Genomic DNA, 72,089 nt, shown 5'->3' on the forward strand with positions numbered 1-72,089 from the left:
AAGTATCTTATTTTTCATGTTAAGCGTTGTCTTGCTTTAAGACAAGTTAAAAGAGGGACACTTTACCACCTTTATAAACCCTGGCCAATGATTTTAACTGTATTAAGCCCCAAAATAGTGGCATACCCCTTTAAAAGATATTTCAAATGTTACCTACTATCAATTAGACACGGATTCTAGTTATCAATACTGATGCTGAATTTTCATTGTGCATATTATGAGTTTCGTTGAGGACTTTTACAGGCTCCTCCCAGATGACGGAAGTGACTGGTAGATTTTAAAATCTACCTGCCGCAGTGACTGGTGGGGAGAAAAAAGTTCCACCCTTGACACATACACACACATACACACACACACACACACACACACACACACACACACACACACACACACACACACACACACACACACACACACACACACACACACACAGCTTTCCTTCTCTGTTCACCTCCACCATCATTCACCCCCTTCCCCTTCCCCATCCCCACCCCCACCACTCTCGTCAGGCCAGGCTAAAAAGAGCTCCTCTGTAAATCCCTCTGTAGAGCTGGTTGTGGAAAGCTTGCCTGCATGCACAAGCACAGCCAGGTCATCTGAGGACCCCTTATCTATTAGACTACTCTACTTTTAGTAGTAGTTCAGGGGCGATTTTAGCTTTTGATCTTTAGGGGGGCCTGGCCCCTGGTGCTGACAGTGGTACCTGACAGAGGTACCTGACAGAGCAAGCGTTCCATTTCTATTTCAGATTTGAGATTTCGTTTTCAAAAGGCTTTCAATTTTAAATAACAGTTCACTCAATGAAGGACTACCCACAAGACATGACATTACATTTCCCCCCACGAAATCTAACTTACATTAGGCTACCTACATAGGTAATCCTTGTGATTGGTAGCCTACTGTGTGTCATATACACACCCTAATGGTTGTCATAGTTCTTATGTGATTGAGAGGAAAGAAAAAGAGAGAGGGAAATATTATAATACAGTAGGCCTATAGGAAGTATTATACAGAGTTAGTGTTGTCACGATACCAATATTTTGGTACTGGTATCGGTATCAATATGTATTTCGGTACTTTTCGGTACTTCGGTAAAAAACCTTTCTATGTCCTGTAATGCAATATCTTTCCAGCTCCTGGTACAAATCACACCAATCTCAATAAGTTATAACACGGTCATAATAGTCTACTCTGCACTGAAACAGTAGCATTTTTTTTAATAATCCCATCCAAATCATTTTGTTAAAATGACACTAAATACAAAAACATGAGTGGATATCTATTTGGATAACACACATCACATCATAGTAAGTTACTTTTAATTCAAATGTGATATGGACTGTTAGTGAATGTGCAGTGAATTATTTCTCACTCATTTTCTTGTTTTCACTGCTGGTACATTTTAACCAAAACCCCAACTCAATATTACAGGAGCCACTACTTGCTGTTCCCCAGCACTTCAGGGGTTAATCTGAAACTCGAGCTGATCCAATCAGAAGCGCCCCTCTCTCTCTCGCTCACCCACCCACTCACTCCCACACACGCAGCAGCAGGATCAAAAGCCCCCTCTTCTCTCTGTCTCACTCCGTATATATTATAAATGAGCTAGTTGTCTCGTACAGGGGCGAGTTTAGGCTATTTTTAGTGGGGCCACGGCCCCACCGTGACTTGGCTCGGCCCCACTAGCTCAGGAGCCTTTTAAAATATTATTTGTGAATTGTATCGGGAATTAATGCAATTGCGCAGTCGCTTTGCCCCTGCGCAATATTCTGCTGCGACTGCCCCGTCTGGCAACCCTGTGTATGAACTTCAAGAAAGGTCTTGTGACGAGTCTGCCACACCTCTTCCGATTGGTTTGCATCTTCATGCAACTGTTTGCCGCCAGAGTTGTGTTCAGTTATGATTTTTGCGAAAGTAGTTTCTGGATTTATCATGCAGCCGAGGCAGAACCCAAATCTGCGCATATTCTTGTGATGAGAAGGTATGATGCACACTACACTACACGCAATAAAGTGGTGTAGGCTGCTGTGTGCAGACTATGATAGCATTGGTGTCATCATAACTGACATAATTTTGTAAGCTGGTATGGTAAAAAAAGTGTTGCGATGAAAGGCCATTAAAATCGTCCATTATTAGGTTGTGGATATCCGTGAAACATGCTTAACATAGGTAGCAGTGGCTAAGATTTTGTCAGGTGGTGCCTTGCGACGCACAGCCTACTTTCACTTTCGCCAGTGTTATGGGGCTCTCTGTTGACCACTTCATGCAAGGTGAGTCAGTCAGAATCACTAAAGCTTGAGGTAGCAAGATAACGGAAAGGGGAGTCAAATACAGATGGAATACAATGCGTAATCAACCTAGGCCTGAGGTAACCATGCCGTTTCTTTGCAAATGTATCAGAAAAAAAAAATCAGAGTACAAATGATGAGGACATAGTGCTAAATAGGGGTTGTTACTACTAATAGCCTACGCCATCATCAGGACAGTCAACATTATATATCTGCCTGGCAGCGTTTAGAAGTTGTGACTGGAGGGAATGAAACATGCTTCAGCCTTGGAATGGCGAACAGCAGGCAAATCTCTGCTGAAATTAGGCCTATATTACGGCGAGTCACCATTACATTGATAGTCGAGGTTCGCCCATATGCAGGGGAGGTTTATGTTTTGGTGATGCTGTAATTGTGATGTGAGAATGCGGGCTATCCAACTTCTCACTTAGCCTACTGATTTTGATGATTGGGAACTGTGTGAAGTTTATTGTTAGACAGCTGCTGCTTATAAACTCCACACTTTTATTTGTAACTTTAACTTACAGTTGGGATAGTATCGTGCTGTACTGTATGCAGAATTTGCATTAGTGACATTATGTTTGATTGCTTTGTGAACACATCCTGTAAAATTGCGTCTTTGGTTGTAGCAAGTTAGCTAAACATGCCAGGTTACGAGACAACTAGCTCATTTATAATATATACGGAGTGAGACAGAGAGAAGAGGGGGCTTTTGATCCTGCTGCTGCGTGTGTGGGAGTGAGTGGGTGGGTGAGCGAGAGAGAGAGGGGCGCTTCTGATTGGATCAGCTCGAGTTTCAGATTAACCCCTGAAGTGCTGGGGAACAGCAAGTAGTGGCTCCTGTAATATTGAGTTGGGGTTTTGGTTAAAATGTACCAGCAGTGAAAACAAGAAAATGAGTGAGAAATAATTCACTGCACATTCACTAACAGTCCATATCACATTTGAATTAAAAGTAACTTACTATGATGTGATGTGTGTTATCCAAATAGATATCCACTCATGTTTTTGTATTTAGTGTCATTTTAACAAAATGATTTGGATGGGATTATTAAAAAAAATGCTACTGTTTCAGTGCAGAGTAGACTATTATGACCGTGTTATAACTTATTGAGATTGGTGTGATTTGTACCAGGAGCTGGAAAGATATTGCATTACAGGACATAGAAAGGTTTTTTTACCGAAGTACCGAAAAGTACCGAAATACATATTGATACCGATACCAGTACCAAAATATTGGTATCGTGACAACACTAACTCTGTATAATACTTCCTATAGGCCTACTGTATTATAATATTTCCCTCTCTCTTTTTCTTTCCTCTCAATCACATAAGAACTATGACAACCATTAGGGTGTGTATATGACACACAGTAGGCTACCAATCACAAGGATTACCTATGTAGGTAGCCTAATGTAAGTTAGATTTCGTGGGGGGAAATGTAATGTCATGTCTTGTGGGTAGTCCTTCATTGAGTGAACTGTTATTTAAAATTGAAAGCCTTTTGAAAACGAAATCTCAAATCTGAAATAGAAATGGAACGCTTGCTCTGTCAGGTACCTCTGTCAGGTACCACTGTCAGCACCAGGGGCCAGGCCCCCCTAAAGATCAAAAGCTAAAATCGCCCCTGGTCTCGTAACCTGGCATGTTTAGCTAACTTGCTACAACCAAAGACGCAATTTTACAGGATGTGTTCACAAAGCAATCAAACATAATGTCACTAATGCAAATTCTGCATACAGTACAGCACGATACTATCCCAACTGTAAGTTAAAGTTACAAATAAAAGTGCTTAGCAATCGCTAACGCTAACCGCTATTCAGTGTGGAGTTTATAAGCAGCAGCTGTCTAACAATAAACTTCACACAGTTCCCAATCATCAAAATCAGTAGGCTAAGTGAGAAGTTGGATAGCCCGCATTCTCACATCACAATTACAGCATCACCAAAACATAAACCTCCCCTGCATATGGGCGAACCTCGACTATCAATGTAATGGTGACTCGCCGTAATATAGGCCTAATTTCAGCAGAGATTTGCCTGCTGTTCGCCATTCCAAGGCTGAAGCATGTTTCATTCCCTCCAGTCACAACTTCTAAACGCTGCCAGGCAGATATATAATGTTGACTGTCCTGATGATGGCGTAGGCTATTAGTAGTAACAACCCCTATTTAGCACTATGTCCTCATCATTTGTACTCTGATTTTTTTTTTTCTGATACATTTGCAAAGAAACGGCATGGTTACCTCAGGCCTAGGTTGATTACGCATTGTATTCCATCTGTATTTGACTCCCCTTTCCGTTATCTTGCTACCTCAAGCTTTAGTGATTCTGACTGACTCACCTTGCATGAAGTGGTCAACAGAGAGCCCCATAACACTGGCGAAAGTGAAAGTAGGCTGTGCGTCGCAAGGCACCACCTGACAAAATCTTAGCCACTGCTACCTATGTTAAGCATGTTTCACGGATATCCACAACCTAATAATGGACGATTTTAATGGCCTTTCATCGCAACACTTTTTTACCATACCAGCTTACAAAATTATGTCAGTTATGATGACACCAATGCTATCATAGTCTGCACACAGTAGCCTACACCACTTTATTGTGTGTAGTGTAGTGTGCATCATACCTTCTCATCACAAGAATATGCGCAGATTTGGGTTCTGCCTCGGCTGCATGATAAATCCAGAAACTACTTTCGCAAAAATCATAACTGAACACAACTCTGGCGGCAAACAGTTGCATGAAGATGCAAACCAATCGGAAGAGGTGTGGCAGACTCGTCACAAGACCTTTCTTGAAGTTCATACACAGGGTTGCCAGACGGGGCAGTCGCAGCAGAATATTGCGCAGGGGCAAAGCGACTGCGCAATTGCATTAATTCCCGATACAATTCACAAATAATATTTTAAAAGGCTCCTGAGCTAGTGGGGCCGAGCCAAGTCACGGTGGGGCCGTGGCCCCACTAAAAATAGCCTAAACTCGCCCCTGGTAGTAGTACAGTGTGACCAAGTGACAAAAGGTGATAGACGGCGTGATAGGCGCACAGATAAAGCAGTACACAGTATTTCTGTTGCTTTCCTGAGTCTTCTTACTACCTGTGGCCATTCACCTGATGGTCAACGGTAAAGCGAGCCTCACCCTTACCCCTAATTCCTGTCTTATCCTGACCTTTTCTCTGTTTAGTAAACGATGGTCATAACTCGCCACGTTGAGTAGCTTGACGCCGTTTAAGTGGTGAGCTAATCGGTTATGAAGCTAAACATACACACAGACCATACAAATCCCCCGGGTGTCAGAAGTGGGATAGCTACCGTGAGGCCATCGGAAGCGTACCCATTGTGTGTGAGCCGTAATTCCATGTGCAGGACACCCAAGATTGGTGACCCCGGTGCGAGGGACCCAAGTGATGGGTGAAGCATTGATGATGGGGCACACTGAATGGGAGAAGCATGATGGGCAGTTGCGTGAGGGACACCATGAGTGTGTGAAGCGCACGGGTGCGCTTCCCGAAGGGGAAGGCAGTGTGATGGAGTGACCATCACTAGGGTTGTGGGTGTGTTCTGACTGTCACGCCAACGAGCCTGGCTCTTTGGTGTAGCAGGCAGAGCCCAAGTTTACAATCCCAGTAGGCCCAGGTTCGAGTCCCGACTGGGCAACTCTACTCCCCTGCGCTACAAAGGGTACAGCTCTGATTGACATGGACTACAATCTGGTGTAAAAGTAATGTTCTAATTCTCAAACAAACCAAATATACATGCAAAAAAATAAACACATGCACTACAGTTCTACGTATATTGTTGCTTTGCAATTCCGGGTGTCTCTTAGACACTTGTCTCAAATGGAATAGTGAGGTTGTAGGCTATGTGTTTTCTACTTAAAGGGACACTGTGTGAGATTTTTAGTTGTTAATTTCCAGAATTCATTCATGCCCATTCAAAAATGTTACTTTTTTCATGAATACTTACCACCACCATCAAATTCTAAGTATTCATTATGACTGGAAAAATTGCATGAAAAGGGGGATCTTCTCCATGGTCCGCCATTTTGAATTTCCAAAAATAGCCATTTTTAGCTGCAAAAATGACTGTATTTGGACCATACTAGAAAATATTTGTTTATTACTTAGTAAACTTTCATGTAAAGATCAAATTTGGCAATAGGCAGCCCAGTTTCAATGAGCAGCATAGTTGCAGTACCTTTTTTGACCATTTCCTGCACAGTGTCCCTTTAAATAAAAGACCTAACTTTTTTCAAATGTGGGTTTTTGGCCAGCAATATTCTCTTACCAGTACTGTGCATCGGCTGTAAATTTCATACCGGTACTAGATACTTTCTCCCCTGACTACAATACACAACATGAAGTCTTGGGGCCACCTGAGATGTTCTCTTCATTACGGTAAAGTGCAGTACATGTCATTTAGGTAACAGTATTATCCAGGGTGATTTACAGTGAATTACGTACCCGGGTATGTATAGTACGTACGCTACAGTAATCAAAATTACAATCCTCTGACTCCAACAGAGGGGGTCAACAGAGGTAACAGAGCCTGTCAACTTTAAACCTTCTCTCTATGAGCATTGGCAAGAGTTGCTGTAGCAAACATAAACCATTTTCATGGGTATTTACAACACATTTCCGTTTTGGTGATGTTTTTATGCTAACTTTAGAGGCCATTTCAGTAGTCATTGGCTGGCTTTGCCGCTGCTTCGTCCAGGACCATGGTTGGCGTTGGTATGGGGTCTGCTGTGGCCCTGGAAGATTCTATGGCTTCCTGGTTAGGTACAGTAGAATGGAATGCTAATAGACTAAAATGCTGAAAGAAAATAATTTTGGGACTCCATCCAAACCAACCATAGCATAGCCATCTATGGGCCCTTATGAAGTGCTGGGTTCCTTGAGATAACATGTTGGTGCACACACAATAAAGAAATGCCCACAGATTACAATATTATAATTCCGTCTACATAACTACAACTTTTAGCTCTTGCATGACCTACTATATAACACCTACTTCGGATACAAGGGCACAGAATTCAGAAAATGCTAATTTCCCCTTTCCTGGTGAACCAGAAGCTATGTGTTGACGCCCAGGGCGGGGGCTGGGCTACACAAACCAGGCTACTGGTTCACCAGGAAAAATTTCCCCTTTCCCAAAGCCATCAAAAGCCTTAAGAAGTGTCAACACAAAAAGAAGTGTGACAAATAAAAATCTTGTATCTTGAATGTTACTTGCATCATTTCCTGACCCTGCACCATCTCTCTCTCCCAACCACTTCCTGTTGCATCTTCGCTATAACTATCAAAGTCATAAAAAGCCCAAAAAATGAAATGAATGTATAGACAAATTACAAATTATCCCAAATCTTTGTTACACAGCAGAGAGAATCTTGAATTTTACCCAAAAATGTTTTTAAATCTCTACATCCTTACTTGCTCCCGAGGCGCCGGCTGACTTTCTTCTTGAGCAGCTGCTCGATGATGCTGCGGGTGGGCGCGTCGAAGTTGCGGTGGGTGAACTTGACGTCGTCCTCGAAGGTGCGGCGCGTCACCTCGTCCTTCTGCACCTTCTCCTTGAAGTCCTTGAAGGGCAGGCGGCCCGCCACCATCTCGTAGATACTGCAGCCCAGCGCCCACCAGTCCACAGACATGCTGTACGGGTCCTGACGCAGGAGCTCGGGCGCCATGTAGCCACTGGTGCCAGCCTAGAGAGAGGAGAGAGAGAGAGAGAGGGAGAGAGGAGAGAGAGAGAGAGAGAGAGAGAGAGAAAGGATTTAGAGTTCAGAGTTTACTTCTTAAAAAAAACAAAAAACAGAAAGGACCGAAATTGCAGCAATAACTTGGTGTTATTGCTCGGGGCTCATGACTCTGGGGCTAGTGTTATGTCTCGGGCACCCATGTAGCTACAGGCGCCAGTCTTCAGAGAGAGAGACAGGGGGGTAGACAGATACAGCGGCAGAAGTCATCATCCACCACAGATGAAGAAAGAGAGAGATGGAGATAGAGACAGAGTGTGTGTGTGTGTGTGTGTGAGAGAGAGAGAGAGAGAGAGAGAGAGAGAGAGAGAGAGAGAGAGAGAGAGTACTGTAGATGCTGCAGCAGCCCAGTACCCACCAGTCCACCGATAAGCGGTATAGAGAGTGAGAGATGGGAGCAGAGAGCGAGAATGAGTGACAGACAGACAGACAGACTGGCAGACAGACAGAGCTGGGGACAGACAGACAGACAGACAGACAGACAGACATAGAATCATTGAAAGGGGTAGTAGTAAGAAAGGAAAGAGAGAAATAGTCGCAGACAATTCAGCCTCGGAGAAATATATATGTAGATCGAGGCAAGGGGTCTTTTCAGCACCAAAAGAGGGGGCATGGTGGCTGTTTGGGTACTTGATCTGCCTCTACCCCTCGCTGACAGTGCATATCCCCCAACTGAAGGGCGAGTCTAAACCAGCCTCAAGTCACATACACACACACACACACACACACGCATGCACGCACGCACGCAGGCACGCACACACACACACACACACACACACACACACACACACACACACACACACACACACACACACACACACACACACACACACACACACACACACACAGAGTAGCCTATAACTGTGCACTCACTGTAGACAAACTCACACCGAGAGGTGAGCTGACCTGACCTCTGGGATAAGGTGAATCTCAGGGTAGATCTTAAGACTGTACACATGCATGTTTGTTTACTGATAAGCGCGAGGTGAGGCCAGCCCACCCGGGGTGCTCTCCTCTCAGCAGATTGGGGTCCTGCTGAGGCTGATGCAGTGGCAGGCAGGCGGAGAGTAGAGTAGAGTAGCCTACGGATGAGGGCCCTGATTTGGGTAATGCCCAGATTAGCATTAGTGCACGCTATGCTAGCTGAGCGGAGCGTCATGCCCCGACAACCACAGCACACTCACAAATGGTACGTACATACAAGGGCAGAAGGGCACACAGGTACATGACACAGACACACACGCATGGACGCATACACACACTGTACACAATGTACTGTACTGTGTAGGGCTGTAACATCGAATACGATACGCATTCACGATACTTTATTGTGAAGCAAGAAGGCAGTAGGCCCTATTGTGATATGCCCTTTCAAAGTTCTGTTACCATTCAGTCCAGAAAACAGATCAGTATCATTTTTCTTTTCTACCTTTTTTTAAATGATCAGTAGCCTCTTGTAACCTATTTAACCTATACACGATCATCAAAAAGAATTTAAAAATCGTAGGATGTATCGAACCATAGGTCAAAAATCGTAATATGAACCGAATCGTGAGTTGACTCCAATGCATTTTACCATACTAGCATTCCAAACTAGTGAATGCTAAACTGTGCCCTGACCAAAACAATTCCTTACTCTAACCTGTCAGTAAACAAAAATGGTTTTTGCACTTTTAGTTTTTTCATCAACAACAAAACATATTAAATGGCTGTGAGGACCGACCAAAATGTCCTCAAAACCACAAATGTCCTCACAGCAAACGTGAAATGTCAGGTTTTGGTCCTCACAAGAGTGGTATAAGTACACACACCCGCACACACACACACACACACACACACACACACACACACACACTTGTGCATCACCCACACACACACACACACACACACACTGCCTCAGCAGATGTACAGTCACCCGACCCCCATATGACCCTAGCAGCATATTAATGGGATTAAGCGATGGGAATGACACCAATGACAAACACAGCCTGACCTCATGTCACCCCTGCTAACCTCTTGGCCTGACTCTGTCATGCAGCCAGAGAAGCCGACAGGTGGAGGACAAAGAGATCAGTTGTACCGAGCACAGATAGAGAGGGGGGGTCTAGAATTGGCTCCTCATTACACCGTATGCATTGGGTGAGGGGGCCCTTTCAGGTGACCTTGTCCCGGGTCTAGCCAAAGCTGTCAGCGGCCCTGCATACGGCAACTGTATCTTCTTTTATCCTTTCATGGCACAACATTTGTCACCTCAGTGTTTCTCATTGCCGTCATATTGCATTTTGGGCACTTAGGGCACTTTACCATGTGAGTATGATGGAGTGATCACTAGGGTTGTGGATGTGTTCTGACTGTCACACCAACGAGCCTTGCTCTTTGGTGTAGCGGTCAGATTCCCGGTTGACTACCCCAGAAGGTCTGGGTTCGAGTCCCAACTGGGCAACTCTACTCCCCTTCGCTACAGTGAGAGTTTTGCAGTTAAACTTATTCACACCCCAAGCCTCACACCCCCTTCAATTCTTCTCATCAGTGTTTCACCTGCTGTTCCTCATCAGTGCTTCAGTTTACAAAGCTTGGCTTGTACTCTTTCCACTGGCATGACTATGAGCCTGTCGTGGCCTCTTCGTGCAAATGGGCCCACTGGCCAGAGGCGTATCTTGTAACCAGGCTAGGCAGGCAACCGCTTGGGGCCCCAAAGCCCTTATGCTAAATAACATTCTCACACTTTACTACAACAGTGGCAATTTTGTTTCAAATGATCATTCCTTTGAATTTTTCGCTTGGGGCCCCACCTGACCCTAGAATCGCCTCTGCCGCTGGCCCATCATCGACTTTCAAATCTCTGTTCGAGACTTGGTCTGACCAAGTGCATAACAGTTAACATTTCCAAAATGGCATGGTTGACCTGCCTCCCTCGGTGTGCTACTGGTCGAGGCCAGAAAAGGCTGTGTCTAAGTTTGAAATCAAATATATTCTTAGTCCCAGAACGTCTATGCTTAAATCACATCACTGCCTTGAACACGCCTCTACCCAGGGCCGTTGGAGCTGCTAAAAGTTGATTGGTTCCGGACAAAGAAGGTAGAGTTTCCCATTTTTAAAAAGTTCAGAAACTATATTTGCATTGCTCCTGGCCTAACTAGAAGCAACTGCGAAGATGTTGTGTCAATAGCAGGTCGTAGCCTGGCTATGGTGTCTGGCCTATTCACTCACTGCTGAAAAGACTCAACTACATCAAAGCAACACTGCTTTGCCATTACCAAGAGCCATAAGTAACAGATAAAGACTTAGTCACTACACAGGGCTTTTTCTGAACAGGGAAATAGGGGCGCTCCACCCTCATACCTCCACGGGTGCTCCCTCATACTTTTTAAAATATATATATATTTGAGCGCCCCTAGTAAATTTCTCAACCACGGGGGGGACACCCCCCTTCACCACCCCGCAACCTGCCATGATGCTCCCTCATGCCAAAAAATCCTAGAAAAAGCCCTGCATGTTATTACATTATTACATTATTTTGGTGACAGTAAGGTTATTTCATAGGCTCTGCACAAAGGGGTTAGCGCACGGTTAAACACAAAAGTGGATCTGTGACTTTGGACGCACACAACTTAGCACTGCCCAACAGATCCAATTGAGTTACTGGGTCTGTGCAATAGTTTAGCGAATAGCTTAGCTGCCATTGGCCCAATGACATTGGGGGGTGCATTGGCAGGCTTAAAGGGGTATGCCACTATTTTGGGGCTTAATACAGTTAAAATCATTGGGATCTGTGTAGCATGCTACAATGCTACACGGATCCATTGACTTTCACTAGCTTAGCGACATATTCCCTCGTCTCAAAGCAAGACAATGCTTAACATGAAAAATAAGACACTTCACCACCTTTATAAACCCCAGCCAACGATTTTAACTGTATTAAGCCCCAAAATAGTGGCATACCCCTTTAAGCTGAAGTCAAGGGGGCATTTGCTCAAAAAAGGTTGAGAACCACGGGCTCAACCAAACAGGTTTGGGGGTGTAGGTAACTGCCCAATCAATCACAGTATATGTGCCAAGGCTGCAAATGCGCGCACAATTTCGCTGGCAGTTTAGAGGACAGTGAGGGAGGAACAGGAAGTTGAAAACGTTATAGATAGACAAAAGTATGGCAATTACGTGCATTTAGCCACTGCAAATTTAGCCGTTTACAACTTTGGGTGCTCAGATAATTAATGTACAACATCCAAAATCCCGAAATCTGGGTTTTACATACAGAACGTATATCAAGGGGCGCTTTAGTGTTCGATCCATTACTACTTGCTGCTAGCCAGGCTACACCCTCTTAGTGACGCAACACCTTCGGCGTTGCTACTAGTCAGGTCAAGAGCAATGCAAGTACTTTCTGAGCTCCGGAGAACTTGGGAACTCCACCCAGTTTGTCAGGAAGCAATCAACCTTGAGCAGCTCCAACGGTCCTGGGTAGAGGTGTGTCAAAGCGGAGACTTGGTGGTTTAAGCAGAGACGTTGTATTGGGACTACGAACATTTTTGTTTTAAACTTCGGCCTTTTCTGGCCTCGAACAGCAGCAACCAAGGGAGGTGGGCCAACCATGTCGTTTGAGAAAAGTTAATTGTTATGGTCTAGGTCAGAACAAGTCTCAAAGAGATTTGAAAGTCGATGATAATTAGACTAACTTGCTTCTGTCCTGTGTCCATTTAATCTCTGCTGACTACACAAGCAGATTACCAGACCCAGTTACACACCTTTGTTTTACACTCCTGAAACAGCACAGTACAATTAGAGTGTGTTGCTGGCCAAGTCTATTTGTGTCTGACACACTGTAGACGGCACACACACACACACCACAGGAATAGCAACAGCATTTAAAAAGCTATTTTCCAAACGCAATAAAATGTATTTAAATACAATTCATATTAATCTTTTTTTAAATTCAGATTTTAAAAAAAAAATCTATGTCTTTTACACGAGGATGATAGCGAGATGATAACGACAAAATATTTTAGCGAAAGTGTCTTTCGTTTGCACGGCAACCACACAGTCGGGGTGTAGTGTGATGTAAAGATGTACGTGAACACGTTTTGCTTTTTTTCCGAAGCAACCCGAGTCATCTTCAAAACCCTATACTTTGAAAGAAGTCCTCAGATTTTTTGGTGTGTTTTTTTGTGTGCCATGTAAACCAAAGGCACTTCTGATAAAATATTTTGTAATTTTCCCTCGCAATTGTCCTTGTGTAAATGGCACCTTGAATGTGATTAGACCCAGATGGTCAGCTGCATGGCCAGCCACAGGTCCAAGAGCCCCCCCACACACACACACACACACCACATGCCTCTCTCTCTCTCTCTCTCTCTCTCTCTCTTTCACACACACACACACACACACACACACACACACAGACACACACACACACACACACACAATCACACACACACACACCACATGCCTCTCTATCTCTCTATCTCTCTCTCTCTCTCTCTCTTTCACACACACACACACACACACACACACACACACACACACACACACACACACACACACACACACACACACACACACACACACATCCACCCACCTTCTGGTTGATCGCCACCTCCTGCCGCAGCTGCACGGCCAGCCCCAGGTCGGAGAGGCGACACTGGCCGCGGCTGTCCAGCAGCACGTTCTCCGGCTTCATGTCGCGGTACACGATGTCCATGGAGTGCAGGTGCAGCAGGCCGCAGGTGATCTGCGCCGTGTAGTAGACGATGCGCTCGGGGTCGATGCCGCGCTCGCCCATGTCGTAGATGTGATACTTGAGGTCGCCGCCCGTCATCAGGGTCATGACGAGGCACAGGTGCACCGGCGTGTCGTAGGCGTAGGCCAGGTTGACCAGGAACGGGCTGTTGACCTTTAAGGTGACATGAGATCAGGTAATAAACATGTTACTCAGCAATAGTTTAAAAAAACTCCCGCACACTGACCATTTCTTTAATAAACGACGTTTCGGTACTAGACCTTCATCAGGCAATCACTGTCAGTTGCAGTACACCCGCCCGCACTTCCTGTGTTACAGGAAGTTATCTTTTGACATGGCTCCAGTCATGAATTCAGGTGTAGCAGAGGGCGCGCTCAACTTCTAGAGTAAAATAAATAACTTGTGGTGGGCGAAAAACTACAAACTTAAAAAGAGGAGAAAATCCGCACTCACAGGCTGAGTCTCATTATTTATTTATTACTCTAAATACCACTATGTCCATAAGCAGATGCGTTTCGGCCCTTAAGCACGCACTGATGATGGCTTAGCGGACGAAACGCGCCTGCTTATGGGCATGGTGGTATTTGACTCAGCCGGTGAGTGCAGATTTTTCTCCTCTTCCAGTCATGAATAACCATTAACACAGACATTAAACAGGGCAAGACAAGACATAACAAGATATAACACAACAATACAAGACATGACCAAATCTCACATCACAAGACACAAGACAAGAGAAGATGAGACGCATGACTCAAGACAAAACAAGACATGAAAAGACACAAGACAAGACAAGACGACATGACGAGATGTAAGATGGCAAGATTTAAAGAAACAAGGCACCTTATAAAAAGTGAATCACAAAAAAGAAACAAGGCAAGACATGATAGGACAAGATGTAACAAGACAAACAAAAATAGATAACAAGATACAAGACATGACAAGATATGAGATGACAAGATAAAACGACACAAGACAAGACATGACGGGACAAGACATAAGACAAACTACAAGACATAACAAGACACAAGACAAGACAAGATGTAAGATGAAAAGATGTAACGACACAAGACATGACGAGATGAGACAAGACAAGACGTAACACGACAAACTACAAGACATAACAAGACACAAGACAAGACAAGACGAAACAAGACAAGATATAACAAAACATGACAAGCTGTTACAAGAACAGGCAAGACCATGTATGTTGGGCATGCTGCTGACCTTCTCCAGGATCTGCTTCTCCAGCAGGGCCAGCCGCTCGCCTCCCTTGCTCTTCAGCCGCCGCTTGTCCAGCTTCTTGCAGGCGTACATCTGGCCCGTGCACTTCACCTGCACTGCACACACCTGAGGGGGGGGATGGGAGAGGAGGAGAGGACAGGACAGGACAGGGGAGGAAAGGAGAGATGGAGGAGAGAAGAGATGAGAGATGGAGAGGTTGAAGACATGAGAGGAGGAGGAGGAGGGGTGATGGGGAGGAGAGGACAGGGCAAGACAGAAGAGCAGAGGAGGACAGGAACACACAGGACAGTAGAGGACAGGGGGGAGAGATGGGGAGAAGAGGAGTGGAAAAGAATCAGTGATGGTTAACTGATGGTTGATGGTTAAATATGTTTGTATAATTTCATAGTATTGCATCAGTTCTCTGCTCTGTAGGTCATCTTACTATACTTTGTCGCAACAATAAAGACTTATACTTCCCTCAAACGATTCTACGTATCATGTGTTTTTCCCAACGGATGTGAATATGTTCAAATTGCTTTTTACTTGCATTCTAAACCAACTGCTGTACTACTAAGTACTACCTGTGTAAATAGCCTACCTCTCCAAAGCCTCCTTTGCCCAGAGTCCTGAACTCGTAGAAGTACCTCTCGCTGATGGGCTGCTTCTCAAACTGCTTCCACTGCAGGAACTTGTCGAAGTACGGGCTGTTCTGGTACTCGGTGAAGGGCTTGCCCCTCAGGAACTCCTTGGTGGCGTCCCTCACCTGGCACTTCATGATCTCCTGGAAGTTCCTGGCAGTGACGGCCTGGCACCTCTCCGCCAGCTCGCCTGTCAGGAAGGACAGGAAGCTGTCCGAGTCCGGCTTGCAGAACCGGTTGATGATGTTCTGCTGGGCTTCGTCCTTGGTTCCGTCCTCCTCCGCCAGGTCCCAGTAGGCCAGCTCTTCCAGGAACTCCGCGGCGGCCGCGTACTCCGGAGCAGCGGACTGCTCGAGGAACCTCCGGAAGAACGTCCTGCCGATGGGCTGCCGTACGCACAGGAAATCAAAGTCGGCGCCCACGCAGAACCGGGCGGCAGTGCACTGCTCGGGCTTGGGGAGGGCCTGGCTGCGCCGTCTCCGCCGCATGTCCTTGTCCAGGCCGGCCTGCGCTTTCAGGTAGGCCGTGTTGGCCACCAGGTTCTCCAGACCCCCCATGTCACACATGGCTGCGACCGGGAGAGGGGAGGTTTTAAGTGGCAACTGCGCACAGAAGGCAGAGGAGTGAAGATGAAGAGAGGCCTCTCCACTGGCCTCTCTTCAGTGCTTCAGTGCTGACTCCAGCCTTAAGTGGTGGACGTACCTATACGGTTGTCGTTGGGATGGCTTGTACATCCATCCTGTTTGGCATCTCTTCTGAGTCCTGGATGCATCTGGGAGCAACTGGGAGTGGACACCTAGTGTAGGAGACAAACTCTCTCTCCTTCTCACTCTCTCTCTCTCTTGCCCTCTGCTACTCATGTAATCAGTCAACTGGAATTACCAGCAGCGTGAGGCGGGATTTACTTAAGTAAGTGTCCTGGGTACTTATTTGTGGACACAGAGCATAGAAAGGAACTTGCACACGTTCTAGTGTAAGGAGCTTTGCACAGGTGGTTAATTTTAGACAAGAGAGCAAGTGGCTGTTGGCTAGCAGCAGCCAATGGCAACTTTCTCCTGCCACATCATTGTGGAGTGTGGAAATGTGAACAAGGAAGCAAGCAGAGCTTACTTTTTTTTTTTTTTTTAATTAACAACAACAAAAATCCTAGATATCTGCTATTATTATCATGGATGAAAATGCAGTTAAGAGTATCCGTGAAAATGTTTGCTTTGATTAAAAGGTATGGACATCAATTTCCAATGCAATATACTATATTTTCAAGCAGAATTTAAGGAAAATAAATAGCATTCATTGAAGCAAAAAAATCCTCCGAGGCCCTTACTATGAACACAAACCAGGTTTATATTGAAGGCAGCCACCTTTAAAACAGACCCCACCTTTTCTAGGTCCCCTGAATATAACTTAATTGTATTGCAAATGTTATTTCTAAGATTCTGTTACAAAATCATCATAATCATCAAGAATCATCAAAATCATATTTCATGTGATGCTGCATAACATTCAAATTGTCTCAGGGGCCGGGCCACATAAAATGGCCTCAATGACCCTCCAGACATAGGTTCCCCACCCCTGCTGTATACAGTAATCAGTACAGTAAGCAATCCACAATTGGAGCAAGTGGTGTCACAAGGCGTGTCACATGAGTGGGCAGCAGCAGTCAATGGCCTTGTTTACATGAGACATTTAATTCAGAATCAACTCAATTTAATTCAGAATAAAAACATCATGTAAATGAGGACATGGAAGGCCTCCTCTTCTAGGTTCCTAAACTCGAATCTCTCACTCACAGGCTGCCTCTGGTTGAGCTACCATAAAAGCCTCTTTTTGTGCCATGTGCTAACGACCACTGAGAAGGGGGAGAACAGCATCATGAACACCAGACTAAACAGTAGAAATGAATAATAATTGTTGTATTTAATAAATAAACATGTACTGGGTTGCGTTTCCCAAAAACATTTAACTAGTACTTGAGTATAAGGTGCCCCGCAAGTTAGCCTGGCCCTGACCATTCCATAATACTACCATTTCATGGTCTGGAGGTTGTGTGATCTAACGTGATTGCAGGAAGCGGGAAGTTTGCACTCAGTTATGGTTTGAAATGATTGGACAGCTCTCACCCAATCGCCGACAGTTACTCAACAACAACATAGCACAGACGTTTACGTTATCTTCATGAGCACTGACGAGCGTCCCACCCCTTTCGCCCCCACGTGGGGCGTTTATTTGCTTATTGGCTGTTTTCTGGGAAGGGTTGGCCGGCAAGATCCTGCACTAACTTTATTGGCCTATAGGCCACAATATTTCTTATTGCACATGCAAATAAAATGCTTGCGCAAAGTGCATGTCGAGGTAAATTAGTGTATGTATAAACGTTTAGTGACGATGTGAGACATATTTCTGATATATTGCCGACTTAGGCTTTAGCTCTTTTGGGAAACGCAGCCTCCAGATCAGTAGTCAATGCTCATTGGGTCTAGTAATTTGAATAAAAGAAATACCTTGCCATAATACATTGTGATAGGTGTTCTTATTTTGTTTGTTTGTTTGGTTTTTTGCAGAATGTGCAAGTTGAGGTCTTTTCTATGGGCAAGAGAAACATTCAGAGCTGATTTCTCTCTTTTCTACTTTAAGAAGTCAACACTTTTAAAAGGCCATTCATTCATCAGATACCAATATGTAAGGTGTCGTTGTAAAGCTTTACTGGTAACACTTAACTTTACGGATCGCTAATAAGGTGGTAATTTCGTGTTAATTTCATAGTTATTTCATAGTTATTTCAGGGTAATAACTGTTTGTTTTTAGTAACAACAGCAAAATAACCATACAGTTTCCAGTGCATTGTGGTGACACCCTGATGACTCGCAGCACGGTGACACTTTGTTGACACACACACACACACACACACACACACACACACACACACACACACACACACACACACACACACACGCACACACACGCACACACACACACACACACACACACACACACACACACACACACACACACACACACACACACACACTGCACTGGAAACTGTATGGTTATTTTGCTGTTGTTACTAAAAACAAACAGTTATTATCCTGAAATAACTATGAAATAACTATGAAATTAACACGAAATTACCACCTTATTAGCGATCCGTAAAGTAAAGTGTTACCGCTTTTCTTTCTCATGAGGAACCATAGCATGTCTCTATCTTCACATGTAGCCATATAAGGGCGTCATTGTTTTCTAGCCGTGGTTCTCAAACTGTTTTGAACAAACACCCCCTGGACCTCATTATAAGCCTCCCAATGCCCCCTTGACCACATCATTTGCCTGCCAACGCTCCCCTTACAGTTAAAAAAAAAAAAAAACTAAGCAACACCCCCTCTCAACTGTATCCTTCTCAATGCCCCCATAGTACTGCCCAACACGCTTTGGGGGGCTGTACCGCCCCCATTGAGAAACACTAATCTAACAAATGTAAACCAGTATGGTTACATGCATGCGTAGGCCCATGAAAAACTGAAATGAAAGAGTCAAATATGCTGACTTGAACAGGTTGTGGCAAGTTTGTACTGCGTTGTGTTTAGACTAAATGTCAGTTGTGTCAATCTACTCATTTCCCCTTTCTTTTGTGCATTCACAAACACTAACACAAAAAGCCTCTCTATTAACAACGCAGGGTAGGGAATAGGTCTATCTGAATACAGTACTTGGCCTTGAGGTGTGCTCGCCCTCTGTGCAGTGTCAAGGAGGCAAAGGAGAAGTCCAAGTGTGCTAACCCAATTCTGCCTGCGTCACCCTTGGTATGACTACAAAGAGACTGGCACTTTCATTTCCTGTTTTTCTTCCTGTGTCTAGTTATTGATCACGACATCTGCTGGCACAGCCTATACGGTAAGTCATTTTCTCTCCTGCCATACTGTATTTTAAGGCCTATTCCTAACCTGTAGACACGTTTTTACAATGACAGCTTCTCATCATTTGTGTTATATTCTGTAGTGGTGGTAAAACAACATATTTGCTGATAGTGTGAAAATCATAAGTAGGAACCCAAGTCTAAACAGAACATCTAGTGTTCCATTTCTGTAGGCCTACAGTACAGTACAGTGATGTGTCGACAGTAAATTTGTCATCACTTGAGAGCAGTCATGCCAAACTCACTTTTAAAATCTACAGCGCGCCGCCAGTTAGTATTGGCACCCCTCTATTTTATTTACAAAATGTGCAATATATCCAGAAAGAAATGGAAATATACACAACTTTTACCACTAGGATCTTTAAATTTGAGGTCCGAAGATATTTAAAAGAGAAAAATGTATTTTTTTCCAAACTGATTTTGTAGTTGAGGTGCCCCAAGGCAAATACCAAATCCCTAAAAATGTATGTACAGACAGCAATTTTATTGGCCTCTACAGACAATATTTTTTTATCGCACATGCAAACAAAATGCTTGCGAGTGCATGTGCGAGGTTAACTAATGAAGGCCTATGAATAAACATTTAGTGACGATGTGAGACTTTTTTCTGATATATTGCTTAAGGTGCACATCATACATAAATACTACTTAGGCTTAAGTTTTTGGGAAACAGAGCCCCCAGGCCAGTAGTCAATGTGCATGCTAAATTAAATTGGGCCTAGTTATCTGAAGATCTGATTCCTTGAATAAAATTAACACCTTGCCATAATATTTTGTACATAGTGATGTGTTCTTATTTTTGTTTATTTTTTGCAAAATGTGCAAGTTGAGGTCTTTTCTATGGGCAAGAGAAACATTCAGAGCTGATTTCTCTCTTTTCTACTTTAAGAAGTCAACACATTTAAAAGGTCATTCATTTAACAGATATTACCAGATTCCAATAAGATGTCATTGTAAAGCTTCTCTTTCTCATGAGGAACCATAGCCTATCTCTATCTTCACACGTAGCCATAAAAGGGTGTCATTTTTTTTTCTATCTAACACAGTGGTTCTCAACCTTTTTAGAACAAACGCCCCCTTGTCCTCATTCTAAACCTCCCAACGCCCCCTTGACCTCCTCATAAGCCTGGCAACGCCCCCTTAGTATTAAAAAACCCCCAAAAAACTAAGCAACACCCCCTCTCAACTGTATCCTTCTCAATGCCCCCATAGTACTGCCCAACGCCCTTTGGGGGGCTGTACCGCCCCCATTGAGATCTAACACTAATCTGACAAATGTAAACCAGTATGGTTACATGCATGTGTAGGCCCAATAAAAACTGAAATGAAAGAGTCAAATATGCAGACTTGAACAAGTTATGGCAAGTTTGTACTGCATTGAATTTAGACATGTCAGTTGTGTCAATCTAATAATTTCCCCTTTCTTTTGTGCATTCACAAACACTAACACAAAAAGCCTCTCTATTAACAACGCAGGGTAGGGAATAGGTCTATCTGAATACAGTACTTGGCCTTGAGGTGTGCTCGCCCTCTGTGCAGTGTCAAGGAGACAAAGGAGTGTGCTAAACCAATTCTGCATGCGTCACCCTTGGTGTGACTACAAAGAGACTGGCACTTTCATTTCCTAGTTTTCCTCTCGTGTCTCGACAAGATCACAATTTCAGCTGGCACAGCCTCTACGGTAAGTAATTTTCTGTCCTGCCATACTGTATTTTAAGGCCTATTCCTAACCTGTAGACACATTTTTACAATGAATGAAATCTGTACTTCTCATCATTTGTGTTATATTCTGTAGTGGTGGTAAAACAACATATTTGCTGATAGTGTGATAATCATAAGTAGGAACCCAGTGCCAAGATGGCTGTGCCGAAAGTCTAAACAGATCTTCTAGTGTTCCATTTCTGTACAGTACAGTACAGTGATGTGTCGACAGTAAATTTGTCATCACTTGAGAGCAATGATGCCGAACTCACTTTTAAAATCTACAGCGCGCCACCAGTTAGTATTGGCACCCCTCTATTTTATTTCCAAAATGTGTAATATCTCCAGAAATAAATGGAAATATACACAACTTATACCACTAGGATCTTTTAATTGGAGGTCTGAAAATATTTAAAAGAGAAAAATGTATTTTTTTCCAAACTGATTTTGTAGTTTCAAAGAAAACGGGCATGTGTAGAAATATTGGCACCCTCTTAATTTTTTGATTGTACATGCTTAGACAGCAATGACCTGCAAACTGTTGATGAAAACAGTTTGTATTCATCAACAAGCTTCTTGCACTTCTCTGGTGGAATTCCCCTCACCCTTCCTTTTCAATAATGTTCATCATCTTGAAAAGGTACAGGATTTTTTCTCCTATGAAAGATTTGACATGTCCCCCAAGATTTTCAACTGGATTTACATTCGGAATCAGTTTGCCATTTTAGAACAGCGTTTTTTAACAACCATTCCACTGCTTTTTTGGATGCATGCTTTGGGTTTTTGTATTGCTGAAATGCACACGATCTTACAGTAGTTAAGTTACTACACAGAGCAGCATCAAGGCGCAAGGTTGTATTTCCCAACTGGAAATACCAGAATCATTTCACTAGTTGAAGTCGAAGTCTATGTAAGCTGTGCTCTGGAAGCAAAGTTCTTTCGACATCTGTGACGAGCAATTCCATCTTCATGAAGCACCTTGCAGTATCGCATGGTGGCACACCTCTACAGTAGGTAGGGCCTATCGCTAGTGCTAACTCACTCCCTAGCCCTGATGTAGCAAGTTTGAGATCTAGAGAAGAGGGAGACAGAGGCACTGCTCAAGACGAACTTGATTTTGCAGGACAGAACTAGTGTCTAATGCCCCGTGTACACCAGGCGCTATAAACACGACCCAGGTAGCTGGGGTGGTTGAAGAAGTTTTGCCATGAATTTGTTTTATTCACTCTGGACGCGGCATTGACATGTTAGATTCAGCCAGGGGGTGTTCATTTCCGGAACTAGCTACTAGCCACAACTGGCTAACCCTAATCCAAAACCTAAGTGCAAAATTAATGGGTGTCAATGGAGTTTTCTACTATTATAATTTTTGTGATTTTTAATATTTTTTTTGCTATGAAATGTTAATATTCAGTTCGACGCTAGAAATAATAAGACCTCATTTGAGTATCGTTTCGATTATTTTGCGCCACTAGATTATTATATACTGGGTCACAAAGCTCAATTTATGAGGCCAAACCCATACACATTAGCAGGATGCTAGCGAGCACAGGTCGAAATCTTCTTCCCTGCTGAAAAACTAAACACCTGAAAGATTTGACAATACAACCTAACACTTACACAGAGGGCATATCTCTGCATCTATTTCCTCAAGTTAAAAATACTGGAACTGAGGCTGACAAGGAGAAGGCGAGAACAAGAGCGCTGTGGGTAAAGTTTGTTAGGCGGCACCGGCACGACTTTGAAGTGACAGCGACATCCGTGTTGTGCTCGGTACATTTTGATCAGTCATGTTACAACAAAAATGTGGAGATCGCCGACATGGTTGGATTTAAAAAACGATTGAAACCCCAAGCAATTCCGACTATAGACGTCGCTGGTGTACAGAAGGAGATCCCTGCTAGTACGGCTCGGGCGCGAAGACAGGTGAGTCTGACTGTCACTTTACCAGATAGCGGATGACTACGGTATTCTCTCTTGTGCTGACAGTGACATTTAGTTACATTGTACATTGTTTGACATTATTGGAGCACCCTAGTGGTAAGCCTGTGCCTGAATGTGTAGCCAGATGGAAAATCAAAACAAACGTAGTCTACCAAAGCCTCAAAATGAACAAGCCAGCACGAAACATTCCCAAACACAAAATTTGAGTTTCGTCTGGCTTAGTATAAGGTTCTACTCGCATCCCACATCGTGTCGATAAAGACCCTGAAACGGATTCGGTTTAGAGTTGCTGTAGGCCTACAGCGGTGAGACAGATATTGTATTTGAGTGTTGGTATTTACCAATTGTCAATCTATTTAGTTAGCCGATTGGTATGTAGCAGGGAGGATGCGGGTGTAAACACAATTTTAGTTATGCTACTGAAATATAAAGGGTAAGAGAGACACACACGTCTGATCCAACCAGTGCAGTTAGCTGATCATAAGACAAGTACACAGGTACTCAGATAAGTTACTTGTGTTGGAAGGAAACACAAGTATTTGTAGGGCCTACTTTTGACACACTGTTTCCTAACAGCCAAACTGCATATTTCCACCAGCATCTGGCCCATTGGTCCCACATCACTATTTTGTAGGCCTATTGGTCACGCAGGCAATGGTCCCACAGCATATACCGGCTGCTCCATGTTCCCATGCACATTTCTAAGAATGTATTGAAATAAATGCCTGTTACATGACAGGGAGAAAGGCATGTTACTCTGAAATGTGGGAACATGGAGTTGTGGAACATATAGCCTATATTTGAGTAATTAATGTGGGAACATGGAGTAGCAGGAATAAGTTGGGGGACTACTACATGTAGGATAACTCAAATCTGTGTCTACACAGGCTGTCCGCGAGAGCTTAATGTCTAGGAACCCACCAAGTCCTGAGGACAACATAAGCCTACTCGCGTCGGATCAACATCAAGACAGTAGCAAAGTGGATGACATCGAGTCCCTGAAGAGGAAAGTTCGCGGCCTACAGAAAATCATCAGTCGACTGAGGAAGAGAACCGGAGGGAAAGCTGTGAGTTGTAGCGCTGTCGCTACCTCATATTCTTTTGTCTTATGATGCCAGATAAAGTGCATGTGTATTAACTTCAATTTAATTTCTCCCAGGTTGAGGATGAGCTTGTGGAGGCTGACTTTTGTGAGGACGGTGATGAGGAAGAGGAGCTTGTGGAATTTGAGGATGAAGAGGAGGACGGTGATGAGGAAGAGGAGCTTTCAGATGGGGAGGATGAAGAGGATGAAGAGGAGTCAAATTATTCACTGGAGGAGTCATCAGCAGCAGAGTCTCAGTGGTCAGATGAGGATGGCGTAGATGACGGATGCTCACATACCAACAGAGTGAAGTAAGTTACAGTTTAATGTTTTTATTCTAGATATTTATCCAGCAGTAGTATTTTAGGACCCAAATAGGGGAGGTGTAAGTATTACAGGTGAAAGTGAAAAAAAAAGTTTAAAAAAAGTTGATTAATTTCCACAATTTCATCAAAAATGTTAAACTTTCAAGCATTACTTATTCATACGCTATGTTTTTTTGTATCGTCATATTTTTCAGTGTTGAGCCTGGAACACACTGCTTCGAGGAGCCCAAGTTCATAGTGTTCTTCAGCATGCTGATGACCCTATTCTCCATGTTCTGCTTCCAATGCAAGATGGAGAAACCAACTGTGACTGTTAAAAAAAATGGAACAATGGCAATTGTGACCCAGAGTTGTAGAGTTTGCGGCAAGGACAGCTTCACCTGGAGATCACAACCATTCATCTTTGGGAAGTACCCTGCAGGAAACCTCCTTCTCAGCCTTGGAATTCTTATGTCTGGTGTCAGCATTTCGAAGGCAATGCTTCTCTTCAAGCATGTAGGGCTGTGCATGTTTGCTGCCAGAACTTTTTTTTACCATCAGACAACATTCCTCATTCCAGCAATTCTACATCACTGGGAGGCGTACAGGCAAGCATTGATGAGCACACTCAGAGGAAAGGAGGGCTTGGTCTGGAGTGGTGACGGTCGATACGACTCCATGGGTCATAGTGCAAAATATGGAGCGTACACCATGTTCTGCAACACAACTACCAAGCTAGTCCACTTTGAATTACTGCAATCAAGCCAGTCCGGAAGCAGTAATGCCATGGAACTTCATGGGGCTAAACGCAGCTTTGCTTTTCTCTCTGCAGAAGGGTTAAACATCTCCACGTTCATTACAGACAGACACAAAGGGATTGGCAAGTGGATGAAAGAAGAACAAAAAAACACTTCCCACTTCTATGATCTGTGGCACGTGTGTAAGAGCCTGGTCAAGGACCTGCGGAAAGCCAGTAAGGAGAGAGGTTGTGAAGTCATCAAGGACTGGTCGAAAAGCATTAAAAAGCACCTCTATTGGTGTGCCCTGTCTACCTCACAAGGGTTTGGACAATTAATATTGGCAAAATGGAAATCCATTGTCAGGCACATTGCCGGAAAACACGATGACCACCCTGATGAGGCATTTCCCACCTGTGCACATGGACCATTGAAACAGGAGAGGAAGTGGATTTACAGTGGTAAGATCATGTTCACATTACTGTTAGACAGCTAAGTCTTGTAATATGTTTGTGCAAAATGTCTGTATCAGGCTTCTAAATGTGCTCAAACAACTTTCTTATTTGCACCTTTAATCTCTGAGTGGCCCTTTGCAGTAGGACAGGGTTGATTTCAAATGTAATTGCAAAGAGTATCAGAAAATTGACTTCGTGTTGTTTTGTGTCACACAATGGAGCTTCTACACAATCTTATCACCATGAAATCTGTTACACAGGAAGCCTGGCCCATGACAAGTTGTCTGCTGTCCTGCTGAGGAAAGATAGACTTGAAGACATCAGAAGGCTATCTTCAGAGGGTCAGACCAGCTGCCTTGAGGGCTTCCACTCTACCCTTAACCACTGGCACCCAAAAATGACACACTTTTCATGGCTGGGGAGCTATTGCAGGTGACTTTTCTTTCCCTTGATTTGTCAGAAAGAAAATGTGTAGTTTTCATGGTGAGCTCTTGTAAAGCTGTGTACGTGTGTTCATATTTTGAAAAGGCATTCTGTGTCTTTAACCTTAGGCACATCTTAGCAGTCCTGCACTTTAATGAAAACTTGAGGCGACAACCCCAACGCACCAAAGATGGCAGGACGTACTACAAGGTCACCTACCCAAAGTACAAGCTTGGAGAAGAAGTGGTAAAACATATACCATCACCACCAACATACCGTAAGTATAGCTAACATTGTATACACTACTCTCCAGTAGTTGTCGCCTATCCATCTGTTTGGAATAACAGCTAATAACCTGACTTTCAATTAATCACTTGGCTTCAGAAGTCACTCATATGAAAGCTACAACCCTCCCGAATGAAAATGTATGTACAAAAATAAATTTCATGCACCAAAGAAAGATTGACCCTTTATTGAACACACACAGGGCAGATTTTCACACTTGAAAACACTTTAAATACGCAGATCGGGTGTCATACTTAATTACTGAATCACTCTCACCTCTCAGGACAGTGGGAGAGACGTTTTTGGTGTTAAAGGTGAAGAATTTGGAAAAAATAAATTTTTAGTGTTTTCGTCTAAGTCAAAAGTTTAGCAACCCATCATCTGTTTTTACTGCCATGCTGATAATGATGGAAATGCACAATACAGTATGTGACACCATAGGATGCTCATGGAAACAAGTCAACATCCCCACACCACCACCATCTAGTGGCTGCATGCAGACACAACAGTTCAGTAGCTCAGAAAGCTGGTTCAGGGGGGGGAAATCAATCTGTTTTCTTTTCTGATCGGGCCAGCAGTCATTATCGATGAATGTTTAAAAATAATTGTATTTATTCAGGATGTGTTTTTATCTTTTTTATAACTATATTTATGGTCCTTTTAACCTTTTATTGACCACTGCACTTTATGTCTGTCCTTTGGTATCTGTTGTTGCTGTCTATATGTGCTGCACACCTAATCGCCCCTTCTGGGGACAATAAAGTTGAAAAGTTGAAGTTGAAAGTTGAAGTTGATTTAAATATTACATGGTAATTCTGTACTTTCTTCAGACTATGTCAGTGACATCAAGCATGTGATGCTAGAAACGGCAAAAGAACAGCTAAAAGAGACCCATGACAAGTACACAGCCCTGGTCCCGGCACCTCTCTGCAGCCAGTTCACAGGGAAGAGGTGTAAAGAATCATCCATCCATCACTATGAAGCAAGGAAGCAAGCACGTACAGCGCTTTACCCACCAGGTACATTACTAACCTACATATCACATTTTGTAAAGCAAATTCGTTTAGCTAACAATGTCAGGCCAGCACTGCCCTTTTCCCAGGTACATTTCTGGTAGCCACTGATAACTTTCCTGTATTTTTATTCAGAGCAAGAGCAGGACAACATCAGGTCACAGCTTGAATCTGTGGCAGAAGCAAGTCGCACCTCAGCAGCAAGCCGCACTAAGAAAGCACGAGCCTGCAAGAAGTGCAAGAAACCAATGAAAGGCCATCGCAGAGGGGCTTGCCCCAAATAGTTAGATCCAGCTTTGCTGCTATTGTGCTATTCCTTGTCTTTCTGTGTTAAATTTGAGTGTTTTGTCTTCATTTCAGAAGCCTGTACATGTGTTCATACCCTGCCTCAAAGTGGCCTACTTTTCTGTATTTCTAAGCGTGTTCTCAATTTTAACTTTTAACTTAATCAGTCATTTGTAATATTTTGTTGTCTGCATTTGTCAGCCATTTGTAATGTTAGCTATAATAACTTGTATTCAGATGTAATTACAACAAGACTTAGTATAAGTCTACTATGTCTAGTCTGAGTATACTTTCTTAGTCGGTTAAATCCATTATTGGTCATGTTCCCAAAAATGACACTAAAAACATATGAAGTTATAGTATTTTATTAGAATTAGCTTTCCATAGAGGATTTGTAGCCCCTGGTTTGACCATCACTGTAATCAGTTCTCAGCCTGTGGTAGACGCATGCTGACAGAGGTCGTGTATGTTCCCAGCCGAGGTAGCCACACATCCATCGAACAACCCACCTGTAGGCCACTGCTCTAAGATACCTGTAACGGTTGAAACATTTTGTGAATACATAATAAATACAATTTGAAATGTTTTGTAAATAAATGTTCAATTTTTTCAAGGTTAAGTGCAGGCCTAAGGTAAAGTATAACGGGTCGAGTTCAGCCTAGAGACCTAGAGATGTATTGTAAGAATTCTTCTGGCTGAATAAAGAATGAAAGTGTAATTAATTACAAAGATAATCTTACATCTTGATATGCTGTCCAGCTCGTCGACGGTAAGGGCGACCCTGCTTGTCCCGTAGCACCGGACCAACTTGCTCCAGCACCACCCTCTTGGTCAGGTCTTTATAGTCCTGATGTTGTGTAACACAGGATGGCTCAGTGCTGCCATCCAATGTAAGTTTGGCCATGGCTGGCCCAACTTCCCAGCAACACCTGTACTCCCTTGCATTTTCCAGCAAGTCAGTTCTACACTTGCACCTAGTAACACAACAAAACTGAATGAATAAAATAAGTCTTTGATATACTACAAGATCACTCTCCATCTTACAGCTAAAATAGATGCCAAAATGAAATGGAAAAAAACAATAGAATTTCTCACCATTCATTGAGGGGGATTTTCCCTTCCAGCCGTGCATCCAAGGTCACGGCTGAAATGCCATCCTCGTCAACCTCTTGTTGGTGAAGCTCGTTTTCCCCTGGTAGGGCTAACGGCTCATCTTGATAGGCATCTAGGCCTGCATTGTCGTCAGAACTTGTGTCTGAGTAACTGCCAGTCTGGCTTCTCTCAGAAATCTGGCTTTCCAGATCGGACATTTAAATAATAATAATAATAATAAATAATAATAATAATAATAGGCCTAATAATAATGCAATATAGGCCTAGCTTACTGAAGTGTCGACCTGTCCTCCGCGATTGGCTTCCTGTGACGTAACATTTCATTCATATTACTTACTTACTTAGGCCCATCGCTCCCAATGGAGCATAGGCCATCAATGACTCCTCTCCATGCAGCACGGTTTTGGGCTGTCCTTTCCGCCTCTCCCCAGCTGGTTCCCAACCTCTTCAGCTCCGCCTCAGAGTCCCGCCTCCAGGTGTTTTTAGGCCGTCCCCTCTTCCTCTTTCCCTGTGGGTTCCACGTCAAGGCTTGCCGTGTGATGGTAGTTGCTGGTTTCCTAAGGGTGTGCCCAACCCAACCCCACTTTCTCCTTAGTATTTGTTTCTCCACTGGCTCCTGATTCCCTTTCCTCCAGAGTTCCTCGTTGCTGATTTTGTTTGGCCACCAAATCCTGAAAATCCTCTGCAGACAACTGTTAATAAACGTTTGTAACCTTTGTACAGTCTTCTTTGTCATCTTCCACGTTTCAGAGCCGTAGAGAAGGACGGATGTTATGTTTGAATTGAAGATCCGGACTTTGGTTGTCATAGATATCTCCTTGGAGGACCAGATGCTCTTCAGGATGATGAAGGCTGCTCTTGCTTTTCCAATTCTTGCTGTTACATCTTTGTCGGTGCCACCCTGTTTATCCACGATGCTGCCCAAGTAGGTGAAGGAGTTTACTTCCTGGATAATTTCCTCTTCTATTACTATTGGATTGTTGGTCAAGTTATTAAACTTCATTATGTTGGTCTTCTTCCTGTTTATCCTTAGCCCTACGCCTAGAGATGTCTTGACCAATTCGTTGGTCTTTTCCTGCATCTGCCTGTGGTTGTGCGAGAGGAGCGCCAGGTCGTCTGCGAAGTCTAAGTCATCCAGTTGCGTCCACAGGGTCCACTGAATACCGTTTTTCTTTCCTGATGTTGTGTTCTTCATGATCCAGTCAATAACTAATAGGAACATGAAGGGTGATAGGAGGCATCCTTGCCGCACTCTGGTCCTGACCTCAAAACTGTCCGACACTTGGCCTGCATGTAGCACCTTGCATGTCATTCCTTGGTAGGTTTTCTGAATCAGGCTGATGATTTTCTCTGGAATCCCGTAGTGCCGCAGTAGTTTCCACAGTGTCTCCCTGTCCACACTGTCGAAGGCTTTTTCATAGTCTACGAAATTTACATATAGGGAAGAGTTCCATTCAATAGATTGTTCCACAATGATGCGGAGAGTGCAGATCTGGTCTGTGCAGGATCTGTTGCTTCGGAATCCGGCTTGCTGGTCTCTCAGGAAAGGGTCCACAGCTTTGCTCATCCTGTCCAGTAGTATGCGGTTGAGAATTTTTCCTGGGACTGAAAGCAGGGTTATTCCTCTGTAGTTGTTGCAGCTGGTGAGATCACCCTTTTTTGGGATCTTGATGAGGGTTCCCTCTCTCCAGTCTTCTGGGATTGTCTCTTCCTCCCAGATCTTTGAAAAAAGGCTGTGCAGCATATCGACAGCAGTCTTTAGGTCAGCTTTGATAGCTTCTGCTGGTATTCCATCTGGTCCTGCAGCTTTCCCATCCTTCATGGAAGTGATCGCTTTCATGATCTCTGCTTTGCTGGGCTTACATGAGCTAATTGGTAGTACTGCCTCCGCTGGTGGAATATCTGGTGGCTCTGCTGGGATAGGTTGGTTCAGTATCTCACTGAAGTGTTCTGCCCAACGTCTTCGCTGATCTTCATTTGTTGTGAGTGGTTTTCCATCCTTGTCCTTCACTGGCTTGTCAGTCTGTTGGAATTTGCCTGCTAACTTTTTAGTTATCATATAGAGGTCTCTCAGGTTGCCTTGACCTGCAGCCATTTCCGCTTGTTTGGCCAGATTGTCTATATGATCTCGTTTGTCCTTTCTGATGCTTCTCTTCACCTCTTTATTGGCGTTTGTGTAGTTCTTCTGTGCCCTTGCTTTCGCCAGTCTTGTGGTACTCGTGTTCAATTTGTCTTTCTTCTCCTTCCTTTCTTTCAGCTTCTGATGTGTCTCCATGGATAGCCATTCTTTGTGTTTTGTCTCCTTTTTCCCCAGCACTTCTTCACATGTGTCCTTCCACAACTTCTTTGTGTGTTGCCATCTTGTCTCCATGTCAGTGTCAAGGTCTTCTTCCAGTATCTGTAGCTGATGGTATCTGTTCGAAAGGTTGATCTGGAATTTTGTCTGCACTTCTTTATTCTTGAGAAGCCCAACGTTGTATCGCATTCTTCCGCTGGTGGTTGTGGAGTGCTTCTTCAGTCGATGCTTTGCACTCATTATCAAGAGGTGATGATCTGATGCTACATCCGCACCTCTTTTTACCCGCACATCTTGGCATGATCTTCGGAACTTTCTACAGATGCAGATATGATCTATTTGGTTCTCTGTGATGTGATCTGGGGATCTCCAAGTGGCTTTGTGGATCCTTTTGTGGGGGAAGATGCTGCCTCCGATTACCATTTGGTTGAGTGAGCACAGGTCTGCTAAGCGCTCTCCGTTTTCATTCATCTGCCCCAATCCCTGTGCTCCCATGATGTCTTCATAGCCCGTGTTGTCGGCTCCAATCTTGGCATTGAAGTCGCCCATGAGAATGGTGATATCCTTTGCTTTCTGTCTGGCTAGCACATACTGTAGTTGATCGTAGAATTCGTCTTTCCTCTCCTCTTCAGCATCGTTTGTTGGGGCATAACATTGGATGATGCTCAAATTGATGTTGTTCTTCTTGGTGGCAAATGTGGCGGTGATAATTCGTGGGTTTACTGGTTCCCATCCAATGAGAGAACGCTGTGCCTGTGGGGCCAGCATCAGGGCCACCCCTTCCGTGTGCGGTGCGCCATCTTCGGTGTGGCCAGAATATAACACCATCTCTCCTGATGTTAGTCGCAGCTGTCCTGCCTGTAGCCACCTTGTCTCACATAGCCCCAGGAGAGAGATGTTGTAATTTCTCATCTCTGTGTGCGACCTGTGCTGTCTTCCCCGTTTCATACATAGTCCTGACGTTCCATGTGGCGATGTTGGTGTGCTTCCTGGGAGTTAGAAGGGGGATCAGCCTTGCAGCTTCCTCTCGGCTTTCACTGCTCTGCGTCATTGACCTCCTATGTGGAAGCCCTTCCTTTCCCAAGTCGTGTTGCTTTTGAGTCGTATTTCATTCATATGGCTCGTTCAAAAAATCGAGAATCCCCAGAAAGCCGACCTAAAACCTCGGGAAAGTGGGAGTGAACATTTGGTGACGCAATGTCAGATTGATAATTATCGAGGTTGATCTCTGGCGGAAGTATAGAAGAACGAGTTCCCGAGCTTGTGTTTTGTGTGACGACACACGCATCATCAACATGGCGCCCATGCATGCAACTGACATGTAAACAGTATCATAAATGCTAAAATATCATCTTGTAATCACTATCAACAACACCAGTCAATGTCATTCAATTGCAGATGCACATATGTCAGTAATGCTGGTCTCTGGCTGTTTAATTTAGCTTACTTCAGCTAAAATTATGTGTCGTGGGTGTGGAGGCTCAAGGTGAGGTGAAAAAAAGAAAAGAGAACCAAAACAAAACACGCATGAATCCCGATTGTTCCGGGATCAGTGGCGTTCATGCGCCAAACTCCAGAACTCGATTGTCATGTGAGCAGTGTCGTCAGCTGTCTCGAGAGGTCCCGAGCTGGTGAAGGTAACAATATTTTGGAGGTAGGCTGTTCAGCGTATTCAGCCTGAGTATTTTGGGGATTTCTAAGTTTGTTTCTTTTAGTTTATTTAATTTAGAGTGGGTCTATATTGATTTGTACGACTAATGACATAATGTAAGCTAGACTATCCTTCCTTCCAGTTTTTTTTTCAGGTAGGGTCAATATTATGTCGCATATTTTTGTGATGCTGCATATTTCGAGTAGCCCAATCGCGTAATTATCGCAAAATATAGCATTTACCACCTTTCACGCGCGACCCCGCTCCTGTGAATTTTGAGTCATGCCTGCGTCAAGGCAAAGCATCGTCCCCCCTTGTCAACCGTTGCCATAAACAAAAGAAATATCAATGGTTGATCGGTAAGTTGACGGCATAATAATTGATATAACGCCATTTTTAAATAAGATTGCATTTAAACCATAATAGGCTATTACCACATTACACAATTTTAAAGTACCGGTGGCTGGGTTTCAAAGAGCCACTTCGGTTTCAACCTGTCAAAGACAGCGCGGAATGTCACATCCATAATCTGCGAAACCGGCAGCTGGCACCTTAACATGCTCCCATATTTTCCAGATTACCACAGCACATACAGCCAACACTATTGTGTCATATGATTTATAATATCTTAATAATAATCAGCGTGTAGCCTACGTGTAGCCTAGGAGCGCGGTGCTGTGCCCGTCGATCTTGTGCCGAATATGGCATATTATTTCCAATATGGCATATGGTGGTGCATCATCACAGAAAAGTCTACTAGGCTTATTTGTGAGGCTTATATTCAACGTGAGTTTTTCCACATAATGTTTGAGGTGTGTTCTTTCGACATGTCGATGTTTGTATCTTTGGTTCGTTTATGATGGGTCCTTCAAATGTATGATATTTCCGCAGCCAGCCATACTAGCAAAAAGAGGGTGTCAACCTTATGACGTCACGGCCCTGTAAATATTGTCGCACCAATGGCACAGTTTCAAGTTGCCGTTTCAACAAGTTATGCCCGGAAATTTTATTTAGGGTTGGATTGATGTTTTAGAAATAGGCAAAATATTTAATGTGAATAATAGATGAATATTCGTTTCATTTGATCATTAAACACCAGCCATAATGCTTACCAGGAATATTTTGTTGATGAGATTTGTGACTGGAAATTGCAGTAGCAATGTATTTAGCATATGGGCTCCCTTTTCCATTCCATACATTTTCCAACATGAAAGACTTACAATGGGAACCAATGAGACGGAATCTTCTCCCTATATTCTAATTTCTTCGATTCAGCTAATCACATAACGGCTCTGTCTTGACAGCCTGGGACATTCGTCGATATGAAAGTTCCAATTGGTTTCCGCAAAACCGTGTCATAGCGATTCACTTTACGATTATCTTGATTTTAATCGTCAAAATTCGCTCTGGTCACTCAGTTCGCTTCGCTCCTGGCGAATTGTTCTGGTAGCCCAACGGTAGGGACACATAGCAGGCGAAGCGAGCGAAGCAAAGAGAGGCGAAATTCATTGACAGCTCAACCGTCATCAGGTCGTTGTGGCGAATCAAATGGAATGGAATAGTTATGTTCGCTCCTCATTTGCATAACATTAAACTTTGTTCAATGATTTTGCTTCGCTTTGCTCCTGTTCGCTTGCTTTCGCCTCTCTCATAGGAATGAATGACGAAGTTCGCTTCGTTTGGCCAAAATCGCGTCTATGTGTCCCTACCGTTATTCACCTTCCCTCCATACAGAAATAATAACTTCCGCCGCTCAGGTTGTGTAGTTCACGCTTTGTCTACACGGGGCATAAGGCAAAAATCACAAATTAATCTCTGATTGTGGAATCCGCTGTCGGTCAGAAAATAAGCTTACGTGGTTGGCTGCCACTGTCTTGCCTCGCCTCGCCTCACAGCATAGTGTTTATGAACACTGTGAACACATATAACCTATTGGTCATGAAGAGCTTTGACAGCTTTGAGCGTCTAAGCAAAAATTACAGCCAAAATAACAGAACAAGGATAAATGTAATTTCTTTGACAATTTTAAGCAAAAAAAAAAGTAATGTGATAAATACTTTTCCTGGTAACTATCTAGGCTACTTTTCCAATGAAGTAACGCAGTTACTAACAAAATTATTTGGAGAAGTAACTAGTAAATGCAATGACATTTAAATTGGTCTTCACCCAAGAAGCACTGATTTGTGTTTAACATGTGGTGCTTGTTTAAACTACCCAAAACGGTTCAAAGATGACCATCAGGTCTGTAGATGTTAGACCTGTTTTTTCACTATTTGCACCAATTTTTAAAGACATCTATCATACATTTTTCCCTTACCCCCACATGCATGGAGGTTCTTTACAGTATTATTAGTATACCTAGGTATTTTGAGATGACTTTTTTTATAATTTGGAGGTATTGTTTTTGCGAATAATAGTATTTCTGGTGTCCACAGAAAGCTCCTCTGTCTTCACGTTTGTGAAAGAGGAACAAGTTGTAACCGTTGGCTTTTTAAAACACAAACATCGTCCAGCATTTGCCAATTCATGTCGAATAAAAGCAATTTATCAAAGGTGATTCGTGATTTATCATATTTGAGTCAAATTAAGCTTCCACGGTAGGGTGACCAGACGTCCGGTTTTGCCCGGACATGTCCTACTTTTGAGACCTAAAAAAATGTCCGGGGGGAATTTCAGAAATGCCCGGGATTTTGTTGGACTGCCTGAAATATAGACCTAATTCATCTGCACTGTAATTTTCACTCCGTTCCATTTGACTCCACTCCAGGTTTCTCTCTACCATTCACAAATTAGTCACGTCAAATCTAGCCACTTCGCACCATGTGTCCGAAAGAAGTAGCCTCGGGGACTAGCCAGTGCGCCCCATGTTTACAAGCGAAAGTGCATCTGTCCGCCGGTTCGACGGACTGCAATGCCGATAGAAACGCAAATGCACGTTCGCGGTGGAGTTGAACAAAAATTCCCGCGTGTGAAGCCAGGTATGAAGGTAATCTAACACAGGAGTATGCCTAGTAACACCACCAAATCCATCATTTAAGGAGGTACAAGTTTTGTTACACCTTGTCACAAGACTTAGCCTAAAAATTCTTTCATGATCTGACATTTCCAAGTTATTTGCAAAAGCAATTTCTCGGAGCTAGAAGGACTCATTCCTGAGTTAAGAAATTGAGCTTCTTCTTCATCAGCTTCTTCTTCTGTCTATTGCCTTTGCAGTTATTGATAACGCTGTATGGGTTATCTTATTAATAGGCCTAGGTAAAACTCCACTTCCTCTCTTAATGGTGTCCCATTGCTAATCTCTGAGCACAGTATAAATAGCCTATCTAAATAGGCCTAATGGATGACAGTGGAGGGGTAAATTGTGAGGTGTCTTATAAACATATTAAGCCTAAAATGTAGCCTAATAGAACTTCATTATCAATTCAGTTGAAAACCACAAATGTTTTATATTTAGTTTCCAATGTTATATAGCCTAATGCTGTTCATCTTTGTGGGGAATGGCTGAGCTGGGCCTGCATGATGGTGAATCTATTTTTAAAAACCTAATGCAGAAATTAGAATAGGCCTATGAAATTGAGCTGCATTGTTATGCCGTTTAGCTACTCCAATATAGGTGTTAGGCCTACTATCTAGGATTGTAACAAAGGCTGTGCATCATATGATCACACAAATTATGTGATAGGCCTATAGGCGTAACTGAAGAGATTTTAATTGTCATTTATGGTAGACAAATGAATGTGCATGCCAAAAAGTTCGAGTGGCTTTTAAACAAATGACCATTTTGGATGTGTTGATACTTTATAGGCCTACTATCATACCTCATACCCATATATACTTTCATACCTGTAGATACACAGATACACCGATGACCCCCCCCCCCCTCCTCAAAAAAAAAAGTGTCCTCCTTTTTACAAATCCAAATCTGGTCACCCTATTCCACAGTGATATCCAGTAAAGGGTGCCAATACCAGTAACTCTGGGAGCTTTAATTTTTCAGTTTTTTCCCTCTCATAGTTTAGTTTTTAATGTTGTTGATCATCATCATTTTTTTGTAGGCTATCAACTACAACCTATATTTAATAAAAATCATGTTTGACCTCATTATTTGTTGTCTGGAGATATTTCTCATTACGTGCTTTAACTTCAAGGGTGCCAATGCTAATAGGCGGTGGCGTATGTATGTAACACACCATATTATTCAAATTCCACATTTTGAAGTTTGTCTGTTGTTGTCTGTCCATAGATGAGTTTATATCAGTATAAAGTCTCAGCAAAAGGAAAAAAATTGTGAACGTCTAATACACCATCAGGAACTATGACGAGTGTGGATCCTCCTGGTCATGGTAATGACGGTTTTACTCATATAGCCGAGGCGGTGTATCCTGTACATCATTTCATTGGTATCACAATTTATTGGGTCAAGAACTAATACACAAAACTATCTCTCTTGCAGGACATCACCCCTCAACTCTGCGGATTGTGCTGCTAGGGGGTAGAGAGTTAGGGAATATAGAGGCTAGTGGAAAGACTTCCTCAGCAAACACAATCCTAGGGAGAGATGACAGCCCCGTTCGAAAGCGAACCGCAATATCAGTTAAGAGTGAGGGGCATCGATTTGGGAGACACATGACTGTGGTTGATACACCTGGCTGGTGGTGGCATTATTCTCTTGAGCACACCCCAAAACGTGACCAAATGGAGTTGTCAAATGGAACCGCATTATGCCATCCGGGACCACATGCCTTTCTCCTTGTCATTCCAGTAGACATGATCTTCCCTTGTGATTACAGACTTTCTTTGGAAGAGCACATCAGAGTCCTTGGGGATATCTGGAAATACACACTTGTGTTGTTAACCTCCAATGGCCCTTCCAACTATGATGCTTTCACAAGTCACCTTAAAGATTGGTCAGGCTTGCAGTGGGTCATTGGGAAATGTCAGAATAGGTACCATATCCTTGACAATAAAAACAGAGATGATGAGTATCAAGTTCTAAGATTGTTAAACAAAATAGATGAGATGGTTGAATTAAACCAAGGGCACTGCTTTGAATCTGTTGAGAATCCATTCATCTGGGAACAGTGGAGGCAGACAGTTAAAGAGGGAGCTGAGAAAAGGATCAAGAAAGTGAAATCACGAATGGCAAGACACCTGGAGTCGCAAAGAAGTGGTAATGGCAAAAGCTGTCTTGTTTTCAATTTAGTATCTTGATTTTCTGATAAAGTATTCAGATAGGGTAAAAGAAGAGTGAGTACTAATGATCTCACTTTTAAATAGCCTACATTTTTATTTACTTTTTGGACATTATATCATGTAGAGAAAATATGTTGCAAAAGCATTTACTTCATTTCGTTTTTAACATAGATTCTACAAACAGAGATCAGCCTGACTACTTGAAAGAGAGAAGAATTGTGGTTGTCGGACCACAGTATGGAACAAGAAGTTCATCAGGGAATACCATCCTAGGAAGAAAAGCATTTGTTGAAGGGAGTAAGAGAACAGTCCGGAGTTCAATCCAACAAGGCATTGTTGCAGGAAGACATATCACAGTGGTTGATACACCTGGATGGTATTTCATCAATCCTTTATCTGCTACAACCACAATGGACAAACTGGAAATGAAATGTGGTCTGTCCCTTTGTCCTCCTGGACCACATGTTATTCTTCTCACAATTCCTGTTGCATCAGCATATAACAAGGTTTTCCACCAAGCTTTGATGGAACACATGCTGCTCTTAGGCGAGGATGTGTGGGATTACACAATCATTCTCTTTGGTAGAGGAGATTGGCTTGGAGATACCATAATCGAAGAACACATCGAAACTGAAGGGGAATATCTCCAGACGCTCATTGTAAAGTGTGGAAATAGATATCATGTCTTCAATAATAAGAACAGAGAGGATAAACACCAAGTGGATGAGCTGTTTGAGAAGATAGATGAGCTGGTTGCCAGAAACCATGGCAGTTGTTATGAGATGGATAGAGATGAAGTCAGGGTAACTGCAGAGAAGACGATTGTAAACGAGGAAAACGTTGAAAAGCTCAGATGGAAAACTGAAAAAGTCAGAGCAACTCTAAAGGAACTGCACAAAGGTAAGAATGATTAAGTTGGCCTAATTCGTTTCTTGTGTTTGTCAGACATATTTATAGATCAACTTCCACTAAAGAACGTTTTCACTCGCTCCCTTTGAAAAACTGAGGTTACATAGACATGCTACGCTTCCAAGTGCATCGCCTCTGTATGTCCTGAGCTAGTGAATTAGGAAGAGCTTACACTTTATGTCATTTCGAAAAAAGGCGTTGCCCACTAGGGTTTATGCCTGCCCATAGTTGTACGGCTGATGTACGCCTCATTTTCGGGTCACGGATATCCATGAGAAAAACTCGAAACCCTGTAATTTGTCCACAAGCCACTTTACTAGCCTTTTTTTACTACAAGTAGTTACTAGTTACTAGCTAATAGTTTCTAGTTACTTACTAGTTTTTTCCTTTAACTGGCATTTTTGATGGTGTTGCTTCGGCAAGTCAACTACTTGATTTAAAACAAAGACATGAATGAAATGCATGTGGTAAACATGATTCTTGTGGCAATAAATTTATTATTATTTTATTTTATTTTGTCCAGCACCTGTGCTACTGTGATGTGTGTGCATCCTCTGCGTTCTTAAACATCATTCTTTAACATTTTCCAGGGTTCACTTCATTGGGCTTCCACTTAACTCTTTACTAATAAATAATATGTGTTAATTTTGCTCAATGCACACTGACAAAATATACATCATTGTGACATACCCACTGCAGATCCTAAAAAAGTGTTGAAGTTCTACATTGTTGTTGTTGCTTTTTTTTAAGGTCAGAAACATCATTTCTCAAAGCAAACACTTCTTCTTACTGGTGGGAGAGATTCATTGAAATGCGGACTTAGCAATGCTCTCATGGGACCAGCATTTTTGACGGGCATTACCAAGGTAACTGCTAACTGCTGTACATATATATATATATATATATATATATATATATATATATATATAAGAAACAACTAGAAACAACTAAAGACCTTCCTCTTTCGAGATAATCTACTAGACTAATGCTTGAGCTGGCCTTGCCCCAGGGCAGACTCTTGACATGATGTTTAGTTTAGTTTAGTTTGTGTGTGTGTGTTTGTGTGTGTGTGTACTCGTTATTTACTCTTTATAAAAAATAATAATAAAAAAACTAACCCCTCTAAGCAACTGCACTTGTTGTTCTGTATATCTTCTGTGCACTTTGTATTTGCTTGTGATGTTGGCTTGATTATGTCCACACACACACACACACACACACACACACACACACACACACACACACACACACACACACACACACACACACACACACACACACACACACACACACACACAGGTATATGGGTCATTCTACAATTACAGTGCCATTTTAAGTCCATGGGCTTTATTTGCCAATTCCACTAACTATTAATGGCAACCAATGATGTTTAGCACACATTTATCTTTCATGTAATACAGAAAGTGAAGATATAACATTATTTTCCTCTGCAAGAATGAATAATTAATACTGGTTTTTGGACGTTTTCATGCCGTCCTGTTTTCCAAATGTCAGATTCAGTCTTCATATTAGCATGTAAAAAACAAACTGTTAAAAGTCTGTTGTGCTTTCAATTATGCAATAAATTGGCCATTTTGTGTGCATCTAAGAAAACAGTGTTACCCGTGTCATGCACACACTGAAACCCCCTAAGACAACGCCATAAAATGTCATTACCTCTTTGGGTGGTGATGTGAAGACTGTTTGGTAAATTTTGAGTTCACCTCTTCCATAATTTAATCCATTATTTTTTTATGTTCTTAGAGAGGGACAATTGCCCATCAACTGTGTAATCAACTGAATCATAAGAACCTCAATTAGAAATCAAAAGTAGATAAAGCGTACAAAGACATGATTAAGGTGTTTTGGTGGAAGTTCTGATGTCTTCAGTTAGCACAACACCCTGAAAATGGCTGAAATATCAAGCTGTGTCACCGTCAATTGTGTTACGCATCAGCTATGACAGTTGAGGAAGAGTATGTTTTTGCCAATTTATCTCCATATTGATAGACAAACAAACAATATATTTAATGTTTTAGGGAGATGGGTTTGTCTGCTCTGTTTTTTTTCTCCTTAAAAAGTGCCGACTTGTTCCCCTGCACTGTTGACCATAACACAGTTGACTGTTTTGAAAGGGTTATTGTGCTATTGATCTCTTATGTGTTGGGGAAATCCTGAGAACAGATAGTAGGGTTTATCTCTGGAGAGGGAAGTCTTGTGTAAGGAGGGTGACTAAATTCAAATCAGACGTTACAGGAATTTATAATGAAAAAAGTGTCAAATCCTACTTATGAAGCTCAAGAATCACATTTTCCATATCAATTGCACAGATTGATGACAACATTATTGGTAATGGACATAAGCACTTTCAAACTTGTGTTTTTTTTTTTTTTTTACTGTGTAGTATTTTTATACACTGTTGATATATGACAAAATATTCAAGCAAAGTATAGTAATAGTATAATAAATAGTTTCCATTAAAATATTTAACAAACGATTTAAGACTAAGGGTGGGTTGCACCAACATGGCTTAACTTAAACCTAGTTTAGGCCTAAACTGAGTTTAGTTAATCCATGTTTAAACAGGGTTTAAATTAATCTGAGATGTGTTGCACATCTTAAATTTAAACCTGGATTACCTAAACTGGTTTAATCAAGGATTAAAGTAGATTTAAATATGTTCATCAGCCACCATTGATGGGTAGGTCAAATGTGTGCCTAAAAACGTACATTTATTATTGAATATTTAACAAACAAACGATCACACATTGAGTTGTAGGAGGCGGGGATAGACGTTCACGTTCAGTGGTATGGAATTCGGCCTGTTTGACATTTTGTAAACATTGCATGCGTAGCGGCCGTTACATTGTATCAAAGTTAAGATACCGGTAGATCGCAATGGAAACACAAGACAGGCGGCATAGTGGGACTGTACAAAGAAAACATTGACCCGCTGACGGCGAAGGTATATTAATATTAATCCCGAAGCAGCTCTCCCTCTCCAACCCCTTTGATGCTCTGGACAGGAGAAAAGTTGCTAACTTTGCTGCTTTGCTAACGTCACCAAGTATCCACCTATATGTCTGTAGGCTACATCAATGACGTTTTTCAGCACCAGACGTCAAGTGGTAGCACCACAGTTAATGCCCAAAATGTAAAAGTAATTCGTCATTGATGTAGGCTAGGCTACAAACAACGAACATGCTTCGTAGATGCTGACTTCGCTTTACAGTCTACTACAAAACGTCATTGGAGTTGGACTCATGTCCACCTTGTGTCCACCAATAACATGTCATATTCCAACATAACACTTCGTATTAAATGTTTACCACTGATTTTAAACGAAATGGCAATGCATGATTCATTTCATGAATGTATAACCATTGTAACAACTTGGCAAAACATTAATTTAAACTCCGTTTCGTTAAGAACAAGCTGCAGCAAGGCTAGTTTTACTGTAGGCTAAGCGAATCCTGTTCACAAAGTGGTCTCTTGTTACTAAGGTAATGACTTACTCAAAAGGGCATACAGAACACACATTCCACATAATCCAATGGCGATTCTGTTTTGTTTATTTTATTTACACTGCATCAATAGAAATGAACATCTCGGTAGTTGTAGTGGTACTACCTAGCACTTCTGACTCCACCGTCCCGCTTGCATGAAGTTTGTTCACAGACGTGACGTCACTGTTTGGGTCCGACCATGAGTGCAGTTATGTCGCCTTCACGGGCTCGGGACCTCTCGAGACAGCTGACGACACTGCTCACGTGACAGCCAAGTTCTGGACTTTGGCACATGAACGCCACTGATCCCGGAACAATCGGAAATCATGCGTGTTTTGTTTTGGTTCTCTTTTCTTTTTTTTTGACCTCCACTTGAGCCTCCACACCCACGACATATCATTTTAGCTGAAGTAAGCCAAATTAAACAGTCAGAGACCAGCATTGCTGTCATATATGCATCTGCAATTGAATGACATCAACTGGTGTTGTTGATAGTGATTACAAGACGATATTTTAGCTTTTATGATACTGTTTACATGTCAGTTGCATGCATGGGCGCCATGTTGATGATGCGTGTGTCGTCACACAAAACACAAGCTCGGGAACTCGTTGTTCTATACTTCCGCCAGAGATCAACCTAGATAATTATCGATCTGACATTGCGTCACCAAATGTTCACTCCCACTTTCCCGAGGTTTTAGGTCGGCTTTCTGGGGATTCTCGAATTTTTGAACGAGGTATTAATCTGTGACCTTGCCTCCTCCACTTGCCTCCTCCACTCGCTTCTTGTCATGATGACATCACTGACAACAGCATTATATTTCAATATCTTGCAAAAGCTCAATTGTAGAGACTTTTTCTCGTTGGCAATTGTTATGGTGAATGAAAAACAGTCCCTCAAAAGTTGTTGTGGCTAGGCTGACAGCTGGGAAACTTTATCGTTTTCTCCACGGAGGAGGGGCCAGGAGGCGGGGCGAGGAGACAAGCACAAGTGGAGGAGGCAAGGTGGCATATTGGGATGCACCCTATGACAGAAGTGACAGTCGCCGGACCATCTACAATGACAGCAGTTGATTATCCTTTTAAAGACATATCCTTACTATCTTCAGATGACACGTTTTTTAAAGCCTACTTAATTCTACCGTTTTGTTCGTCATATTTTGGAAAATAATTGGTGAATGGAATTATTTGTTATGGCTATGGCTCATCAATTTCTGTCTTTCTGCTCAGATGACTGAAGAAGGAGGTTATTTTAATGCAAAAAGAAAGGCTGCAGAGCATGGGAAAGCCATTGAGCTCATAACAACTCACTTGAAGAACTTTTGAGTGGCATCATTCAATGCAAATGAATAAATCAAATCATATTTGCTTATTTATGTCATTATCTATTTGCAATAGGCCAGTTAAGTTATATTCAGGGGACCTGACTGGACTTGTAGACACCAAATAGTTCACCATCCATCATCTGGAAACAACATGTGGCGATAAGCAACGAGAATCTGGAGAATGGGTGCCACAACAGACTATTAGGGCCTATTTTGTGAATCTGAAACTCACTATTGCTGTAGAATTCAACAGGGTTTAGCCTATGTTGAATATTTATGCGTGGAACTCTATCTTGTAACTCAAGCAGACGAATAACAGCAGCCATGTTGTCCGAATAACGCATTTAAACCTCCTCCAGGGGTGGCTTAAATTAATCAGGCAATGCAGGTTTATCCTTGGGTTAAAATCACTGGTGCAACAGACTCAAAATTAATCTCAGTTTAAGTGGGGTATTAAATCTGAGTTTAGCCATGGATTAGATTTAACCAGAGATTACTGGAAGCTAAGTTTAAACTGGGTTTAACTTTGGTGCAACATAACTAAAAATTAAACTTAGATTAAATGCAGATTAAAATTTAAACCACGTTGGTGCAACCCACCCTAAGCTATGCAATTGTTTGAAAACTTAAAGGTATACACTATGGAAACATCTAGGTCATTTATCTTTTTAAAAAGTACTGATAATGTACATGTTAGTCCTTTTTTTACTTTGCCAAAAGGGCAGTCTAATTGTCGAATCACTCATATACAGGGACTGGCCATATTAGAATATCATGGAAAAGTTTATTTATTTCCACAATTCCATCAATAATGTTTAACTTTCATGGCTTGTAGAGATGCACATTTTAAACTATTCCAATCATTAATAATTTGTTAATTTCTACTTATTTTGGCCTTCCAGCTCCAAAAAAGGAATTCACATTATTAGGATATTGTGATAAAAATCTCAATTTTCCTCGGAAATAATACAGAAATTTGGGTCACATCAAATCAGTTGAAATTTTCTACTTTCTACATAACATGTCGATGTACAATACTTAGTTAGGACTGTCTTTGTCTTAATCACTGCCATGATGAGTTAAACATTTAAGTCAATGGCAGAGGCATTGCATGGGCGTTATGGAAGTCCAGATATCCTTGATGCTTTGCTGTCAGCTGTTTTTGTTTGTTTGATCTGGTGACCCACACTTCACTCTTCAATATACCCCGTAGCTTTCCATGCCAGGTTTAGGTGCTAACTCACCAGTTAAATTATCACTCACCAGAAATGAACCCCCATTGAAAATTAATGGGGTTTTATTTCTTGTGAGTTAGAATTAAACTGGAGAGTTAGCCCCAAAACGTGGCATGGAAATCTACGGAGTATATTGAAGAGTGAAGTGTGGGTCAGATGTAATGCGACCTGTTATTATGAATTCACAACCCATTGTCTCAGTCATGTTTGAGTATAAAAGCAAGTGCCATAGGCCTACATGATGGGAAAGTTTATACTTCTTTCAAATGATACAGGACAGGAACAGACATCCACTTTTGCATGCATGGGGATCATAGAGCTCATTGGGGAATGTCAGGATATTCACACATACACACACTCACTTCCTCTCCCTCTCCCTCCCACACCCACACACAGCATCCTCACCATCACCATCAACTTCTAATTCTGATGTGATATTGTCGACTTGTAATCCCTTTACAGATATTCAAAGGATCTCAACAGATCCCCAAGAGTGTTTTATGTCAAGCCCAAGTTTTTAACAAGAACGTGTCAGTGGTAAACACACCAAGCTGGAGTACAGCACCTGATGATGCATCCGTTTTGGTGGAACAGGAGATTGCCCGCGGTGTGTCCATGTTCTCACCTGGTCCACATGCTTTCCTGTTGGTCATCCCTGCAGACGAGTCATTCACACAGGAAGACAGAGAAGCCACATTAAAGCACATGGCCAGGATTGGTCAGAATGTATGGAAACACACCATACTTCTGTTCACTTGGAGAGATTGGCTTGGTGAGAAATCAGTTGAAGAGTTCATTGTGAGTGAAGGCGGAGATCTTCGTTTGCTTGTGGAGAAATGTGGCTACAGGTATCATGCTCTCAGCTTCTATGAAGACGACTTTACGTCTCAAGTCAGCAAGCTGTTGGAGAAGGTGGATGAGCTAATGGTTAGAAACAGAGGAAAACCATTTGCTCCTGAAGAAAAGCAATCAAAATTGTTACGTTTTCAAAAGACTCTCACAGAAGAGGAGTGGATCAAGCGGGAAGATGATCTAATTGAGAGAATGCTGAAAGCTGTAGTCACAGAGCCAGACACATCAGCAGTTGCAGCAAGAGATGGAAGCATTCCCATCTCCATCCCAGACAGTAAGCTAAACACATAATTGTTTAAATGCTTTGCTTTCACTATAAAGTGAGTTTGTTTCCCTTTATTATTATATTATTAGGGCCCGAGCACCGAAGGCGCGAGGCCCTATTGTTCTTGCTCGGATTATTATTAGGGCCCGAGCACCGAAGTGCAAGGGCCACGCGGTGGCCCTTCGCCCTCTCGGTGCGAAGCCCTATTGTTTTCCTAAGGATTATTATTATTATTATTCTCCCTTGGTATTTAGCCACGTTGGGCCATTTTTCGGGTACTTCCGGTGCTCGGACACTTACGCCACTTGGTACACAAATCGGAGATAGCCACCGCTACTCAGGTGCCGAATATTAACCCCTGATGGAACAGGGAGGCGACGCCACGCCCCCAAACGCGTTTAGGGGTGGGGCTAACATATACTTTGAGCTACAGACTCGGGAGTTTTTTTAAAATGTGTATCTCACCAAGGCGCATAATAAAGTCCAATACAACGATATGGCCACGCCCAACAGGAAGTGAGATATTTTGACTTTTTTGGCACTTTTTGGAATTTTTTGGCATTTGTTTCGGACTTTAACGTACTTGTCCTACACCGTACATCGTATTGACTTCATATTCGGTGGACATGACCTCAAGGCATTGACGATAATATATTGCAAAGGAATTTTTGATATCTCGTAATTTGACAAGATGGCGGCTCAATGAATTTGGGTATATAAATTGGGTTCTTCCGGTGGTCGGACACTTACGCCACTTGGTAAACACATTGGAGATTCCCACCACTACTCAGACGCAGAATCTTAACCCCTGATGGAGCGCGGGTACGAGGCCACGCCCCCAAATGCGTTTAGGGCCGGGGCCAACATATACTTTGAGCTACAGACTCGGGAGTTTTTTTAAGGTGTGTATCTCACTAAGGCGCATAATAAAGTCCATACAACGATATGGCCACGCCCAACAGGAAGTTTAGGGGCGGGGCCAACCTCTACTTTGAGCTACAGACTCGGGAGTTTCTTAAAGTTGTGTATCTCACTAAGGCGCACAATAAAGTCCATGCAACGATATGGCCACGCCCAACAGGAAGTGACATATTTTGACTTTTTTGTCATTTTAAAACAGGAAGTTGGCCACCATTTCAGTTTGGAGTGTTTTAAAACCGTGCAAACGCACACATGTATGCATATAATGAATACTGACTTTTGTATTTGCCTGAAATTGAGGCCACACCCCCAAACATGTTTAGGGGCGGGGCCAACATCTACTTTGAGCTACAGACTCGGGAGTTTTTTTTAAGTTGTGTATCTCACTAAGGCGCACAATAAAGTCCATACAACGATATGGCCACGCCCAACAGGAAGTGAGACATTTGGACTTTTTTGGCATTTTAAAACGCACACATGTATGCATATAATACATGTTGCTTGAAAGTAAGTTTTGTGTATCTGGCTTAGACAAACAAAAAATGGTGATGGGGCGCTGGCAATATGCCCCGGCCCTGCAACGTAGGTGCGAGGGCCCGTCATCGCCGCTTGCGGCTTTAATTATTATTATTTTTCTTTTTCATCCACGTTTGGGCTGCCCATTTTGTCTGGGAAGCACTTGGTGACTTGCCCTTTTGCATGTTGATCGGACATGATGACCGCTACTCAGAACCGGAAGCTCGGGTCGGGGTGGAGCAAGGGGACGAGGACACGCCCCCTAACGTGTGCGGGGCGTGGGGCAGAGGCCAACATAAAGTTTGAGCTACGGACTCGAAATTTTTTGGGGGTGTGTATCTCACTAAGACGAACCAAAAAGGTAATTACGATGCCATGGCCACGCCCAACAGGAAGTGAGATAATTGGACTTGAAGTTGAACTTTTCACATACGATGGAATTTGACACACCATGGAATTTGAAACACTCCTCATAAACCGTGCAACCAATATGTCCAATTTTCGGTGTATATGATCTCAAGATATAGCAGATGAATAATTGCGAACGATTTTTCGATACGTTGTAAGAAAACAAGATGGCGGCTTGATGAACATTGATGACTGTTGGGCACTTTTTGAGGAGGTTGCCATGTGTTACTTCGAAATTTACTTGACACACTTGTTCAATAGGGTGGCATGAACAACTCCAACAAAGCCCCGCCCCTAACTCAACCCAGGGGCTCTGTAGCGCCCCCTAGCGGATAGACCTATGGGTCGGGGGAGGCGTAAAGTACAAGCTATGGACTTAGAATTATTTTTGGATGTGTATCTCACTTAGACAAAAAAAAATGTCACACAATGGCATGGCCACACCCAACAGGAAGTGAGATAATGGGACCTACTTTAAAACAGGAAGTTGGCCCCCATTTCAGTTTGCAGTGTTTTTAAACGGTGTAAACGCACATGTCTATTCATACAATGAATACTAACTTTTTTATATGCCTGAAATAGCAATCTGGTGTAGCGCCACCATGTGGTAGGCAATGGAACTGCAGGAAAAATATAATTCTTTAATATTTTTAATATCTTGTGAACTGGACCTCCATTTTTGTTTTGGGGAGGTCATAGCAACATGTCAATCATGCTAATGATAAATTGCTAACGCTAGCAATGCTAATTTAATTTCCTTCAATATCTCGTGAACCAAATGTCGTAGAGACTCCATTTTTGTTTTGGGGAGGTCATACCAACATGTCAGTCATGTTAATTCTAATTTGCTTATGCTAACAATGCTAATTTGTTTTTCTTCAATATCTCGGGAACCAAAAGTCATGGAGACTCCATTTTTGTATTTAGGGGTCATAGTAGCAACACTGAATGATAATTGCTAATGCTAATTAACAATCCATTTTTCCTCAATATCTCATGAACCGAAGGTTGTACAGACTCCATTTTTGCTTTGGCGGGTATAAGGCCTTGCCAGTCATGCTAATGCTCAATGTTCATGCTAAAACCAGTGTTACCACAATGACACCTTCACCTTCCTCATAAATGTCAGAAAACTGTTACACTTCATCCATTTTTCACAGGTATGGTAGGGGTATTACGGCAGGGCGACATGCAACGTCCCCCCTGGCCGTAGGTGCGAGGGCCCGCCAAGGCCGCTTGCGGCTTTAATTATCATTACTACTGCTACAGTAGGAGTATTGTTACAGCTCTCCTGCTAAAAGTGGCAATGCTTGGCCTAGCAATACCATAAACCTTCATCCTTAAACCACAGTCAATAATTCATATTTGTGCCATGTTTTTCCACTTTCCTGATATTTTTGCAGCCATTATATGTAGTACACACTATTTATTGTATAACAAACTCTCTTGCTGACCTCATGACCTTATTTCAGTGAGTGGAGATACTCCTTCAGAAGCTAGCATGTCTGTCAATCGTGGACCAGCGTATGTGCATTGGTGGAGGTTGAGGTCTTTCCGTTACGGCGCATCCTCTGGTTATCAGACCCAAAGTACAGCTGAGAGTACCATGGGAGCCGAAGCTATGAGTGAAATGGAATATGACATGAGTGAGCAAACAGAAAACCAGAGGCTTCTGAAGGACATTAACAATGAAAACTTCACCAGAAGAGCTGTTGGTCCAAGAAGTCTTCTACAAGTCTTCCCAAACAGGCACCAAAATAGGAGGAATTCCTTTTGACCTCAACAGCTACTGTATCATGATGAGATAGGCCTACATCCTTGCTTGTGAGATTTCATTACGAGAATTCTGTAATAGTTGGTTCCGACCTCTCAACAATCCAACAACTTCCCATTGACAAGATAAATTACTGTTAATCTAATCTAGGCCAAATGTTGAGGCTGAAGTAGGAGCCATTCCACAACACAATCCAGCGGCTTAAAGAATAATCGAAATGTATCGCAATATAATCTGACAATTGACCCAAATCGCATTGCATCGTGGGGCATTATTAAGTATTGAAAATAACCGAATCGCTGGCCCCTGCCTAATGCCCTAGCTCCATAACATAATAGAAGTGGTAAAGTAATTGGAAAAAAGTCTAATCGAAACTTATTGTATCGTATCGTGGGGCATTCTTAAGTATCGAAAATAATCACATCGCATAATGAGATATCGATAGTGACTCATGTCATCGTGGAGGCTGTGATTTACATCCATACCAGCTAATGGATTTTACAACAATATATTAGTAAGGTAATAATCCCTAATAGATAGCAACGAGACATTCTTTTACAGCACTACTGTTTGAATGAAAGAAAGCAACATTGAACAGCTGGTGTTAAAACTATTTGAATTTATCAGTAAACCATCAAATGGGCAACCTCCAAGAAGATGTAAGGAAAATTGACAGATTATTGAGAGGTCAGAACAAAGAAGCTTCAGAGCAATGCACAACCCCTGACTCCAGTAGGCTACCGTATGTCTAATATATATCAAATTTGTGAACTGTTTTCTAGTGCACTTTTTATTATTGAGTTGCAGTTGTTTCAAGCCATTGGAAACAATTTTCGAAAACTTTTCTTGAATATAGTTGTCTGTGTAAATATAACATTGTATCCCAGTCTTAACCATCTTAGGTGAGCAGTGTACATAGGGGGATTGGATCACTCTGTCTGTCACTCAATATATTTGTTGAAAATCCTTTTGTGTTACCTTTATTTCATTTAATTACATTAAAGATACTCATACTCCTGCTGCATGTGTGCACGTGTGGTTTAGGACCGATGCCGCAACCCAATGACTGAATAATAATGAAATAATTTGTTTTTCAATTCAACGCCTCAGCATTTAAGATATATGGATGGGAGACGTGACGCCTTGTTTTTTCGTAACATTGGTTAAAAACCAACAAAACTGTTCTTTTTCCTTTAAAAAACAAATGGCAATGAAAGAAGATATTAGAAGTCATATTAGTCTTAGATGAGAAGAAACATTTTTGTTAAGATTTATGTAAAGGTTTATATGTCAAATATCCTGTTGTGTGACTGCAACATTAATGAAACTTGGAATATATATATATATATAAATTAACCAACAACATTTTGAATAATGTATGAAGCATTTGGCATGATTGCATAAATATTAACTTTATATTAAGATATGTGAATGTGAAAAAAACTCAAGACAGTAATATTAACTACAAGTTCAATTTCGTAACACAAATTGCTTCCTCTGGGGTGACATGTATGTCAATGTTTGTGAATGGGCAGCTGCAAGGCCAACTACAAGGGTCTTAAAGACTGGCTCCTAACCAGTCAGTACCTCAGTTATTGGAGAGTGCTGTGGAAGCTTAAGGTGACTATTAACCTCTTAATATGTCTTCATATTGCAATCTTTCTGTCACACAATGGTTCATTTTATGGTGTCCTGGTGTGACTGCTCTTATAGAAGGAAAAAAAGTTTTTTATAAATGAAAACACATATTAAGATTAAACACAATATCATTATCAAGTTAGCATGAGCTCAGATGTCAGTCATGTATACAAAAGGATTAAAATGGCCATAATGCAGTGAATTTCCTGTGGTGCGACTTCATTTTCCTGCGGTGTGACATGCCTATGCAATGTGTTGATGCAGGACACATTTTCTCAAAAATGGCAAAAATTAGGCGAAATTCCACGGATCACTAAGTGCTTTATTTTGTTCTATTTTTTCCAATTTTTTCAATCAATTTTTTTTGGCGTTACGTCCTTAAACGTCAACCACCCATATGCAGCGACACTTCATAGAAACACTGGTGTACATTAACGTCTGAGCTTACAAATATGCAAGTACTGTATAGGACCATCTGCACACACCCATTCAGGAAAAAAATCTGCTGACATGTTCTTCATCTTAGGTTACTCACAATTTATTATTCTATGTGCAGTGTAACAACGAAACACACTAGACGTATAAACGTCCCCATGAAAATACACAGTCCTGGCGCATGATGTGTCTTCATCCGATGACCCCACTCCCCTGCCCCATGTCCGATTAATTACACAGGTTGACATCAGTGCCAGGTGATGACAGGTTGACATCAGTGCCCCAAAGAACTGCCCAGCCAACCTGTGATTCACAAACTCCTGCCAGTGCGACCAAACGTCCGCCACGCAAACACTCATATAGTCACGTACAGGTGCATGACACACACACGCACGCACGCACGCACGCAAACACGCAAACACACACACACACACACGTACACACACGTACACACACGTACACACACACAGTCAGAGCACACAAACAGCTAGGGCAGAAGAGGGGAGCAGGCTGTTTATAAGCTCCAGTCACCCTGGGAGTACAGAGTGACAGCCACCTGGACGAGCAAACGCTGGTGAATCAGGCGTGGTCGGGGGAAAAGGGCTAAATGAGCGCGGCCGACGGGCGGGCGGGGTTCAAGTCAGGCCAAGATGGAAGCCTGCCAGCTTGTTGACGCTGGCACTGGCCGGCCTCATTTGCCGATCCTCTGCACCACCCAGTCCTGCTGGCACAGCGGGCACCGGTTGTTCTGCTTCACCCACAGCGACATGCAGCAGTTGTGGAAGGAGTGGTTGCACTCTCCCCACACCACTGCAGAGAGAGAGAGAGAGAGAGAGAGAGAGAGAGAGAGAGAGGGAGAGAGAAAGAGAGAGAGAAATGGGGAAGGGAGAGATAGGAGACAGTGTTAGTTACTGTATGCATCAAGCTGAAATGCAAAACACACCATACTTTCAAAATACAACGATGAGAGCATATACTACATTAGGGTAGTTAGCAAAGTTTGGAAACCATTGCTTTATATCATGACATTCAGTGTAGCCATTAAAATTAGGGCAGTCATGGGTGAGCGGTTAGGGCGTCAGACTTGCATCCCAGAGGTTGCCGGTTCGACTCCCGACCCGCCAGTTGGTGGGGGGAGTAATCAACCAGTGCTCTCCTCCATCCTCCTCCATGACTGAGGTACCCTGAGCATGGTACCGTCCCACCGCACTGCTCCCCATGGGGCGCCACTGAGGGCTGCCCCCTTGCGCGGGTGAGGCGTCACAATGACAATGGGAGTTGGAGTTTCCCAATGGGCTTTCACTTTCACTAAAAGATGCCTCACTCTGACTTGACCTTGGACAATATGATGCCACTAATTTGCAAACATCTTCTGACAGTTTATCAACTAAGCTATCTCATTTTATTACAGCTTAAGTAACATTTTCCAACTCCATTGAGTGCGCTCAGTTTATTTATCGTTGATAAACAATAGTCAACAGTGATGAGAAAACTGCATTCATTAGTTCTATTTCAGTGCCACATATTCCAAATGGTCAATTTTTCATGTAAAATTCAACCAGGTTATTGCCTGGTTGGATGATCACCAGGTTGAATTGGACAGGTAAAACCAGGTCATTTGGAATATGTGGCACTGAATTGTAACTTAACTAATGAATCCAAGAAGGCGATCACTGCTAGTCAATGCTTTTACAGTAACCATTTGTAGAATTCGTGAAGCACCTTGACTATGCAAATACACAGTAGGCCTACATCCAAGCAGAATGATTGGCAGGTTGAAGTTGACAGACAGACTCACCAACACAGTCCTCCTGCTTGTTCTCTGCTTGACACCTCAGGCAGGCATCTGCAATAGAAGGGAGAGATGTGATGAGTCATTGATGATTACTTCTCAATACTGTGGATTTTAGTTTAGTACATCTGAAGTTTTGACAATAGAGTGTCGTGTAGGCCTATCTAGGGAATCCACAGTGGAAATTATTCTACTCTGCAAAATGTGAGCCCTTGAGTGATGCTAAAAAAGACTATGCAACTGCACAATATGAAATCAATTAATATTCTGTGTGCTACTGTACATCTTCTGCTCACTAATATTATCTTCAGAAACAGTTTCCCCGATGGTCATACCCATAAAAAAAAACCTATGTGAAAGACAGTGTGACTGGTGACTGGTGCTCAGACGTAGGTGGTAGGTAGGTGAGACAGTAGGCAGACGTGCCAAGATGCAAGCCGACGTGGTGAGATGACTGTTCTGTCACCCCCAATGATGATTATAGAGGTCAGTGGTCACCCTGCCTACACTGCACTGAGATATATTGTAGTAAGGGGAGATAGGACGGGTCCATAGAAATTAACGGTGAAGATTCGTAACGCAAATATGGCGTCTACCCGCACATCTCCCGCCTTTCTGGTATCAAGATCCAATGTGCCTGCTGAGCTGCGTTGACAGTGATCCAATCATCTGGCTGCATCGGCGCACGCGAAATTATGCACATGCTCAGTTGTGAAAAGCCGTTGCTCTCGTGCCGTTATGGAACTACTGCGCCTGCGCTCTGTCAAAAAAACCGTGAGAAAAGTGGCTCAAAAAGCTTTATTTTGACTCGTATGACACAACCAAGTAGTCTAGGTTGATCAGTTTTTCACGGTCGTTTCAACCATATGGTTTTCACAACCGCTGGGTTCCCCTCCGTCCTATACTCAGTTTCCCCATTCATTTTTCCCATTGACTCTCAGATCTGGTCTACTTAATCGCGAAATAGCACCCCGGAGGCGTCACCAAGATGGCCGCCATATGTCCCCTCTCATTCTAGAATCTCTCTGACTGCACTGATCTGACAGTCGTCTGTCAACTAGAACTACATGCACCAATTAGCTAGATCACTACTAATAGACCTACTGACGAACTCCACAGCATGAGACTGTGATTCAGTCCCCACTATCCAAAGTATGAGCTCTCTTGGCTGAGCAGTTTAAAGGATCCACAGGATTATAATGATTTCAGTTAAGTTAGCTTGCTGACAGAAGGAACCTTATGGGCCTCACTGACACTGAAATATTTGTGTTGTTTGTTGGTAGCAGGCGATGCAGCCCAAAAGATGGGGAATTCGTCGGCTCACAGAGTTTCTGAATGGGTAGCACCAGGTACGCATGGCACCTGACAAGTCAGTCAAATAGTGTAGGCCTGCTGTTAATTTATACCGAAAATACCATGCCACCGGCATTAGCAATGCAGCCGGGTGGTTACTCAGCTCATCTCGTTCACGGGAGATGTGTTAGCTAGCAGCTAAGAACTATGGGGCTAACGTTGTGGGCTCGAGTTGGGTCAGCTAGTCGGCTAGCTGGCGTTTACTTACCCATAACTTGAACCCTACAAATGGCACACGTATCACATTCGACATCCCAGCTCCACATAGCAACAGCATTCCATTTCTTCAGAGAAAACATCTTGTCCCCGCCAGCTTTAGACCCAGATGAACCACTGTGTGAGTGAACCAAACTCGGCTCGTCCCCGTCTTCCATCTCCGCCATAGAGCTAAAGCCGCATCAAAATGGCTGAAAAGGCATTTGCCAATGTTTTGCAGTACCACTTTTGGAACACAAGATGGAGCAATTGTCAAAGCTCTATGCTTTACCGCGCGTGCAAGCGCTCTATTTCATTCATATTATTAGTTTCTGTGCACATGAACCAACTAAAGCAGGATTATGAAGCAGATTTTGAGACAGTGGATGGATGGTGATACTATTTATTGGTATACGATATTTATGTTGCACAGCCTGGCTGTCAGTGGGCCTGCCTGCCACACCTGTTAGAGATAAACTGTACTAGGGCCTATATTCAAGCAAAGCCTACCATTAAATAACTCAGCTGAGTATTGCGCACACAAACAGGGACGCTGACAGGGGGGGACAAACGGGTCAGTTGTCCTGGGCCCAGGGAAAGAGGGAACCCAGAATTGTGCTCTCATTCCATAATTGGGTGGGGGGACCTTTCAGATGGTTTTGTCCTGGTCCTGGCCAGAGATGTCAGTGGATCTGCACAGGTGAGGTGATACAGGAAGGATGACATGATGTGGGGAAGGGAGTTAAACGTGATTCAGCCCTCTTCCTTATTGGCTTTAGGTACACACCCACTGCAACAGTATGTCAAAAATGTCTATACGTGCAATAAAATACCACGGTTCACAGTTCAGCAAACTTTAAAACAGTATGTTATTTTCAGTGTCGGATTTTGATAACGCATTTAGAAATCCTAATGATTTGCAGCTGTCCTAAACAATAAACAATGTTTAAGAAGACGTCTCTATAGCATGCATCACACAATGCAAGGCCTCAGAAAGCTCAGATGTAAGCACACAAGACAGCATGGGGGTTGCTGCCTCGAAAGTTCCCACAAAAACACTTGTCTCCTCAATCAAACATAAGAGGTAAAATATACCCTGGTATAGCTCAAACTTTGAATAGTGGGAGGGAAAAAAGAGCAAAAGTCCTGCAGAGGTCAACTATGCCTGACAAAGTCATCAGAGAAACCAAACGCACAAACGTGTGTGTGTGTGTGTGTGTGTGTGTGTGTGTGTGTGTGCGTGCGCGCGCGCGCGCGCGCGTGTGTGTGTGTGTGTGTGTGTGTGTGTGTGCGTGTGTGCGTGCGTGCGTGCGTGCGCGTGCGTGAGTGAGAGAGACGGAGAGAGAGAGATAGTAATCAAAATGTTTCTCTTTTGGTGAAAATCATCTGTGATGAGTCTATAAAAGTAAAAAAAAGTAATTAAAAATAATAACGTAGTGAATTAAACTTTTTAAAATACAGCAACAGTTGTGTGTGTGTGTGTGTGTGTGTGTGTGTGCGTGCGTGCGTGAGAAAGACGGAGAGAGAGAGATAGTAATCAAAATATTGTTTCTCTTTTGGTGAAAATCATCTGTGATGAGTCTATAAAAGTAAAAAAAAGTAATTAAAAATAATAACGTAATAATAATGAGTATATATTTCTAGTGAATTCAATTTGATCAAATACAACAACAGTTGTGTGTGTGAGAGAGAGAGAGAGAGAGAGAGAGAGAGAGAGAAAGAAAGAGATAGAAAGATAGCCAGAGAGGGAGAGAGATAGAGAGAGAGAGTGAGAGAGAGAGAGAGAGAGAGAGAGAGAGAGAGAGAGAGAGAGAGAGAGAATCAATGAGCCTGGTTGACGAGAACAACATCACAACATTAGATCATCACTCACAGCCTTGTTTTCGTGGCCCAGTTTCAGAGATTGCCACCATTCAGATGAGGTGCTGTATCCCAGTAGCATGCCAGTATCCCCCCCCCCCCCCCCCCCCCCCTCCAATGTTCAGCAGCCATGGGCGAGCGGTCAGGGGTCAGTCACAGTGTCAGATCGCTGCAGTGGCTGATGGGAGAAGACTTCCAGATGGCCTGGCCGGCACCTGACAGGAACGTTGTTTTGAACGCCCTCCGCCGCAATGATGTATGTCCTGTGTGTGTCTCTGCAGCAGTGTTTCCCAACCAGGGGTACATGTAGCACTTAGGGGTACGCGAGCACACTGCAGGGGGTAATTGGAAAAATGTAATTTTAACAAATGCATGGAGCATAGTCACACTGCAATAGAAAAAAGGGATGTAAAACATGAGTTAGGGGGTACTCATGGCATAATGAAAAGGCTCAGGGGGTACACGAGACAAAAAAGGTTGGGAAACACTGCTCTACAGCACCAGGCCCTAGGCTTGGGACCCAGACCCCAAACCCAATCAGGAAGGACCCCCACTGCAACTGGAACAGCTCAAGTCTTCAACCCCTCTTCTTCTTCTTCAAGGCCCGAGGAGAAGAGGGCAGGATGAGAGGGATTTCAACATGATGCATGAGATGCAAGATGTGTTATTCGGTGCTTTGAGGAGCAGGATGGTGAAGATGATGAAGAAAGAAGAAATACACCTCGCTCGCATTCTTTGCGTGAGTAAGAGTGAGATGTAGAAGTAACGCACAGTGTTCCGTACAGCGCCACCTCACAGAATGGCGTTTCCGCAATCAAAACAAAACTTTTCAGTGTGATGGCAACCATCACACGTATTGAATGGCTCATGTGAAAGAGGAGGTTGTCGTCTTCAAAATAAGACCACATCGACTTACAGTGGAGCATTGTGGTTAATGTATGGATTGATTATTTGTGCCAAGTGCCGGTTAGCCATGAGCCGCTAGCTTCCGTCGGCCTGAACAAATAAGTAACAGTATTCCGTACATCTGATTTACCTTAAAATGCTGCATTAGCAATGGTTTTCATGCAATTATAATGTTGGTGTGTTTGTTTGTTGTCAAACTATCCCTTCAAAACAGAGTTTGAATGATTACAACACAGTAAAGATGACTTTGAAAGCAACATGCATGCTAGCCGGAAGTAGCTTGTTGCAACCTTGTTGCAACAAGCTACATTGCAGCCAAGAACGGCACTTTCATACGCGGTTGCTATGTTATTTTTGCTGTGTTATATTCACTTAAACTCTTCATGGAACGAATAACAATTAGTTTAGCACTTCACAAACACATACACATTAGATCGGTCATGAAAACCATTGGTAGTGCACCGTTTTAATGTAATGAAGTTGTACGGAGTACTGTTAGGCCTACTTATTTGGTGAGATGTGTTCGGAATACTGTTACCTATTTGATTTAATCAATCAACCCATACATTAACCACTGCAATTCTAGTTGGTCTTATTTTGAAGACGACAACCTCCTCTTTCAAATGAGCTATACAAAAGGTGTGATGGTTGTCATTACACTGAAAAGTTTATTTCAATCGCGAAAACAGCATTCTGCGAGGAGGCGCTGTACAGAACACCGTGCGTTGCTTCTAATGCCCGTGGCAGTGTCACAGGTCAGAGTGATGGCAAGGGTTGACCTTTCCGTGCTGGCCTGCTGACAAGGGGGTTGGGACAATTGGGTCAGCTGTCCTGGCCCCGAGGGAAGGAGGGCCCCAGAATTGGGAACACTTTAATGTTGCATATTATGAGGAAGGGCCCTTTCAGATGACTTTGTCCCGGGTCTGCGAAAAGCTGCCAGCGGCCCTGCTACTGTGGTTATGTCTGAAAATGTTCCCCTGTTCATACTGCTGTGAATAAACTCTTTGTTTAGTGTTTTATGACATTCTGCTTTTATCAAATTTGACGTTTGTAAGTATATAACCATTTTCAATTCCCGTAATATTTTTAATGTATTTTTTTTTTATTAACCGTAAACTTCATTTACAACTCCAAATATTAAATTGTGTTCATAGGCACAGGGGCAGGCTTGGTCATTGTAATATCTCTCTTTAATGGAGGAAATATATAAACGTCACTTTGACATTGTACAGTGCATTGTATGATTCACGGCATGCCGGTAGCTCATAATTGAGCAAGTGAAGAGTTTAGTTTTTATACTCCTGTACCGCAGTCTCACCTTGCCTCTCTTTGGCCCTCTCTTCTTACTGTAACAGACGTAAGCTTCTTGCCGTTCTTCAAAATGGCCGAAAAAGGTAGTGGGACTCATCCTTGTAGACACAAACATTTAAACAGGCCGCAGCTTAGCTGAAAAAGAAAGAACACAACAGAAATGTAATATGTAAGACCTTTATCTGAGCTATGTAAATTTATATAGAGAGAGGGGGAACAGAGAGACAGAGAGAATGGAGAAACAGATGGTCGAGAGAGAGAAAGAGAGAAAGAGAAAAGAGAGAGAGAGAGAGAGAGAGAGAGAGAGAGAGAGAGAGAGAGAGAGAGAGAGAGAGAGAGAGAGAGAGAGAGAGAGAGAGAGAGAGAGAGAGAGAGCAGAGGGCCAAGAGATAGGGAGTGAGAGAAAGAGAGCCATAGGGAGACAGAGCCAAGCGTACGTATATTATGGCCTATCTTATCTGCTGTCATTGGCTGAGATTGCTTTTCGATGTCAACACACTTAAGCTGTTTCCTTGACAGCCCCGTTCCCCTGCCGTGGAGGCATTACCAGCAAATGTTGACATTCTCATGTAACTTCCACAAGGGGTGAGAGGTATTATATCCTACAGGGCGAACAACGAACCACCGCTGCGCTCTACTGAGCTTACATATACATAATCACAGCAGCATGTTCTGTCAGCACTGAAACCACAAACGTCATAGCCTATCATATGGAGAGAGAAAAAAAATGAGCATTCCGTCATATGAAACAAATGACACTCTGAATTTACCTCTGGTCCTGGTGTGTGCTCGTAGCTCTCGGAGTGGCAGTTACGAACACGCCCATAGAAATCTCCCCAACTTACAGCAACCTGCTTTCACCTCCCCCACCACACCCAGCTAACTCCAATTTTTCCAATGTATGCCACATGGGCTTTCGCATAAGTGAGGAGAGTACAGGCTTTACTCCCATGCTATTCTGCCAATCAAATATACTACAACCGGAGTACAGGTTTCCAAATCCACAGAGAGCACCTATGAAACATAATAGCATCTTATTAAAGTCGCCCTCTGCAGTTTGTGCGTGTTTGCGCAGTGCCCACAGACATGCCTGTCTGACACTGTCATAAAAATGTTGTTTAACTCCCCTCGTCTTTTGAATGTCTTTCATTCCCAGAGTACCAACAGTCGACAGAAATGTGAGTATTTGTTCTCCTGTGTGGTGTGTAAAGTAAGATCTTTGTAGTAGCAACATAGGTCTACAGACACAGGGGCGTATCCGACGGGGGGGATGCGTACGTTGCATCCCCCCCACTTTCACTGGAAGGCCATTTCATCCCCCCCACTTTTGCCCACTAAACATCACTAAAATAAAAACTTTTTTTAAAAAAACAATTTGAAATAAAATAAGCCTATCACATGTTCGCCTGTCAAAGTAGGGAAATTGAAAATGTTTGCTTTCGTTGTATCACTCTGTTTCACTGTAGTAGCCTATTCCAGCGCAATAGTTGCGTCAATATTACTACAGCTGTTTGAGCAGCCTGCAGAGCGTGCTGTCGGCGGTGCTGACCGAGCGCGCGGGCACAGCTTTTTCATGCTGCAGACCGAAGTAGTCCCAGCCGCAGACGCCCTCAACGAAGTGTCACTGAAAAGGATTCAATGACGGACTGTTTTAGATCAGCAAAAGTTAACTGCCTGTCATGAGGGCAGCATGTCCAGCATAGGTTAAGCTGTTAACAGAAGAAGCAAATTGACCTGTCATATTTAGGTCTAGCCTACATGTCCTCCATCGGGCAAAAAAAATGCAGTCTGATAGCGGGTCATGAAAATTATGGTTCGGTGACTGAGTGACGAGCTGTTCAGTTGCACCGAGTTACAAACATTTTGTTGGCACCCCTCCGCACGATGGGGAAAAAATGATACAATCGGTCAGAATTCCATAGCTTGCAAGTTGCTAATCAGCAAGATTATTCACAAGCGACTGGTAGCAAAGCTCCCCAAAACTCCCGGCAGAATATAAACATGCAAGACATTGGTGATGGCAGAACATAACCTAACTTTAATTTAATGTCTTTAAAGTGCAATAGAAATTGTATTTTCGCCGAATGAGACGCCAATCTGGAAGAAAAGCATGGATAGAAGCTATGAACTCAGGTAGGATCATTTCCCCTCCTCAATCATGCCCAAGAAGCCGGTAGCCTTCCGTCTGATTCATGTTTACCGTTGTGGCTTTCTACGAGCATTATTTTACTTTTCAACATCAAGCAAGAGCCCGTTTTCAGCAGTTTTCAGCTCATGTAAACTTCTGGTGAATATGAAAAGAGGTTGTCTGGCTGTGGTAAATTTAAAGTAAACAACCTTTATTAATTTTGTTGTTGCTCATTTCATTTGTTGCTAGTGTCTGAGTTGCACATTACTCTGTGTTGTGTCATGTTAACGCCAACGTGTTCGAGGCAACGCAACGCAGTTTGGTTGTTGCAAGCTGTGCTGTGGAATGTGCTGCTATGCTATTGGAATGTCATCTGTAGGCTATGTGTTTTCGCGTTTGAATTTGGGATTGCGCTCAGTCGACTCAGAGTCTGTTTGCGCTTAATAGCCTACTTGCGATGTGAGCTCGGATAGGCTACATACTTCCCAGCCATGAGAATAGTTCTAGAGTTGTGAGGATGTGACACTGATCTGCGCACACATACCGTCACATTATTCAGGCAAGACTCGAGCTTGCAAACTGACCAGGGCTGGTCATGCTGTATCCTCGCAATCTTTTTTTTGTTCATTGATAAGACATTTTTTTCAGGTGTTCTGTGTATCATTTCCATAAGCCTAGGCCTACTGTAGCAGTGTATCTGCTCTTTTATCAATAATAATTTTCAAACTGGTAGTGAAGTGGCTTAATGTTTTTCAGCCAAGTTGCAAGTGTGTTGCCGGTGTTCTGTCGAGATGTGTTGCCTCGTCGAGATGAGCGACCGGTCGCCCTATTCGATAGTGGTGTTCTATCGATTTGCGATGCCTCATCTAAATGAGCGACCTTGATTTTCCGCGGAAGGCGTTTCAATCAGTCCACGTAGGACTGTTTTAATAACCATTAAGGCCTACTTTGTTTATTTCACGGACAGGGGTGTGCAAGCGTTCGTGCGGAGTTTAATAAGAACGTGCGGCTGCTGACCACTAAAAAAACGCGAGCCTCTCGTTTGAGCAAGTTAAGAAACTGTTGTGTCCTCAAGTGCCACTAGGAGGCATACGCGGCACCATAAGGACTGTACAGTGACATTGCGGGTCAGAAGAAGACTCTACTCTACAGATACCGGCCGCGGACCTTACTTACTCCTGCCTACTGTACACGGTTTTATAACTTTGCAATTATTTAAGTAAAGTTGTATATTTTATACATAACGCCTCTTCCTTTACACCACACCAAAACACAACATTGGCGACGAGGATTCGGATTTTTTTGCTGGAAGATGGCTTTTGCATCGACGCCGTTCCCTCCACCTTTCCTGCCATGCCCGGGTGAGCCGTCAGTTTCACTGACCACATGGGAACGAATGTTTCAGAACTTTATGCTAGTTGCGGACGTTAAAGGCGACAAATGGCCGGAGCCAAGAAAAAAGGCGCTGCTGCTACACTGTCTGGGAGCTGAGGGCCAGAGATTATTCTACAGCCTACCCGACCAAGGTGCCACGATGGAAGAAGCCTTAAAAGCATTAAAGGCACATTTCAACCCAAAGCGGAATGCGGTCGCCGAACGCCATGCATTTAGGAAACGGGTGCAAGCACCGGGCGAAAGCATATTGCAATACATCGCTGCGCTCAGGGAGCTAGCATCCACCTGCGAGTTTGGGGCGAATGAGGAGGAGATGCTAAGGGACCAGTTGGTGGAGCATGTTTCCAGTCCGCGTATACGCGAGCGTTTGATGCTGGAGGAGACGGGAGGAAAGGAGAAATTGACACTAGATTCGGCCACCACAATCGCCACTCAAATTGAGGCGGCTGTCTTCCAGGCCAACGCCATCGCTCCTGACGCCCCAGTTCACGCTGTGCATACCACTGAGGGCAACGAACGTTCCCGCCAACTTCGCCCCACTGCTGCTGCCCAGGCTGCCATGTCATCACGTTCCTGCTACCGCTGTGGTTCCGACAAGCATCTGGCGAACACGAGCACCTGCCCTGCCGTTACAGCTACGTGCACCAACTGCAAGAAGAAGGGACACTTCGCTCGGGTGTGTCGTTCGGCACAGACACACCAGCTCAACGAGATCGACGTGGCCCCAGAAATAGAGCTACCTGAAATTTTTGTTCTCTAGGTCCTTCGATCCTGCTACTTGCTACGAGAGGGGAAGAGGTGGCACGGTTCTCGTCTGCTGTCTATGCGAGCTAGGTCGGCTACAGTGAACTTGGCTGTGATGGACATGTCGGAAGAGCCGCCTGCACCTTCTTCCTACTCCTAATAATAATACGGTTCTACATTGTGTTACATGCTAAGTTTAAAGCGTACAGCTACTACTCTTACAATATTCAGTTTGTTTACAAATGTTATTGATGCATTTACTTACAGTAGCCTACAGCTGCTAAATACTTTCAGATACTACTCTCATGCTATACAGTTTTACATTCAGATATTAATGCGTTACGAAATTGATGTATCCATTTACAGTACACGTCTGCTACTACCTACTTACTACAGTACGACGTACTTGCAAGATGCTTACAGCTAATACTTTACTAGTCTTACCTGTGTGTTGCCACATTTGAGACTCTACTTTGCTATACTTACCGGTGTATTACTACATTTAATACTTTACATTACCACATAACCACCTGTTGCTACAGTTGATTCTTTACTTACTATACTACATTTAATGCTAACGCTTCTACATACTATATTTAATATTCTACTTTACTACGCTTGCCTTTAACTTTAACTTTAACTTGTTTGTTGAGATTGATTCATCTTGAAGAAAGAGGGGAATGTTGTGTCCTCAAGTGCCACTAGGAGGCATACGCGGCACCAAAAGGACTGTACAGTGACATTGCGGGTCAGAAGAAGACTCTACTCTACAGATACCGGCCACGGACCTTACTTACTCCTGCCTACTGTACACGGTTTTATAACTTTGCAATTATTTAAGTAAAGTTGTATATTTTATACATAACGCCTCTTCCTTTATACCCATCAAAACACAACAGAAACATAGGCCATATGAAAGAGACTGAGTTGAGTTTGCGCAAATACTGGAGAAAGTGTTTGGGATCAGGGCCTACGGGTTGTTTTATGCAGTCATTTGCTGTTGGTTTGGTTTCAATGCGACGTGGGCTCGCAAGGCAAATTGCCACATGAAATCATGTGCTATGGGGATAAACAAGTGCGGTTTAGACATTCCCAGCAGATAGTGTGGCTTTGTTTTGGCAGATGTCTGTCTTTTAATGACCGGAATCATATTTTAATAACATCCCCACCAGTGCATTTCTTATTACCATGTTCAGGCATTTTACAATGCAGTCGATTCAAATTCTTGAGTGAAAAGGGTGGAGGGAGCATTTTAACAATCAGAGGTGGCGATTTTTTCCATTTTGCAATGAGAACGCCTAAATAGTCTTTTCTGATCGATGTTACAATGTTCGAGGCTGAGTGTGTGAGCGATTAGCCTACGGTTAGGCAACAAAGTAGCAAATGTTCGAGGCCACGCAGATTTTCCAATGATCTGCTGGATGATCCACGCTATTTCCCGTTTTCCCCCCAGGGGATATATCATAACTTTCAGTCCATGACTGTCGGTGGATAGGCTAAAGGCTAACTAGACTATGGATCACTGGTGGTAACCTCAGGAGGACATAGGCAGGCTACAGTTTGAGTCACTAAAGTTGACAGTCTCAGGGGGTCTATCACTGGTGGTAACCTCAGGAGGACATAGGCAGGCTAGCCTACAGTTTGAGTCACTAAAGTTGACAGTCTCAGGGGATCCTATCGTAACTTGCGGTCTCACAATTCGATGGGCAATCACCCGCGAAAACCACCGTGAGGGTGTGCGCATGCGTGCGCATGCTCAGTAGCGAAGAGAATCACATCTCGATGGGTCGCTCATATAGACAGGACACCGGCGTGCGTATTATAGCCTTAATTTAATATCACAACTTACAGCAACCATCACACTAAGCCTAGCATTAAATATCTGCTTTGTAGCAACACAGTATGACAAAATTCACTATGGCATTAGAATGGAAGAAACAGATAAATAATCGACTTGTTGAGGGTCTGGTTGATTTTGGGGGCAGATATTTGGCTCTTGGGTTGACAAGTTAATTTCCAGTGTGTGTGAGTGTATGTGAGAGAAAGAGTTTACCAAATGAAAGCAAAACTTGGTGCAATTGGCAAGCCCAGCAGAGAATTTTACTCATGGATAGGCCTACTGATTGCGTTCCAGAGAGTTTGGGTTTTTGAATCATATATCTGTGATTACATACAAGATACTGTGATGGATGTACTTGCAAGAGCAATTTGTGTCTGTACAAATACAGTCCTATGGTAGGCCTATATAGGCCTATGAAGGCCTATTGAAAGACCTATTAGGCATATTGAAATTGTCGCGCGGGGCTGGGGGGATTGGGGGCTAAATTTCATCTGAGAACACCCCCACTTTTTGAAAGCTGGATACACCCCTGACAGTACAGACAGCAAAAAATAGCCTACTTTTAGAAATCCCATGAGTGTGAGTTTGGTATTGGCCTGTGAGACATCTGAGCAGTTTTATTTTTCAATTTTTTTAATTAGCCTATCTCATTTTGTAAGTGCAGTTGTACCAAAACTACAATTTGCCTGGAAGAGCCACCCGGGGATTGGAGATTGCAGGGCTCACCACCCTATTGTCAAACATGCTGGGCTCCCTCAGACTACAACACAGGGAGGAAAGTTACTAGCATACTGCCTGTTGTTCCCTAAGTTCAATGTCATCAGTGTCATGGTTTTCCATCTTCCTTTTTAAAATATTGAGGGATGACAATGACAGTAGTGACAATAACGAAGGAGAGAGAGAGAGAGAGAGAGAGAGAGAGAGAGAGAGAGAGAGAGAGAGAGAAGGCCAAGAGATTATATTTATTACAATTTTTATTATATTCTATTATATAGGCCAATATTTTATAACTCAATAAGTAGTTCATGGGCGCCATTTTTGACAAGAGGGGAAGGCGGGAGAAAAATTCTGACAGAGGGGATTTTCAGACAGGCAAAGGAATGTTTTAGCTATACCACTGTCAAAGGAAGTGAGAGTGGGATGGATGGAGGGGTGGTATGTTCTGTACAGTGGGCTTACTAAAACGGCGCCCACACTAAACATTTATGATGCAAGTAAGCCCTCTGGCTCCTAAAGGGTCTTTGGTTAGCACTGTGAAAGCCTCAGACAGACTTTACTGATTCCCTTGTCGCAAACCCATCAGACCTAGTACTTTAACGAGCCCCGAGACACATCTGTTGGCAAGATGTTCCTTGGGGCCCATTCAAACCTTAAGTGTGAGATGGTTACGGATATGTATGGTGTTTCAGACGTTCCATTGATTTAGTATGTAACTTGTAACTTGTTTAGTATGTAACTTGTGTAATAACGCAAAATCAAGGAGATCAATTTCATTTGCATATGAAACAGATCGAAAACCCTTGAAACCACCGAAAAAAGAAAGGTTGTACTCGTCAAAGACAGACGTAGGTATGGAGGTCGTTGATGTTTAGAACGTGTACAGCGATACAGTGCGTACATAGCTGACCAAACGTGGGGTATGAATGTGCCTTTTACGTAATCGGCTCATGTTTTATGCGCGACATTGAACAGTTTAAGAGTGATAGGCCTACATATGGAGTGAGTCACTCGTGTTCATCTGAGAGACAGCTGTTGATCATGCCTCATAACCTCACACCAAAGCCTTTGAGGCCTTTAATGATCTGTGTGCCCTTAGCTTATTTCGTTTGAATTTAGCTCACTGTGGTGTCATTATTGTTTGGCTCCTTCTTATGCAGTGAAGGAGGCCATGATACATTCACGAAAGCACACGCATCGTATTTAAACGAATAGCAAACAGGCGCACACAACATGGATATTGAAATATTGCACATGCAAACCGAAACACACACACATACACGTGTGCGTGCGAGCACACACAGACACAGTTTGGTACTTTTATTTGGATCTTACCAAGAAGGCAGCATTACAAATCCAAATAAGGATGGAAGCAAATGTCATAGCAATCAGTAGGGACTGATCAGAATCATAGGCTCCTATGCAATACATTACAGGTCAGAATGGCCTGGTTGATTTTAGTTGTTTATGGGTAGACATGGCACCTCCTTCGCCATATTGCTAAACTACCAATTGTTGCAGTATTTAGCAGTCTTCTTTGAATTGTCCTTATTAAGTACACACACAAGCACAGACACACAGACACAGACCAGACACAGACACAGACACACACAAGCACACACAAACACACACACACACACACACACACACAAGAACACACAAACACACACACACACACACACACACACACACACACACGCACACGCACACGCGCACACACACACACACACACACACACACACACACACAGGCAAACACCACAAACACACACACAAACCTCACCTTTGCCTCTTTCGGTCAGAGCGTCCAGTAGCAGTTGGCCTGCCGCCTCTCCAACATGGTTCTGTCCCAGGTCTATCTCCAGCAGGTGAGGGGAGAGCTTCATCAGGCTATGGACACACACACAGGGAGGGCAGGGGTTGGAGTCGGCTATGGACACACACACAGGAGGGTAGGGATTGGAGTCGGCTATGGACACACACACAGGAGGGTAGGGATTGGAGTCGGCTATGGACACACACACAGGAGGGTAGGGGTTGGAGTCGGCTATGGACACACACACAGGAGGGTAGGGGTTGGAGTGTAGGCTATGGACACACACACACACGGGCACTAGAGAGTAGGCTGGACACAAATCTAGTGGAAGTTCAATCAGGCCAACACAGAACAGTGCCAGTGCCCATTCCATTCCCGCACCTCATCGCGAACCAACCGACATGTTCACAACAAAAAAACTGATCGTTCAGGAACCAGAAAGGAACGGAAAATGCTTGTTGTTTTTCTGTGAATCATGGTAACATTGTGGATGTCAGCGGGTTTGTCTGGGTAACCCATGGTCACATACGGTAGTGTACCCAACCTGGGTTGCGTTTCTCGAAAGCATAGTTGTTAGCAGTTAGCAACTTGGGTAGTTGCCAATGGCAAATTGCATTGCAAACAACAAAGTAGCTAACATAGTTAGCAACTTTGGTTTTGAGAACTGCACCCCTGGTGTGAACACAGATGGTTGGTAGGTAAGTTTGTTCCAAATGCAACTGGTGTGGCAATGGGCACCAGCACGATTCGGTCTGGCCTGCAAACAGCAAAAGAGGAGGGTAGGAATGGAAGGACAGGTCTTTGTGATGGGTGGATGCTGTGATGAGTTTCATGCATTTGTATTCTATTAGGTATTTGTTTTTGCACAAGTTACTGTATATGACACTATTTCCATATGAGGTGAAGATATAACGATTACAAAAGGGATCATATGGATTATGGTCTATGGAAGACTATACAAATACAATAGTGCTATAAAGTGGCCAATGCTTCATTTTCCTCATATACAAGTATGGCAAACATGCAGTTTCCATATGCTGTAATGTATAATCATTGTACATGGGAATGTGTATGAATGCTTAACGAAATGCAAGTAATGAAGCTATTTCTCTGAAAACAGATTTAGATGAGTCAACATTTGTGTGAAAAGACCCCAACAAGTAAACAAGTGTAATGATTCCCATCTAACACAAGTTGTACATGTGTCTGCCAGGCGTTCAGGCGCACGTGTGTGTGTGCGTGCACATGCGCGTGTGTGCACGCGCCTGTGTGTGGGTGTGTGTGTGTGTTTGCGTGTGCATGCGCGCATTTGTGTGTTTGTCTGCATCTTCCCCTCCCCTCAGCCCCATGGTTTTATTATTGGAACTGCGTAGTGTGCCAGCTATTATGTGCTAACCATCTCCGTGTGTTCGGGATTAGCAGTGACATGTCATGAAACATGAACGGAGGGCTCATGCTTCGCCTGCCTGCATGGAATGAAGTCGTTGTAATCTGACAGCTCTTCTTCGAAAAGATAAAATGGCACCGCCACTTGGGCTTTCCCCAGTTCCACTAACGACACTTCGTATGCCAAAGACTCCATGCTGAGGAACCATTCTGTGTTCATGACAAGAAACATTCAATCATTTTATGTAGGCCTATTTTAGATTATTAGATTTGTTTATGCATTATATTCTCTTTTTTAACAATGTTTTATAATGGCATCCCGCACATTTCCCAGTTCTCCTCCAATTAAATTGAGTTTTTCCAGAAATGGTGGAAAGCTGTTTTAATCTTGTTTCCAAAAAAGCGTTTATAAACACAAAGCATTTCTTGCTGTAGTATTCGTTCAGAAAATTAAATCTCTGAATGGGTTCTCAGCTCAAACAATCCTCTATACAACTCAATTGCTCCTACATGACGTGCTGTATCTTAATGTTCACATTTTTGTATTTGACATGTCACATGTGTGGACCAAAACTCATATTCTTGAGCTGGTTAGCAATATATAGAAAATACTAAGTACTATATTGTTTTCAACAGAATGAAAATGGGTGGAACTGTATGCCACAACATTGTCTCTGATGCCTTCGTGTTCATCTTGAAAATTGTTGACGTTGAAACCACTGGCCTCCAAAAGTTCCTCCTTCATACAAAAGGATTAGTACACCGGACTCTGTTCACCTGTTCAAAAGCTTTTCTTGCAAACGGTTCCCGTTCCCCCACCTAACCTTGAATCGACCGATGTGTTCACAGCAAACATTTAAGCATTCGGGAACCAGGAAAATGATTTGTGATGCAAACCAAAAATACTGTGACGACAATGCGAATGGTTCGCAGGTAAAGGTTTTGGTTCCAAACTCGTGTAACTCGTCAGGGTACGGGCACCAGTACCGTTGTGGACGACCTGAAATTATGAACAGTGACTGAACTCACTTTTGGCTCTTGGATCAAAAGGTTGCAGGTTCAAATCCTACCATTACTAGCACCTTCATCCATGGCTTAAGTGCCCTTGAGCAAGGCACCTAACTACACACTGTTACAGGGATTGTAACCAATACCCTTTAAATAACTGTAAGTCGCTTTGGATAAAAAGCGTCAGCTGAGTGAAATGTAATGTAATGTAACTCACACACAGATGACGTCTATACAGTCCATCCCTGCAGCAGTGCCCTCTGTCTTGACCTCATCTATGGCATTATCCGCCATGTGAAGTTTCTCCAGCCAAGGCCCAGTGTCCAAAGCACCTGTGCCCTTCATTCCCTCTTTTTTCTTGTTCTTTTTTTGTCTTTCGCTTCTTCTTCCCTTCAAAAAAACATGAAAAAGATATGTGCGTGAGACCTTCCGTTGACCTTGCTCAATGAGCTTGGAGTGAATTAAGAGATACCAGATCATAACTTCCTTCTACTGACCCTAGGCATTCAGCTCTGAGTGAATTACTAAGACACATCAGATCATAAATTCAAAATGCTAACATGGTACAGTATGCTTACAGCTGTGATTGGAATCTTGTGAGAGTAGGGTATTTTGATACGGACTAAACAGACATTATTTTTGCCTCAAAGTCTTAAAAGTCGTAGATGATTTTTATATGATATTTATATGTGTGCAGTATGTAGTGTGTGTGTGTGTGTGTGTGTGTGTGTGTGTGTGTGTGTGTGTGTGTGTGTGTGTGTGTGTGTGTGTGTGTGTGTGTGTGTGTGTGTGTGTGCGTGCGTGTGCGTGTGTGTGTTTGCGCAGTACACTCCTACTTCACCGTAAACTGCTGTAATGGCCTCTGAGAGCTTTGTATGGGCCCAGGACAAGTTCATCTGAAAGGCACGACTGCTCAATATAATGTAATGGGGGACCCAATACTGGGCCCTCGACCACTGGCCCCTTTGTCCCCTCCTGAGTCCTGACTGCTGCACAGACATACCTATAGTCACATACACGCCTACACACACACACACACACACACACACACACACACATACGTACACACACACACACACACACACACACACACACACACACACACACGTACACACACACACACACACACACACACACACACACACACACACACACACACACACACACACACACACACACACACACAGAGGCACAGCATGTAGAGAACCATGAATAAAGTCATCCTTTGTTTTGTGCCTTTGGCGTCCGTGCAATAGAAACTAAATTCCACAATTCCATGTCAATTTGAAGACTTCGATTGTAATCTCAAGTCATTTAAGGTCAACCTCGTGAACCCAATCCCCTTTCCCCCACAACAAATTAAAGAGGCTAGACTACTAGACTATTTTGAAGTTCTTTGTGTCACTGTGTTAATGTCACTGATCATCAAATGCTTAAGTGAGTCCTCAGGTGAGCCAGCGGGGGTGGATAAATAAGTCTGTTGGGCCTGTGAATTGGGTTCCCTTTACAGGGCGGTGGTAGAGGCGGTAGAGGAGCGGTTCGGCAACCCAAAAGGTTGCAGGTTCGAGTCCCATTCTGCTAGCCTAGAAATCTAGACGCCCCTAGCGACCGCAAATTGAATTTGCTGTACGGGTCTGGCTGCGCTAGGCTACCGTTCTGCCTGACCCCATCGATGTGTCCTTGAGCAAGATACTTAACCCCAAGTTGGTTCTGGTAGCAGGGTGGTACCCTGCATGGCAGTCACAGCCACCGGTGTGTGATTTAGAGTGTGAAGGGGTGAATGTGAGACATACAATATAAAGACCTTTGAG

General features: G+C 43.1%; 5 protein-coding genes across 7 annotated transcripts in view; 2 read left to right on the top strand and 3 right to left on the bottom strand.

Annotated features, from left to right (window-relative positions):
- The window catches only part of grk7b (G protein-coupled receptor kinase 7b), a 17,894-nt gene extending 1,679 nt beyond the window's left edge, over positions 1–16,215 (bottom strand). The window contains exons 1-4 of the mRNA XM_063204628.1: positions 15,610–16,215; positions 15,012–15,134; positions 13,623–13,937; positions 7,725–7,996 (exon numbers count right to left, since the gene is read on the bottom strand). Of these exons, the coding sequence (XP_063060698.1) occupies positions 7,725–7,996; positions 13,623–13,937; positions 15,012–15,134; positions 15,610–16,215 (1,316 nt within the window). The remainder of the gene's footprint in view (positions 1–7,724; positions 7,997–13,622; positions 13,938–15,011; positions 15,135–15,609) is intronic.
- A 6,866-nt stretch (positions 16,216–23,081) lies between these two features.
- Positions 23,082–27,967, top strand: LOC134453881 (uncharacterized). The gene is made up of 8 exons (XM_063204629.1): positions 23,082–23,186; positions 24,092–24,271; positions 24,364–24,599; positions 24,809–25,791; positions 26,046–26,217; positions 26,337–26,485; positions 27,324–27,512; positions 27,642–27,967. Exons 1-8 carry the CDS (start codon positions 23,082–23,084, stop codon positions 27,788–27,790), a joined length of 2,163 nt encoding a protein of 720 aa, XP_063060699.1. The 3' UTR covers positions 27,791–27,967.
- Positions 27,968–37,166: 9,199 nt separating this feature from the next.
- LOC134453882 (GTPase IMAP family member 8-like) lies at positions 37,167–46,162 on the top strand. The gene is made up of 4 exons (XM_063204631.1): positions 37,167–37,194; positions 37,305–38,021; positions 38,216–38,847; positions 45,482–46,162. Exons 1-4 carry the CDS (start codon positions 37,167–37,169, stop codon positions 46,160–46,162), a joined length of 2,058 nt encoding a protein of 685 aa, XP_063060701.1.
- Positions 46,163–52,272: 6,110 nt separating this feature from the next.
- Positions 52,273–55,401, bottom strand: rnf7 (ring finger protein 7). The gene is made up of 3 exons (XM_063204484.1): positions 55,182–55,401; positions 53,627–53,674; positions 52,273–52,638 (listed from the first exon to the last, which is right to left on the bottom strand). Exons 1-3 carry the CDS (start codon positions 55,354–55,356, stop codon positions 52,520–52,522), a joined length of 342 nt encoding a protein of 113 aa, XP_063060554.1. The 5' UTR covers positions 55,357–55,401; the 3' UTR covers positions 52,273–52,519.
- Positions 55,402–59,240: 3,839 nt separating this feature from the next.
- Positions 59,241–72,089, bottom strand: part of LOC134453702 (uncharacterized) — a 44,427-nt gene continuing 31,578 nt past the window's right edge. The window contains exons 4-7 of one of the 3 annotated variants that reach the window (XM_063204485.1): positions 71,115–71,281; positions 70,496–70,668; positions 67,852–67,958; positions 59,241–59,380 (exon numbers count right to left, since the gene is read on the bottom strand). In XM_063204485.1, coding sequence (XP_063060555.1) covers positions 59,361–59,380; positions 67,852–67,958; positions 70,496–70,668; positions 71,115–71,279 — 465 coding nt within the window. In that variant the 5' untranslated portion in view covers positions 71,280–71,281 and the 3' untranslated portion in view covers positions 59,241–59,360. Of the gene's footprint in view, positions 59,381–67,851; positions 67,959–70,495; positions 70,754–71,114; positions 71,282–72,089 lie in introns of those variants that run through there. The other 2 variants (XR_010035702.1, XM_063204486.1) reach the window with 2 other exon arrangements.

Source organism: Engraulis encrasicolus, chromosome 8, assembly GCF_034702125.1.
Source record: "Engraulis encrasicolus isolate BLACKSEA-1 chromosome 8, IST_EnEncr_1.0, whole genome shotgun sequence".
In the NCBI taxonomy this organism is placed as follows: Eukaryota; Metazoa; Chordata; class Actinopteri; order Clupeiformes; family Engraulidae; genus Engraulis; species Engraulis encrasicolus.

Excerpts from the sequence above, each read along its gene's own strand:
- LOC134453881 (XM_063204629.1), top strand. The coding sequence starts at position 23,082 with ATGGTTGGATTTAAAAAACGATTGAAACCCCAAGCAATTCCGACTATA. Across the intron at positions 23,187-24,091 it reads CGGCTCGGGCGCGAAGACAG|GCTGTCCGCGAGAGCTTAAT; the intron begins GTGAGTCTGACT and ends GTGTCTACACAG. Across the intron at positions 25,792-26,045 it reads GAGGAAGTGGATTTACAGTG|GAAGCCTGGCCCATGACAAG; the intron begins GTAAGATCATGT and ends TCTGTTACACAG.
- LOC134453882 (XM_063204631.1), top strand. The coding sequence starts at position 37,167 with ATGACGAGTGTGGATCCTCCTGGTCATG. Across the intron at positions 37,195-37,304 it reads TGTGGATCCTCCTGGTCATG|GACATCACCCCTCAACTCTG; the intron begins GTAATGACGGTT and ends TCTCTCTTGCAG. Across the intron at positions 38,848-45,481 it reads TGGATAGAGATGAAGTCAGG|ATATTCAAAGGATCTCAACA; the intron begins GTAACTGCAGAG and ends ATCCCTTTACAG.
- rnf7 (XM_063204484.1), bottom strand. The coding sequence starts at position 55,356 with ATGGCGGAGATGGAAGACGGGGACGAGCCGAGTTTGGTTCACTCACAC. Across the intron at positions 53,675-55,181 it reads TTGTAGGGTTCAAGTTATGG|ATGCCTGCCTGAGGTGTCAA; the intron begins GTAAGTAAACGC and ends CTTCTATTGCAG. Across the intron at positions 52,639-53,626 it reads CAAGCAGGAGGACTGTGTTG|TGGTGTGGGGAGAGTGCAAC; the intron begins GTGAGTCTGTCT and ends CTCTCTCTGCAG.